The sequence below is a fragment of the Pygocentrus nattereri genome, chromosome 25, assembly GCF_015220715.1.
Source record: "Pygocentrus nattereri isolate fPygNat1 chromosome 25, fPygNat1.pri, whole genome shotgun sequence".
Lineage (NCBI taxonomy): Eukaryota > Metazoa > Chordata > Actinopteri > Characiformes > Serrasalmidae > Pygocentrus > Pygocentrus nattereri.
This window is the reverse complement of record NC_051235.1, coordinates 2,091,867-2,152,500: the sequence shown is the minus strand read 5'-3', so window position 1 is coordinate 2,152,500 and position 60,634 is coordinate 2,091,867. Positions and strand designations below refer to the sequence as shown.

At 42.5% G+C, this 60,634-nt stretch overlaps 4 protein-coding genes across 5 annotated transcripts; all 4 read right to left on the bottom strand.

Moving 5' to 3' along the window:
- Positions 1-8,985: 8,985 nt before the first annotated feature.
- Positions 8,986-48,310, bottom strand: LOC108414578 (aldehyde oxidase 3-like). 2 transcript variants are annotated; one of them, XM_037534501.1, is made up of 35 exons: positions 48,200-48,310; positions 47,985-48,042; positions 46,167-46,263; positions 45,307-45,415; positions 44,046-44,172; positions 43,499-43,560; positions 33,701-33,778; positions 33,340-33,420; positions 32,639-32,783; positions 31,612-31,704; positions 31,109-31,260; positions 28,531-28,624; positions 27,833-27,942; positions 27,537-27,721; positions 27,204-27,366; positions 26,691-26,780; positions 25,822-25,991; positions 24,623-24,749; positions 23,389-23,511; positions 22,834-22,930; positions 22,382-22,506; positions 22,154-22,287; positions 21,152-21,239; positions 16,586-16,672; positions 16,123-16,314; positions 15,764-15,991; positions 13,908-14,003; positions 13,571-13,699; positions 13,304-13,378; positions 13,151-13,203; positions 12,867-12,981; positions 12,083-12,148; positions 11,397-11,585; positions 10,160-10,327; positions 8,986-9,611 (listed from the first exon to the last, which is right to left on the bottom strand). In XM_037534501.1, exons 1-35 carry the CDS (start codon positions 48,251-48,253, stop codon positions 9,558-9,560), a joined length of 4,014 nt encoding a protein of 1,337 aa, XP_037390398.1. In that variant the 5' UTR covers positions 48,254-48,310; the 3' UTR covers positions 8,986-9,557. The 2 variants fall into 2 exon arrangements, with proteins under 2 accessions (XP_037390398.1, XP_037390399.1); XM_037534502.1 differs by lacking the exon at positions 46,167-46,263 and having other exon boundaries at positions 48,200-48,255.
- Positions 48,311-51,649: 3,339 nt separating this feature from the next.
- LOC108416565 (high choriolytic enzyme 1-like) lies at positions 51,650-53,295 on the bottom strand. Its single transcript, XM_037534284.1, has 3 exons — positions 53,244-53,295; positions 52,152-52,194; positions 51,650-52,037 (listed from the first exon to the last, which is right to left on the bottom strand). The coding sequence occupies exons 1-3, from the start codon at positions 53,293-53,295 to the stop codon at positions 51,650-51,652; spliced, it is 483 nt and encodes a 160-aa protein (XP_037390181.1).
- Positions 53,296-54,057: 762 nt separating this feature from the next.
- Positions 54,058-55,148, bottom strand: LOC119262455 (high choriolytic enzyme 1-like). The gene is made up of 4 exons (XM_037534609.1): positions 55,026-55,148; positions 54,771-54,911; positions 54,560-54,677; positions 54,058-54,445 (listed from the first exon to the last, which is right to left on the bottom strand). Exons 1-4 carry the CDS (start codon positions 55,144-55,146, stop codon positions 54,058-54,060), a joined length of 768 nt encoding a protein of 255 aa, XP_037390506.1. The 5' UTR covers positions 55,147-55,148.
- Positions 55,149-59,278: 4,130 nt separating this feature from the next.
- On the bottom strand, positions 59,279-60,369 carry LOC119262458 (high choriolytic enzyme 1-like). The gene is made up of 4 exons (XM_037534635.1): positions 60,247-60,369; positions 59,992-60,132; positions 59,781-59,898; positions 59,279-59,666 (listed from the first exon to the last, which is right to left on the bottom strand). Exons 1-4 carry the CDS (start codon positions 60,365-60,367, stop codon positions 59,279-59,281), a joined length of 768 nt encoding a protein of 255 aa, XP_037390532.1. The 5' UTR covers positions 60,368-60,369.
- Positions 60,370-60,634: the final 265 nt, after the last annotated feature.

Genomic DNA, 60,634 nt, shown 5'->3' with positions numbered 1-60,634 from the left:
GGTCAGAAGTATGTGGACACGCTTCAGAATTTGCTAACAGGTGTATAAATTCAAGCACAGAGCCTTGCAGTCTCCACAGACAAACAGAGGCAGTGGAATGGGTCGTACCGAGGAGCTCAGTGACTTAAAATGTGCTACGGTTGTAAGATGCCACCTCTGCCAGTCAGTTTGTGAAAGTTTTGCCCTGCTAGATCTGCCCCAGACAACTGTAAGTGCTATTGTAGAGAAAGGGAAAAAGCCACAAAGTGGTAGACCATGTAAACTCACAGAGGGGGGGCGCTGTATAGCAAGTAATATTCACCCATTCTCTGTTGCATCAGTCACTAGAGAGTTCCAAACTGCCTCTGGAAGCAACATCAGCGCAAGAACTGTGCGTCAGGAGCTTCATGAAATGGGTTTCCATGGTTGAGCAGCTGCCCACAGGCCTAAGGTCACTATGCGCAATGCCAAGTGTCAGATGGAGGGGTGTAAAGCACGCTGGACTCTGGACTGGAATGATGGAATGATGAATCAGCTACCTCTGTCAGTCTGATGATGAATCTGGGTTCGGTGGATGCCAGAAGAACATTACCTACCAGAATACACAGTGCCAACAGTAAAGTTTAGTGGAGGAGGGATGATGGGCTGAGGCAGTTTTTTAGGGTTGGCACCAAAAAGGCTTCTTTTTTTGGTATAAGTTTGACATCCTAACAATAAAATAAATGTTTTGGTGCAATATAGAACCCTTTTCAAGAAGGTTCTATGTGGAACTATGTATAACTATAGCACTAGAAAGGGTTCTTTTATTGGTACACACTTAAAAAGAAGTTTTTTTCAATCGTTTTTAGTACAGGCACTGGTTCTATGTAGAGCCATTTTAGGCTTAAATGGTTCTTTGCTTGGTGAAATGGTTCTTCAGACTGATGAAGAATGTGTTATATATGGTTATGTATAGAACTTTTCTATATGTAGCACCAAAAATAGTTGCATTGTTGCATACAAGTTGCCATGGTGATGATAGCAGAACCCTTTTTGGTGTTATATAGTACTGTTATGGTGTCTGTACTGTGTTTAAGTGCAACCCCCTGGTCAGTCGTACTGCTCTGGACAGCATCCACATGCCTGATGCTTTTAAATAACATTGGCGGTTATTGACGAGCGTCATGACCTTCGGGCAGTGTGTATGTGTGTACCAGTGGATTGACCTCCAACTGTCGATTATATTTACTCCCTGCAGCCTTTTAAATCGACGGTCAGGAGGCTTTTAGTCCAGTCAGGGAAAATACACTCCCAGCTGAGTAGATAGTGTCGCTAATCGTCATCAATCAACGCTTCAATAAACTCTGCAAAGCCACAGACCACCCTTCATTATTTAACGCCCACTTAAATCAGCCATGATATCTAGACAATTAATGAAGGAGAGCATCGAAGAAACATGAGTGAAAAAACAGCTACAGAGAAAATGAGACTCCTAACAACCACCTGGAAGAGCTGGTCGACCTTAAAACTGCCCCCATCAGATAAACAGCACTGAAAGCTTTGATCTCTGAGAGAGAGGAGAAGATCAAGCTGCTTCAGATCTGAAAACATCCACAGGTGTTTCTGTCCATCCTTAATGATTGTGTTACTGTAAGTGTCTTTAAAGCGATGGCTTAGTCCAGTGCTGGAGTGGGTAGTCGGGAGAGACTGTGGTGGGCTGGTACTCGGGGTGGGAATCTTTAGGCACCTCACGATCCGATTAGATTCCGATCCAGAGTCTGTGATGTGATTATGAAACGATTATCGATGTTTTCTGTTTTATCCCTGCCTGACTTGGTACTTCTGAAGCAGAGTATCTGTAATGACCCACGATGAATTCAGCTTTACCATCGCTTGCTTGAACACTCGGAGATGAATGGTTCGCATTTCTAAGCAGCGCAGTTTCCCGGTGCGTTAAATCTGCTATGAGAGGCTGTCAAACGCTAAAAAGTTGCGAAGATGAAGTCGCTTCTCTTTCCATTTGTCCCGTTCCACCTAAAATGGTGCCTCAGGAAGAATTTAAGGTGGAGAGGGAACATTTGAACGAGATGCTGGAGAATAAGAAGCGACTTCAGCCTCGTAAAACAGCCGAACGAGGAGACATTTTGCAAGAAGCTGATCAATGAGGAGAACTTTCCTGATGGCAAGGGGAGGAAAGTGGCTGCAGCTGTTAGTAACACTGATGTGGTGGTGTGTTAGTGTGTGTTGTGCTGGTCCAAGTGCATCAGCAGTGGATCCTTGCTGGACTGAAAACCAAAAATTTCCAGCCAGCAGCGTCCTGTGGGCGGCGTCCTGTGGGCAGCGTCCTGTGGGCAGCGTCCTGTGGGCAGCGTCCTGTGTCCACTGATGAAGGACGAGAGGATGACCAGCACAAACTGTGCAGCAGCAGATGAGCTGTCGTTTCTGACTTTACATCTACAAGGTGGACCGACAAGGTAGGAGTGTCTAATAGAGTGGACAGTGAGTGGACAAGGTGTTGGTGCTATATTGAAGCATATCTGGAAAACCTTCCATCTGTATTTTTCACGCTTTTCTGTTTTTGGCATCATTTGAAAAAAGCTGCTGTTCTTTCTATTGTTGGTTTATTTCATGATGATTGGACTAAAAGCAATGGCTCAAAATGACTTGGACAAAACTCTGGTTCCATTGACCTGCATTAAAAGGAGTTTTTTTCCTCTCCTGTAACGTTCCCGTTTTGGAGATACGAGGTTTTGTTCCGACAGCAGCGATATTATAAAAACATCTCCATCGATCTAAAGAACTACTTCACCAAGCAAAGAAAGGGGTCTGTATAGATCCCGATAATTATAGACGCTTCCCGCTGTTAAAGCGGACCACCGTGTGACCACCGATCACGAGCAGCTGGGCTCAGCCTCGTGGCTGCTCCTGATTAAGGCAGGAAGCTGCGTGTGGTTCGGAGACGGCGTGGGGAGCCAGGGAACGTTTCCTGCGATTACCCTGGAACCATGAAGCTGTAAAAGAACGACTTTCAGGATTTTCGGAACGCCATCCAGCGGTCAGTGCTGCTCGGTCATAGGCTGTGTGGTGTTTGTTTATTAGTAGCATTAAATATTTATGAGCTTTGAGAAGATTCCGGCCTTCAACTCCACTCATGGAGGGAGACATGCAGGGCGCTGTGCGGCGAAATAGTCCCCAAAGAAAACTCATTATTCCAGATTTTCCACTGTTTTCCATCATCAACATTCCATATACATTTAGGAGATAATAATAATAATAATATTAATAGTAATAATAATAATTATAGTCATATTTGGAGAAAAATCAGCTGATTCCAAACCGGGAACAGTGACTACCTATAGCATCATGTCAATCTCTCTCTCTCTCTCTCTCTCTGTCTCTCTCTCTCTCTCTCTCTGTCTGTCTCTCTCTCTCTCTCTCTCTCTCTCTCTCTCTCTCTCTCTCTGTCTGTCTCTCTCTCTCTCTGTCTCTCTCTCTCTCTCTCTCTCTCTCTCTCAGCAGTTCTTGGTGGCCTGTTAAAACAGTGCAGCTGAAAAACACTTTAAAAGCCTGTAAAGTCATTTTCTGCTCAGCGGTAAAACAGCCGATATTAGTTTGTACTTTAATGAAGGGGCTCTCAACCTCTGGAACGCGGACCACGAGTGAGCTGCTTAGCACCTTTAGGTGCTTCTTTGGCCAATACTGATGGGGTGGGGCAGAGGTCAGCAGTGGGTCAGAGACAGCACTTAAAAATCAATGAAAGAATAACGAGCATAACAATTAAAATGAGAGAAACTTTACAGAGAAACGTTTTCAGACTCTTAACAGTGTTACAGGCAAATCATACACAACACAGACCCTCTCATCCCCTTAATTTGGCTTGATTTCTGCTATAAATCAAGCCTAGTCTGTTGTCTTATGTTCGCTGATATGCAGGGCTTAGCACCAAAAACACCTGTGCTAATAAATTTCCCAATTCTTTTTAAGCAAAAAAGTTGAGTTTTGGGAATTTGGGCCTTCGTGCTTTCAAATAATAAACGAGAGGGGGGAGCTTGGGGCAACAAAGGTGGAGAACCCAATATTAACAACCCACAAAATAATGAACATTGAAGTTTGGTACTTATCAGCCAGCAGGGGAATTACATGAAGCTCTGCCGCCACCTAGTGGAAAGTATTCACACTAAAGCTGTCCTTACAGGGGAACTCCACCAATGCTTCAAAATTTCCCCATAATTCAGTGTCTGAGCTGTAAACAGGGAGCTTCTGAGTGGGTTTGGTGAGAAACGGTTCGGAGGTCTTTACAGTGGTGGTGATGGGAACCAGGCGTCGCCATGACTACAACACAGATATAGACACTTTATTTACCATCCAGAACCACCAGAGAACCTACACGAGTCTTCTGAGCTTATATGGAATGTTGATGATGGAAAACAGTGGAAAATCTGGAATAATGAGTTTTCTTTGGGGACTATTTTGCCGCACAGCGCCCTGCATGTCTCCCTCCACCATGAATGGAGTTGAAGTTCTCTAAACTCTCATAAAACAGCGTCTCAGTCATCAGGCAGTGAATTCAGAACCAGTTCATGTAGGAACTTTCTGTAGGAGCTTTTAGAGGGACGTCTGGTTCCCATCACCACCACTGTGAGGAGCTTTTAGAGGGGGATGTCTGGTTCCCATCACCACCACTGTGAGGAGCTTTTAGAGGGGGACGTCTGGTTCCCATCACCACCACTGTGAGCAACTCTGACTCTGCAAGTTTTTCTAATTTATCTAAATTTACTTGTGCAGTAATGTTGGAAAAAGTAAAAAAAAGTTTATTAAAAGAAACAGTACATGTAATATGAAAACATGAAAAGAAAACATGTTAATAAGTTCAATATTAGCAATACACAACAAATGCAAATGTAACGTATGATATAGAACTAAACACCTTCAATTATTTTTATTCAAATTTTTAGATGCATCCAGAAATATTTTTCAGGCTCCACATAAAAGTTGATAAGTCCTAGTAAATTTGAATCTGACTTTTAAAAAATAAACTAATATTCCTTCAATAATCAATACTCTCACCTTTTTTCTGAAACCAGAAAAGGAAATGTCAGGGTTGTTCATTTACAGTTATCTACTTAAGAGCTCAAATCTGAGATGACAATGTTAGTCTTAATTCCAAGTTTAGTGCAAATACATTTTCTACTGTTCATGATGTTAGCTAGCTAGCATACTCTCCTTTAATAATAATGCTAATTATTCATTTTTAATTAAGTAATGTCTAATTATTTTAACTGATGTCATTTAAAGGTGTTTGTTATTGAATTTCGGACAAAAAAATGTAGTTGAGGTTTGTAATTGCCACTACATCACCAATAGATCACAAATAAATAAAAGTTTCCACCCATTTATTTGGGAGCTCAAACATTAAGTCTGTTTTTCATTTGTTTCATATTGTTAGTAAAAAATGATAAAAAAAAAATAATAATAATAATAATTGAAAATCATCATTGCATTACACAAAATTCATTTCTTTGCAATTTTTAAAAAATCATTTTTAAAATTCAGAATGTTTCCAAATGAATGTAGATATTTTGGGATCTATGATTGTCATTATATATTATTTCCTGTATTGTTACTCCCTGTTTTAGTTATATTTTGTTTTTTATTTTAACCATATACATCTAATTTTATCGTAATTATCACTATGTTGGTTTTTACTAGAATCTGCTCTGATCAGATCATTCTTCTCCAATAATTCCAAGATTAAACTTCTTTGGATTCGACCATAAATGCTGTTAAACTGTGCAGATGCTTGTATTTGTTATTGCACAATGTTCTTACATATTTCACAAAGTCATTTCATTTTTACATTTACCATCAAACTGCTCAATACTTTTTGACTTACCTCAGAAAAGCTCTGATGCTGATAATGATGAACTACAGTAATATAAACTTTTCAAAATGGGTGAAAATCTTATACAAGTTCATTGTGTCTCGTGTCGCTGAAGGCAGGAGCCTGAACAGTTACTCTAATATCTTAGAGAGGAATTACCATTAATATTTATTAATGAATAAACTGTAAGTTAGGTGGATCCATGACAGTTGGCTCTATTTGATGGTTATAAAGAAATTTTCAAATTAAATAATTACTGTGACGGGATGTATTTGTCTTTAGAATGGCACTACCGACAAGAGTATTGATGTTTTGTTATGAAATTGCATTTTTCCTGGTGTCAAGTAATTCCTATTTCTATGAAAAATTCCACAATTATGAGTGCAAATAGAGTAGTCACAGTTATTCAGTGAATTTTTCAAATATGTATTTTATGTTTTTGATTTTCACATATCTACTGCAACATGCGTTGTACATACAAAGACTTGCGTTCATAAAGTAATTATGGGTTTGTACATGTGGACAGACTCTTATGTTAGAAATTTGAGCAATTCTGTAAATTCAAAAATATTTCATTCTAATTTGAAAATTTAACTTGCATTACAAAATTTCTATCAGCCTAGTGATGAAGTTTAATGACTGTCATGCACCCCTCAGGCTCTGACACTCACTCGGACTCCATCTCCCAGACTCCTCTGGGAGATGACATGACTCCTGCAACCTCTGACCTGGCTTCACGCTCCAATCACCACTCTCACTCTCCTGAATACTAATTCGGGTCACCTGTGACGGAGGTCATGATCTTTAGTATAGTTATAAGCACGGGCTTTAGTATTGAGTATTGCCAAGTATTGAATGGTTATTGACCTACTGAGTGTTTTTCATCGTGTATCTGCCTTCTTGTTTATGAACTTGTTGCCTGTTTATTCCGATTACGTCTTTCGCTTAACCCTTAGGATTGTCTGCCTTTGGTTATCTCACTGTGTTGACTGTGTCTGACTGTATCCTGGACATTGCTCTTTTGCCCCTTGGATTGTTTGCTTATGGTTATGTTTGTTTTCTGGCTGAGTTTTGGTTTTGGCCCATGCCTGCTTTGTGACTATGAGCTCAGATTACGTCTTCTTGTTTATTTTTACCACAAACATCTGATTCAATCTGTACCGTTACAGACTGGGGTAATTTATAACTCATTTTTAGTTATGTTGTATAAACGGTCTGTGCTTGTAATAAAGAACTTATGCTCGTTATCAGGTTCAAGATCTAAAACATTTTTATGGTGACAATAAAAAGGAACACATGATGGTTTACTGCCAACACGTCAGTAAAAGGATTGGGTCTAAGACATCTCGGAGAGGCTGAGTCTTTCAGAGGTAAAGATGAGGAGGGGTTCACCACTCTGTGAAGGATTCTACAAGCAAATAGTGTAACAATTCAAGAAATAGCAATAATTTGGGGATTTCATCATAATTAAAAAGACTCAGATTATCCAGAGAAAGCTTTCTATGCAAGGGACAAGACTGAAAATCAATCCTGACTGGCCATGTCATTGAGCCTTCAGGCATGACTGCTTTAAAAACAGACATGATTCTGTAGCCGAAATCACTGCATGGGCTCAGAAACACTTCTGAAAACCACTGTCTGTGAACACAGTTCATCACTGCATCCACAAACGCTGTTAAACTCTAAAACACAAAGAAGAACCCAAATATAAACAGGATCCAGAAACGCTGCCACCTTCTCTGGGCCTGAGCTCATTTAAAATGGACTGAGGGGAAGTGGAAAAGCGTCCGGCGGTCCGACGAATCAACATTTGAAATTCTTTTTGGAAATCATGGACACTGTGTCCTCCGGGCTGAAGACCACTCAGCTTGTTATCAGTGCTCAGTTCTAAAGCCAGTATTCATGATGGTTTAGGGGGCATTAGTGCACATGGCCTGGGTGACCTGCTCATCTGTGAAGGCTCCATTACAGCTGAATGATATAAACATGTTTTATCAACATCTGCTGCCGTCCAGACGACGTCTTTTTCAGGGAAGGTCTTGTTTATTTCAGCAGGACGCTGTTAAACCCCATTCTGCATGTATTACAGCAGCACTGCTCCGTATTAAAAGAGCCCAGGTGCTAAACTGACCTGCCTGCAGTCCAGACCAGTCACCACTGAGAACATTTGATGACAAATGAGACCATGAACTGCTGAGCAGCTGAAATCCTGAATCAAACAAGAACGGAAAATATTTCAGTTTCAGAGCTACAGCAGCGTCTCCTCAGTTCCCAAACGCTTACAGAGCCGTTAAAGACGAGGTGATGGACTCCGCGGGGAACCCATCCCAACTTTTTTGGAAAGTGTTGTTGGCATCAACTTCAAAACAGGCATATCCTTTTCAAAAAACTAAATACTCAAGTTTCAACCTTTGTTATGTTGTCTTTGTACTATTTTCAATTAAATATATGGTTTAAATGATTTGCACATGATTGCATTATGTTTTTATTTACATTTTGCACAGCGCCCCAACTTTTTAGGAAATGCTTGTAGAATCATCTGTTCTTGCTAAACTGTATCTTCTTAGCAAATCTGGCTTCAATCTCTAGTGGTTAGAATGTAAGCCGGTAAACGACCCATAACCTAAGTTTAATATTTTACCATCAGGATTTCTAGACAGTGTGCCTCACTGTGACAACCAGCCCCATGTTCCTTTAGTATCAGTCAGACGTTTGGGCCCATAGAAGGTTTTCTTTGGCTTTACCCTTTTCCACGTTTTTGGACCAACATACGAGACCGAAAAAGTGTTTAATCCGAATGTTCTGTTTCAGATTCTTTAGTATCTTTGAGTATCTGTGTATTTAGTATCTATATTGAAAATTACTTGGAAAAAATGTCTTGTTTTACTGACTTATTAATTCATTAACACATAAAAACATAAACATAAATTCCTTTAGACATGTTCATGGTTATGAAAGGATCATATGATTATGAAAACCACTTCCAAACATTTGACTGAAACTTTTCTTTTGAGCTTGTACTCGTAGGACAGTGACTCAGCAGGTTCTGCAGCCAGAAGAACTTTGCACTCTGGCCGGAAGTAACAGCAGAGAGAGATTAAGAGGCTGTGAATGAAGAATTACTGCAATCTTCAGGACTAACATGATCATACTGCAATATTTTAATATGATAACACAACACATCTATTACTGTGGCACTGAGGTAGATGTTCAGTTACCTTCATAACAATGTACTTAATAAAACTAACACGTCTGAATGAAGTGCTTAAAGAGTGAGTTTTATTGTGGAACATATCTGACTAGTAAAAAGCCACCAAGTCACGTGTCAGATCTTGAATGATGGACAGATTGTGGCTAAATTAATATTTAGTCATTTCAATTAAAGAAATATTACACTGTGAAGGCCAAAGTAGAACATTGTGTTGAAAATTTTAGAACATATTCAACAATAATACTGAAATCAACAAATCAAGTGTGCTAGTTTAGTAGAGAAGGCTGAGCTTCCCAGAATTCTTAATGGTTTTATCAGTTTTTTCAGGTAATTTTGGGTTGAAATCTTAGATGAGAGAGTTAGAGTTAATTTTAACATGTATACATTGTATGCTGGAAGGATTTATGATCATTTTAAAGAATAAATTCTTCATCTGTAATCATATAACACATTCAAAGGCATCTTTAAAAGTGGTTGTATAACAGAGTGATCAGATTTCTGGGTGGATCACGGCAGCTCCAGGGCCCACGGCTGGGTTGTTTCTGTTTCTGCTTGTGGAATCTGGAGAAAAATACAAAAACATTGATACATGAAGCATAAATTCAAACATCAAAATAAAATTAATCTATGTAAGGAAAAGAATTCACAGTTTGCAAAATGTTAAAAGCATGATGTAGCTTTCTATGAATTATTTCTGCCTGATTAGCTCGTTTGTAAACAGAAAAGGAAATATTTTATTATGTTTTGAATTTGAGGAAACATTAAAATATTTGTACAATCTAATTTTGCAAAAAAGAAAAACTGACCTTTATATTTTTGCTGTTTTGTCACTATTTGACATTGAAACACACAGAAAAGTTCAGACGCAAACTTCCATAAGCATTAAAAAAATCTAAATGCATAATCTTATATACCATGTTTACTGTATTTTATGTAAAAATATAATAACAGTATTTAAATAAATAACTAATGTAAACTGAATGTACAACCAACCGGCATTAATAACTGTAGATTTCTAACAGTAAAGGCAGCCAAACAAGCCTCCACAGGTTTAAATCAGGTTCAAATCCCACTTTATACCGGTAACAGTCTTCGAGTGCATTACATACCATCTGTGTAAAGCATGTGCTGCATGCGACGCAGGCCCGTTCTGGTGTAGCTGGGCTGTGTAAAGTGAACGGGCCGCTCAGTCCCGCGTCGCTCCGAGCCGCTGCCACCGCCTCCTTCAGCGCAAAGAACACAGAGCTGCCCAGAAAGAGAGTGGGCTCACCAATACCCTGAAACAAACAGTAAAACAACGGTAAACAACTCTGCAAAACAGCCAGACTACACTGGCAGGCCAAAACAGGATGAACACTCATAATCAACATTGTTCATGTCTTCTATATGTGAAGATCTGGGACATATTAGATGTTAAGACAACAATCGGTTCTCAAAGTCGATGTAGACTGGGACGGGGCATTTCTGAAATCTCAAGACTTGTTGGGCACTCCCGGTCAGCGTCACTGACTACCTACAAACCACAAACCAGTGAGAGGGTGCTGAGCGCCCAAGGCTTATCAGTGCTCATGGGCAACAAAGGCTGTCCAGTCTGGTCAGAACAGACAGAAGAGCTACTGTGGCAGAAATGATCAATAATGGTTACAGGAGGAATGTGTCAGTGCAGCGTAGCCGCAGAGTGGTCAGAGTGCGCATACTGACCTTTGTCGACCTTCGGAAGTGCCTATAATAATAATAATAATAATAATAATAATAATAATAATAATAATAGGTACGCATGTGTCAAAACAGGAGTGATGGAAGAAAGACGCCTGGTCCAGTGAGTTCCTTTATCACATGGACGGCTGTGTACATGTGCAGTGTTTCCCTGGGGAAGTGGTGGCACTAGGATGCACTGGTTGAAGATGTCAGGGGGAGTGACATGTTCTGGCTGATGTTCTGGTCCAGGCGTTCATGTGGACATCAACTTGACATGTGCCACCTTCATCAAAGATCATTGCAGACCCTTCATGGTGATGATGTTCCCCAATGGCCTCTTTCAGCTGGATAATGACCTGCCACACTACACACATCATTCAGGAACATTTTGAGGAACATGAGTTCTAGATGTTGTTCTGGCCTCCAAATTCCCCAGATCTCAATCTGATCCAGCATCTGTGGAATGTCCTAGAACAAATCCGATTCCATGGAAGCTTCAAATTGCAACATAAATGACTTAAAGGACCATCTGTTTAGGTCTTCCAAGGTCTTGTGGAGTCCATACCTTGGGAGGTCAGAGCTATCACAGCATATTAGGCAGGTGGTCATGATGTTATGGCTCATGGGTGTAAAGAACAGCGGACGTACCTTTGAGGAGTAGATGGCGTGCGGGTTGTGGGATCCAGACAGCAGGTACACGTTAAACTGTAGTGGGACGTCGCAGACCGCAGGGATCTTATACTGACCCGGACCGCGGGTGTACAAAACACCAGACGGGGAGAACTTCAGCTCCTCCATAGTGTAGAGCCCCAGACCCTGCATGAACGCACCTTCAATCTGGAACACACAGACACACATACATGCCTAAAAAAGGCAGTTCTTCAAGGGTTTTTTTGGTGGTTCTATACAGGGAGGTGTTCCAGACATGGGGAGGAGACCCCGGGGAAGACCCAGGACACCTTGGAGGGATTATATCTCTCGACTGTCTTGGGAACGCCTCGGTATTCCTCCGGAAGAACTGGAGGAGGTGGTGGGGGAGAGGGAGGCCTGGGCCTCTTTGCTTAGGCTGCTGCTCCCGCAACCCGTACTCGGATAAGCGGATGACGATGGATGCATGGATGGTTGGATGGATGGATGGTTGGATGGATGGATGGATATATAGAACCATGAACACTCAAAGAACCCTTTGCATGATTAAAGTGTTCTTCAGATTGTTGGGTAATGTGTTGTAGATGGTTCTATTTAAAAAAGGTTCTATATGGCACCAAAAAGGGTTCTGCTATGCTGTAGAAGACAATATAAAGGCACTCTTTCCCAGGTGGGTGATGTCCTACCTGTCCGATGTCGATGGACGGGTTGATGCTCTGGCCGATATCGGCGACGAGGTCTGTTCTTACAGTCTGAGTAAAACATAGAAATGAGTTTTTAATCGATTAAAGGAAAACCTGAATGTGGAATGTGGATTACAAGGTTCTTCTCTATGCTGGAGACATGTTGTATTAGGCTTTTTAAAAGAACCCTGTGTAAATAGTTCTATATAGCTAAAAGACCTTTTAGTGGTTCTATATAGAACCCTGCTGTTAAGAGTGGCTCTATGGTCATTTGGCTACAGATTCCGATTCTCTTTCATATCTATTTAAATGCAGTTATTACAGAACTATCATGTTTTGCAAAACCTTTTGGGAAAAGTTTGATTCCAGATTTCTCCTCGATGCTCCTGACTGCCCTGATTTACTGAATTCCACCAGCAGTTCCAAGTATTGATTAGATCAGGCAGGTATTGGATCATAACTACAATAAACACTGGGCTGTCTTGAGGACCGGGCAGGAAACGGTTAAACAAACACATTAACATACAAAAAACCACTGCTTACTGTATTAGTATTATTTTTAGTATGAAATTAGTGCTTTTCTGAGCCAGTAAGTGCTTAATATAACCACAAATAAAAACTTTTTGCATATAATATGTACACATAATTAATTACATGAACACATAACATTTATTAATCTCATATAAATGTAATCCATTATGTGATCATGCTATGATTGGTTAAGTTACGTATTATATCATTACATTTAAATGAGTATGTAAAGTAAATTCGCCAGTGTGTGACTGACCCTGTATTCTCCGGTCAGACAGTCCAGCTCCACCTCACTGCAGCAGGCGGCGTAGGTGAAATAAGCGTACGGCCTTCCCTCCTGCTTCACCCAGTCCATGTACAGGTCATGACCTCTGATAGAAACACATAAAAACACACACACACACACACACACACACACACACACACACACACACACACACAAATACACTGAAAAAGAACAGAAATCCACAAAACGCCCTGGAACATCCTACGAAAACCTGTGAACGAGGTCAAAGAGAGTGAAAAGCTGGTTATTTGTACCTGTAGAATCCAGTAGCTGACAGACTGATCCTCTCCAAGAAGGCTTTAGCAACCTGCACCGAAACCAAACACCCAAAGTGTCATATAGTGGATGTGTGTGCGCTTGTTTTTCCCCCATTTAATAAAAGAAGTATTTGATCCAAACAGCTGTACCCAGCTTTGCCACGTGCCGTTGGGGTCCTGCTTCCTGATTGGCTCCAGCCTTTTATACAGAGTTTGACAGGCGTCCTACAAAACAAACATCTGCTGACCAGGCTACTTTGATTAGAAACGATTAACAGGGTTAGCCATGCTTTAGAGGGGAAAGCTGATCATTTCAGCCCAGCAGTAACAAAAATGAACCCTCTAAGGTTTTTTAAGGGTTAATCTATGACTGTGTGTGTGTGTGTGTGTGTGTGTGTGTGTGTGTGTGTGTGTTACCTTGACAGCCATGCCGTTGGCGTCGGTGCCGAAGGATGCAGCGGAGGGACAGGTGTTGGGTACGGAGCTCGTGCTGGTCTCAGAAATGTGGATCATAGACAGAGGAACGTCCAGCTCTCTGCTGGCCACCTGCGTAACACAGCAGACCAACAACTGCAGCAGACCAGCGCCAGCATCTCACAGTACAGCACAGGCTCTTATCAAAGATCTAGCAACCACCTGGAACCATACAACTGCAACCACGGTGATCTCAGAGGCCATGGATGAAAAGCTCACTGTGAGAACTGCTTCAGTGAACGAATGGAGTGAGCTGGAGAGAAGAATGAGAGAGAAGTACCTGCTGGACCTTGGTGTGGATGCCTTGACCCATCTCAGTCCCTCCATGACTCACTAGCACTGATCCGTCTTTGTAGATATGCACCAGTGCAGCCGCCTTTTCATATAAACGAACACAAAACACAGCACAGGGATTAAATGTGTGCGTTTTATAATCTTAAATATATTTTGATCTGAAATCTTATGATTAATAGCTTGAAATTAGCGTCTGACGCTGTTTTACGTGTTGAGAAAACGTGGTTCTGTGCCACGACCAACAGCAGCACGCCGCGCTGAAATGGTTGTGATTGTGACTGCATTACTAGTGAAAACGGGTGATTTTCAGAGAGGGCAGCAGTGCTGACTGTTTATGGTTCATGGTCCAAAAGGTCAGGAGGATCTTCTGTACTCTTATTTGTTTTTGTTGTGTAACCCTGTGCCAACCCTCAACAGAAAGTTGAGCTCAGCTCCAGCATGTCAACACAGCATAAGACAAACGTAAACAGTGAAGCTGATGTATGCAGATTTGTGAAATTATTTCCAAAACAAACATTTTTTGTTTGAAAAAGAAAATTTGGATGTTACATAATGATGCATCTACATCAGCCTTGCGTCAGTCGTCATTAAGGCTTTCTTTCTTCTTCTTTCATCATTTTGACTCCAGCAACCACATGGAATGCACCTGCAATGACCTAGCAACACCCTGGCAACCACCTGGAACACCATAACCACTTATCAAAACCCTACCAACCACCTGGACTACAACTGCCATTATGTAGCAACACCTTAGCAACCACCTGGAATACAACAGTGAAACCCTTGAACCACCTGGAGTACCATAGCAGCTGCTTAGTAGCATCTAGCAACCACCTAGGGTACCATAGCAAGAACTTAGCAACACCATAGCAACCACCTAACAACCCCTGGCAACCACCAGTGATACCATAGCAACCATGTAGCAACAACCTAGCATTCACCACAGATACCATCACAACCATCTGGCAACATCGGAGCAACTAACTAGTCACCACTAGTTAGCAACCACTGAGTAACTCCATAACAACTGTTTGGAACACTATAGCAACCACTTAGAAACCCCTAGCAACCACCAGAGACACCATAGCAACCATGTAGCAACATAACAAAAATTCGATAAGAAGCACCTTACAGCAGACTAGTAACAAGCTGCGCATTCACTCCGTAGTGAGGGCGTGTCCATATAATGCCCATTTAGCATGAGGTCAATAAAATGCCTGGACAGTCCAGTTCACTGCTAAGCTCCTGTTCTGGGACACGTTATAACTCAGTGCCTGACTCTGATCTGCCTGTAAGGGCCCAGCCTGTGCCGCTGGCTGCCAGCAGAGGGTGACGGTGGAGAGGTGCCACAAGTTCAGGGAACTCCAATTCCCAGAAGCCCTCTGGCTGATTAGGCCCAACATGGCACAACTGTGGACTCCTCTGCTTAAGGCCATGGCACACCTTTGTAAAGGGGTGACCGGTACAGTATGCAAAAAAAAAAGAAGGCTTAAACAAGAAACGACTCCAAGCCAAACAAAAGATGTTTGTTCCACAAACAGGTAACACATAAAGCTGACCTTCCGCTCATAATTTTGTTTTCTTTTTATCTTTTATTTTTCTTTTCTATCCAGCCTTTGTTCAAGCACGCCGCTTTCAGCGTCCCCTTTGTTTGCCTTTTCCCACCTTTTTTATTTCCCATTTATTGAGGTGTTTTTTCCCATTTTTGCCTGTGCTTCCCGGCCATCCCAATGTGCACAATCACTCAATTCATCACCACCTCAACAGATGCATTTAAGATCCTTTCTCATGGGTTTTCCTCCCCGCACTTGGGTCCGCCTCCCTGCTGTCCCATTACACTACCTGGTTGAGGAATCCCTCAGCGAAGCCGATGCCGTATTTAATGGGGATCACAGCGATTCCTCTCTTCTTCCAGCGGTTCTGCTGGTTAAACCGGGCGACGTCCAGACGTCTGCGGTCCAGCTCACTCCTCTCCTTACACTCCTCCCAGCAGCGCAGCAGATTCTCCGGATCAAACTCCATCTTATAGTGCGTGAGTGAAGTTTCCTTATACATGTTCTTCTCCCTGATCTAACACAGCAGAACCAACACAGTCAAACAGGATGAAGCACATCCACAATGTACTGAACCCTCAGACCACATCACCAGATAATACACGTTATTTAGCGTCAAGAATCATGAATGATGCAGAAACCTCTGACCTCTTCAGCTGGCCGGCCGAGCACCATGGCCACGTCATTGACCATGTTCTCGATAACCATCAGGGTCTGGGGCACACCGAAACCTCGGAACGCGGTGTTGGACGGCAGGTTGGTCTTGCAGGCAGCCGATTGGCTGCAAAGGTTCAGGATGTTATAGGCGTTGTCCATGTGGAGCAAGATTTTCTCAATGACCTGAGAGAGAGTAATGGGGTCATCTTATCAGTTTACATGACCAAAAATGTTCAACTATTATTTTCTTCCTTTTCTAAACTTTGTTAACCAAGTTTGGTGATACATTTGTATCACATGTGCTTGTCCTGCCAAAACAGCATGATGAACTGAACAGATGTTTAAAGGAATTCTAATAGGAAGGAATTTAAAAACCAAGTAAAATGATATTCATATTTCCAAAACCTCAAAAATTAAATATCCTCGTTGTCTCTAAATGTCGGTACGTTTTTACCAGCACAGACTCGTCGGGCGTGTGTCCTGCGTTGGCGTAGTAACGAACGTCAGCTGCAGTGATTCTGCCGTCACTCATAAAGCCCACCTGAGGACACACAACCATCAGTGCGGTCAGCGGGTTTCCTCTAGAGCTTTATAAAAGTATTTAGCACCCACCTAGACCCTGTTTATAGCTGGTCATTTCTTCTGTGTGGAGTGTAAACGTATAATATTTTAACCTTATGCATTTACACTTCACAATCAGACGCATGACTAATTAATCAGACTGAAATCCAATCGCTCTATACCACTTAATATGCAAATACAACAACCAATCGCCTGTGCTGTTCCTCATTTTTCCTGTTTTAATTATAGCAGAATCATAACTTTTCACAACGTCACACCAGCTTTTCAGTGACGTTTATGAATAGAACATAATATGCAACACCATAGAAACCACCTGGAACACTGCTGCAGCCACCTTCAACCCCCCCAGCAAGCACCAAAGATAACATTACAACTACCACCCTAGAAACCATCTTCAGTTCTACAGCAAGCACTAACAGCACTCACAAAGCAACACCCTAGCAACCAGCCCCAACACTACAGCACTCACACAGCAACACCTTAACAACTACATCCAACACTACAGCACTCATACAGCAACATCCTAGCAACCAGCCCCAACACTCCAGCACTCACACAGCAACACCTTAACAACTACATCCAACACTACAGCACTCATACAGCAACATCCTAGTAACCAGCCCCAACACTACAGCACTCACACAGCAACACCTTAACAACTACATCCAACACTACAGCACTCATACAGCAACATCCTAGCAACCAGCCCCAACACTCCAGCACTCACACAGCAACACCTTAACAACTACATCCAACACTACAGCACTCATACAGCAACACCCTAGCAACCAGCCCCAACACTCCAGCACTCACACAGCAACACCTTAACAACTACATCCAACACTACAGCACTCACACAGCAACACCCTAGCAACCAGCCCCAACACTCCAGCACTCACACAGCAACACCTTAACAACTACATCCAACACTACAGCACTCACACAGCAACACCTTAACAACTACATCCAACACTACAGCACTCACACAGCAACACCCTAGCAACCAGCCCCAACACTACAGCACTCACACAGCAACACCTTAACAACTACATCCAACACTACAGCACTCATACAGCAACATCCTAGCAACCAGCCCCAACACTCCAGCACTCACACAGGAGCACCTTAACAACTACATCCAACACTACAGCACTCATACAGCAACACCCTAGCACCCAGCCCCAACACTACAGCATTCACACAGCAACACCCTAGCAACCAGCCCCAACACTACAGCACTCACACAGCAACACCCTAGCAACCAGCCCCAACACTCCAGCACTCACACAGCAACACCCTAGCAACCACCTCCAACACTACAGCACTCAACAGCAACATCCTAGCAACCAGCCCCAACACTCCAGCACTCACACAGCAACACCCTAGCAACCACCTCCAACACTACAGCACTCACACAGCAACACCTTAACAACCACATCCAACACTCCAGCACTCACACAGCAACACCCTAGCAACCACCTCCAACACTACAGCACTCACACAGAAACATCCTAGCAACCAGCCCCAACACTCCAGCACTCACAGAGCAACACCCTAGCAACCAGCCCAAACACTACAGCACTCACACAGCAACACCTTAACAACCACATCCAACACTCCAGCACTCACACAGCAACACGCTAGCAACCACCTCCAACACTACAGCACTCACACAGCAACATCCTAGCAACCAGCCCCAACAATCCAGCACTCACACAGCAACACCCTAGCAACCAGCCTCAACACTACAGCACTCACACAGCAACACCCTAGCAACCACCTCCAACACTACAGCATTCATACAGCAACACCCTAGCAACCAGCCCCAACACTACAGCATTCACACAGCAACACCCTAGCAACCAGCCCCAACACTACAGCACTCACACAGCAACACCCTAGCAACCAGCCCCAACACTCCAGCACTCACACAGCAACACCCTAGCAACCACCTCCAACACTACAGCACTCAACAGCAACATCCTAGCAACCAGCCCCAACACTCCAGCACTCACACAGCAACACCCTAGCAACCACCTCCAACACTACAGCACTCACACAACAACACCCTAGCAACCAGCCCCAACACTCCAGCACTCACACAGCAACACCCTAGCAGCCAGCCCCAACACTACAGCACTCACACAGCAACACCCTAGCAACCAGCCCCAACGCTACAGCACTCACACAGCAACATCCTAGCAACCAGCCCCAACACTACAGCACTCACACAGCAACACCCTAGCAACCAGCCCCAACACTACAGCACTCACACAGCAACACCCTAGCAACCAGCCCCAACACTACAGCACTCAAACAGCAACACCTTAACAACCAGCCCCAACACTACAGCACTCACACAGCAACACGCTAGCAACCACCTCCAACACTACAGCACTCACACAGCAACATCCTAGCAACCAGCCCCAACAATCCAGCACTCACACAGCAACACCCTAGCAACCAGCCCCAACACTACAGCACTCACACAGCAACACCCTAGCAACCAGCCCCAACACTACATCACTCACACAGCAACATCCTAGCAACCAGCCCCAACACTACAGCACTCACACAGCAACACCCTAGCAACCAGCCCCAACACTACAGCACTCAAACAGCAACACCTTAACAACCAGCCCCAACACTACAGCACTCACACAGCAACATCCTAGCAACCACCTCCAACACTACAGCATTCATACAGCAACACCCTAGCAACCAGCCCCAACACTACAGCACTCACACAGCAACACCCTAGCAACCAGCCCCAACACTACAGCACTCACACAGCAACACCCTAGCAACCAGCCCCAACACTCCAGCACTCACACAGCAACACCCTAGCAACCACCTCCAACACTACAGCACTCAACAGCAACATCCTAGCAACCAGCCCCAACACTCCAGCACTCACACAGCAACACCCTAGCAACCACCTCCAACACTACAGCACTCACACAACAACACCCTAGCAACCAGCCCCAACACTCCAGCACTCACACAGCAACACCCTAGCAGCCAGCCCCAACACTGCAGCACTCACACAGCAACACCCTAGCAACCAGCCCCAACACTACAGCACTCACACAGCAACATCCTAGCAACCAGCCCCAACACTACAGCACTCACACAGCAACACCCTAGCAACCAGCCCCAACACTACAGCACTCACACAGCAACACCTTAACAACCAGCCCCAACACTACAGCACTCACACAGCAACACCCTAGCAACCACCTCCAACACTACAGCACTCATACAGCAACACCCTAGCAACCAGCCCCAACACTACAGCACTCACACAGCAACACCCTAGCAACCAGCCCCAACACTCCAGCACTCACACAGCAACACCCTACCAACCAGCCCCAACACTACAGCACTCACACAGCAACACCTTAACAACCAGCCCCAACACTACAGCACTCACACAGCAACACCCTAGCAACCACCTCCAACACTACAGCACTCATACAGCGACACCCTAGCAACCAGTCCCAACACTACAGCACTCACACAGCAACACCCTAGCAACCAGCCCCAACACTACAGCACTCACACAGCAACACCTTAACAACTACATCCAACACTACAGCACTCACACAGAAACACACTAGCAACCAGCCCCAACACTACAGCACTCACACAGCAACACCCTAGCAACCAGCCCCAACACTACAGCACTCACACAGCAACACCTTAACAACCAGCCCCAACACTACAGCACTCACACAGCAACACCCTAGCAACCACCTCCAACACTACAGCACTCATACAGCAACACCCTAGCAACCAGCCCCAACACTACAGCACTCACACAGCAACATCCTAGCAACCAGCCCCAACACTAGAGCACTCACACAGCAACACCCTAGCAACCACCTCCAACACTACAGCACTCACACAGCAACACCCTAGCAACCACCTCCAACACTACAGCCCTCACACAGCAACATCCTAGCAACCAGCCCCAACACTACAGCACTCACACAGCAACACCCTAGCAACCAGCCCCAACACTACAGCACTCACACAGCAACACCTTAACAACCACATCCAACACTAAAGCATTCATACAGCAACATCCTAGCAACCAGCCCCAACACTCCAGCACTCACACAGCAACACCCTAGCAACCAGCCCCAACACTACAGCACTCACATAGAAACACCCTAGCAACCACCTCCAACACTACAGCAGTCAAACAGGAACACCCTAGCAACCACCTCAACACCACATATATATTGTTCCAAGTGTAAACAGGTGCACATCTCACAGACACCGAGGTGACTAAAGAGTTCTACAGCATTAAAGAGTTTATTAAAGAGCTACTCGGTGACAGAAGATGGAAATCACTGCCTTCACATCATGAACTGATGATGCTGATCAGCAGGAACTCTGTCTGTTAAATGAAGAAATAAGGTAAAAGCTTCACCTTGTATTTCCCCAGAACTGGGTGGCGAGCTCCTGTTATGAGCATGTCCTCCCCTCTGTCCAGCACACACCGCACAGGCCTCTCCGACCTGCACCACACAACCACAGACCGGGCAGGTTTGGGTGGGGAGTGTGTAGAACCCAATTATAAAAAGTGCTAACGTCATTTTTTTATTATAATGTAATCCCTTATTTTATTACAGTGTCACATTCATCAAATTCAATACTTTATTATATTATTGGGAATTTATCACATATTTCACACATTTTGTCATATTTATCCTCTTTAACTGGATATAGATACAGATAGTAGCCTATATTTTGCAGAATGAGCCAAAGCACTGGAAACGTTTTATATCACCCATTAAAAAATGAGATCAAATAATTCCCAATAATATAATATTTTAATATTTGAATCATAATGTAATGTATATCAGCGTAAACATGGCGTTACATTACTTGGCAAAGCATCATTATTGTGAAATTCTTACAGGACTGGGTTCTACAGCTGTTTTAACTCGGCGAACTTCAGCCAAACGAGCCGGCTCGCCCAACAAAATCAAAATAACAATAAAGTTAACAATCCAATACTAGCTGAGGAACTTCGCTCAATCTCGTCGCCTTTTCGTGGGCGTAACCACAGAACAGTGTGTCTAGTAACCATGGCAACAGATGCAGCACAGCACAGAAATGGAGTCAACGTGACCCTGGAAATGGGTGTAGCATTACCACAGAAACAAGCGTAACAGCTGTGAAAATGACTAGTGTACCCAGGGAATAGTGAGTATTGTAACCATGGAAACGGATGTAGGGTAATGGAAGTGTGTAATGTGAGCATGGAAACAGGTGTAGAGCAACTATAGATATGGATGAAAACAACCATAGAAATACATGTAGCGTAACCATGGAAACCGCTGCAGGGTAACATGGATATGGGCGGAGCCACCATCAATTAGCCCATTCGTTTCCAGCAGCGCTGCACGTGGCGTTAAGACAAACTCACCGCCAAGCAGCCAACGCAGTGATGCTGGCCAGAATGGACGTTTTGGTCACTTTGCCCCCAAACGCCCCACCAATGCGTTTAACATGGCAAGACACGCGACTGGACGGAATACCCAACGTCTCCGCTACAGCCTCCTACAGACAAGATCAAAGCAGTGATGAGAACAGGAGACACTGCTATGTTCAGTGTTTTGTGAGTGTAACTGGACGTACTGTAGGAACTGTGTACCTGGACCATGGTTGGGTGCTGAGTGGACGCATAAACTTTCATCTCCTTCTCCTCCCCAAGCGGAATGACCAGCATGCTTTGCGTTTCCATGTAGAAATGCTCCTGCCCCCCCAGCCGGATCTCTCCTGCGAGACACACGAAATCTTCAGGCTTACAGTTTGAAAAACTTTCTCTTTGAAAGTTCAAAGTTCATTCTCCACACTTTGTTACTTGTTTTCAATCATTTTATGGCGTGAAAGTGTTTTATGACTTTAGACGAAGGAACTCGTTTCCAGGAGAAACGCTTGTTAAACAAACGACTGAAAACCAGCCAGAAAGAACTCAATTCATCTAAAAATGAATGAAAATGAAAAATCCTTTAATTTTTTTTCCCCATTTCCTTTAATATTTACTTATGAACGTGTTCATTGTGGTCGTGAACATTCGGCTGTGCTTTAATTTGGAACTTTAACCTTCATAAACATGATCGGCCTCCTGAAACGCTTTGGTCACGTCTCCTCTCTGAATCTCCCTCTGAGGCAGAAAGAACGAACGCTTCTCCACAGCTTCCTGCAAACACAGCAATCATCAAAAAACGCCTTCTTCTCCAGCACGACCGTCAAATCAGAGCCGACAGGCTTCAACTGGGCTCTAAAATCAACCAGCTAACATCTGAACGGAGTCGCCCCCACCCTGCATTCTCCACCTTCAGAAGCTCAGAGTTACTCCTGCGACTGTAATGATCACAACACAGCTCCACAACCAATCATCAGCACGGAGCTGGACTTCTACAGGGACGGCATCCAGCACTGCTTCACATTTATTACTGTTCCTATTATTATTCATTAAAAAGGCAAAAACAGGTAAACAGAGCGGAACTGATCACATCAAACACCTCGTCTTATTAAATCCTTCAAATGAAAAACTCTGGAATTCTCCGGGTTAATATTCAGATCAAATTCAAGAAACTCCATAAAGCAGAGCATCAAATGATCATTTCACCCCCCCGACCCCGACTGACCACCGACCTCTACAGTGAAGATTCTGTCCGGCAGGTCCTCATAGTGGACCTTCACCGCTGCGGACGCTAGCTTGGCGTGCGGCTTCGTATCGGCGACGACCGCACAGACCATCTGACCCACGCAGGTGACCTGAGGACAGGCAGGAGATACACATACAGCAGGAGTGACCGCCACCCAGCCGGATTCACGCCAATACACAGCACTGCATGCACGAAATACTGAACGGTAACACTTTACATAAATACTCATTATTCATATGGTAATTAGCTCCTCATTAAGCATTCATTAACGATCAAGTTAAGTACACGGCTGACCATTTAGTCTATTATTAGTTTATAGCACGTCTACTCATTAACTGTAATAACCGCTGCTTATTACTCTGATAATGAGCTGATAACGCCGGAGACGTGATAAAGGAGGAGGAGACGGTCACTGGGTAACATGGACATCAAAGCTCATAAAGCCAAACATGGGCTCTGTTTGCAGGGGAAGTCCCGCCCTTCAATAAAAAGAGCCAATCAGCTTGCTGGGAAAGATTTTTTTCTTGTTTTTGATTTTATTCTTTATGGACACACTTAAAAAAAGATCATTCTTGAAGGTTCTACATAGAACCATGAACACTCAAGCAACCCACTGCATGAGTAAAGGGTTTGCTGCATTACGAAAGGGTTCTTCAGACTGATGGAGATGGTTCTACACCCTCAGAAATAAAGGCCCTAAACCATCTCTGGGTCAGTTCCCCTCTCATCACTGGGGTGGAACCCTCAAGGCTCCATCTCAGTACCTTATGTCAGGGATCATAACTGAACCATAATCCACTGAAATGATCTGTTCTAAGCTGGACTGACTCCACACACCCCGCCTCGCCTTGCCTCCAGGCTTTTACTCTACTGCTCTGTTTTAAAACATTCGGTTATGAAAAGGAACAAATACCAACTTTTCACCTGGAGGAACTGATTTAAGCTCCACAATCTGGCGTTAGAACCACTGTAGAACCTCTGAGGGAACATTTACATTGTTTATACCTTGATGATGAAAAATGTACCTGCACAGAACCTTCATTTCCTTTCTGTACAGCACCAAAGAGGGTTCTTCTATGGCTTTGATGTCAGGCTTGTTACAATAGAAGAACCTTTTTTGGTTATATATAGAAACATTTCCTGTACTAAAGAACCCTTGAAGAACCGTCATTTTTAAGTATGTAGAATTTCTCGCTCAGCGTTCTGATAAACGGTTCTACCTCGCCTTGAGCCAGTATCTCCTCGTCGATCCCGGTGAAGGACCTGAACTTCTTGCCTGGAATGTCATCAGCGGTGAAGACGTCCACGACGCCGGGCATGCTCAGAGCTCGGCTCACGTCAATGTGGCTAACGAAACAAAACAGACGGCGCTCAATTACAGCCCAAACGGCCCAAACGTCTCCACCTGCATAGTAATTACAGCTGCTGTTAGCAATATTGGCTTAATAGTTATTTCAATAACACGACTTAAATTCTATAAACTAGACATTCTTTTATTTTGCTTAATTTTATCAAATATCCTACATTCTTCTTCCTGTAATCTCCACTCATAGCCTCGACTGTTTTACGATCCAAAAGCAGGAATTACTTTTACACGACTGAACGGGCTGTTCAGGTTACTGTGACTTTAAGACTGATGTATGTAAATAAGCTCTGTTCTGATTGGCTGTGCTTCATTCAAAAAGCAGTGTGGGCTGAAACACTTCTTATAACTTCAGTGTGAGTGGGCGGGGCTAGGGTTTAGGGTAGTCGTGGGCTGGAGGTCAGGGAACCAGCCCTGTGACCGGAAGGCTGCCGGGTCGATCCCCTTGGCTGACAGTACATGACTGAAATGTCCTTGAGCAAGACACCCAATCCCCAACTGCTCCCCAGGCGCTGTGGATAGGGCTGGCCATCTAGTGTGTGTGTTCACTAGTGTGTATGTGGTGTTTCACTGCATGGACGGGTTAAATGCGGAGGTCTAATTCCACAGTGTGTAAACACCAGAAGGCTGATGGTTCTAAATTCAATTCAGTGGGATGGTTAGAACTTCAAGCGGTCAGCTAAGACATTTGAAGTCATGCATTGTTTTTACTCCGTACACACAAGAATGTGTCCATCATTTCTTCATAAACAGAATGTTCCTGACGGCTGATGGTCATTTTCCATAACTGGGGTGGCCAGCAGGGCAGCCACGCTTCACTATGACGGCACTGGCCCCATCGGCCACCCCTTGGCTACGTCTCTGGATGTGGACCCTTTAAGCAGGACGGGGGTCTACAATCTTCCCCTGGTGTACCAGCTTCAGCTCCTGGTTCGATGCCCAAAGGGTTTACATGTGAATCTAGCCCATGAACCGGTCTCTAGACTTCCGATCAGAATTCCGAGCTGTCCTCGCTAACGTGATGTGACGTGCAGCGTGTGTGTGAGGCGTGTTTACGTGATTCTGGCGTGCGCTCTGGCGCTGGTGACCACAGACAGGAACAGCTCTCCCTGCGTACGTGGAAAATCATCGCAGTATACGGCCTCTCCTGTGGCGTGCGACAGCGCCGCCTGGTGCTGAACCGCCCGGCCCACGGGGTCCTGCTCCGACTGACCACTCGGCACATCCTACACACATGAACATGCACATGGTTACAGGTGTTCAATCACCCCCTGCATCTCCACTCACTGTCCACTGTATCAGCTCCACTGACCGTCTCACTCTGTAGCTCTACAGTTACAGACTGTAGTCCATCTGTTTCTCTGTACCCTGTTCTTTAGTGGGCAGGACCCCCACGGACCCTCACAGAGCAGGTACTACTTGGGTGGTGGGTCATTCTCAGCACTGCAGTAACACTGACGTGGTGGTGGTGTGTTAGTGTGTGTTGTGCTGGTCTGAGTGGATCAGACACAGCAGTGCTGCTGGAGTTTTTAAACACCTCAGTGTCGCTGCTGGACTGAGAACAGTCCACCAACCAAAAACAGCACATTTGTTTACTGTTTAGTGGTTCAGCTTGGCTGTTTACTCTGTGGGTTTTATGCAAATGAAGGCATCAAACTGGCTGAGATCCGCCCCGTTATTAATGTGAGCTCTTTATTTTCCCTAAATATGCAGCAATATGCAGATCAGAGAACAAACCTGCACAGTTAAGGGCAAAAAACTAAAAGACTGAATCTGCATCAGAAAATCTACGACTGTTTATTTACACGCCGTTAGATGTGGGACGTTACGGTCGATCTAACTACAGGCGTAGTTTTTCACCCAGTGCTCAGCTGCGGTTTGTCGGCTTTGGCCTGCATGTTTCTGTAAGCGGCGTCGTTCAATACCTGGAACTCGTGGTAGCTGGGCTGGATGATGTTGGGCAGGCGCTCCACAGCACTGAGCTGCTCTGAGGGAATCTCCCCCTCACACACATTCTGACAACACAGTTACACAGTCAGATATATGGCATCACTGCATGCAAATAAATAAATAAATAAATAAATAAATAAATAAAACAGTTTTGTATATCACTATTGAGATGTAAATCATTTCACTGTACAAGGTGAAGAGTCTAAAACTGGGCGGTGGGGGACCAAGCCAGGGAGATGAGATCAGGTAAGTGGGGGAGGGGTCAGATGAGCCGGATAGGACCAGGTAAGGGAGACAAGATTAAGTGAGTGGGGGCGGAGCCAGACAAGTGGGGTGGGACCAAGTAAAGGATACGACATTAGGGGATTAGGAGATAAACTGGGAGGGACCAATTAGGGAGATGAGATCAGATGAGTGGGGGCGGAGCCAGACTAGTGGGGTGGGACCAGGTAAGTAGGATAGAACCAGGTGACAGAAGGAGGGCGTACCGTGTCTTTGAGGTGCTGCAGGACATGCAGGTAGAACCTGAAGAGCAGGCTGAGGGTCAGAGACCTGCGGAACATCACTTTACCCCCCGGAGCAGACGCCCCTAGAGTGACCTCATCAACGAGAGCCCTGTACGCGTCACTCAACGTCGCCTCGTTCCACGGCCTGCCACAAAACACACACAAACAAGCCGAAAGAAGCAGAATAAAAGTCCCCCGTGTGCCTGGAAACGCTGTGTACGTCTGTCCAGTACACAGCAAATCCACGTTACCGTCGTGTTCCTCTGACAGAGTCTCTGATATTATTGTTGTTACTGTGTCGTCAGGCTGGTTTACCTGCCGATGACCTGCTGGACGGTCCTCTCTGCGCTGACCGTGCAGGGTCCCACTCCCCCGTAATAAACACTCATCTCCTTCACCACATTCGAACCCTCTTCAAACCACACGCGCAGGCCGGCGTTCACCGTGGCCAGAGCGTTCTCCTTACGGGGAGCGTGACGGAACGCCCGAACGACCTCACCCTGCAGGACGAGAGGACGGGGTCATCCCAAACACACTAGCGTGCAAGACTCTTATATACACACGACTTTCACCAGCACAGAGATTCTGATTCTTTACAGTAGAAACCTCACCTTTCTGGACACTGGGATGAAAACGGACAGCACAATCTCGTCCGGTTTCAGAACCGTCTTTCCAAAGCCCACAAAGAAATCCTTATCCAGAGGAACTTCCCGTTTTCCCTCTGGAATCACACACAAATGATCAGCATTACCTGGGAATGACGCACCATAACAGAGTAATCAAGGGAATAAATATCAGTAGAATTTGCATAAAAGCATCAAACTCCATAAATCTGCATGAACGGAACTGCAGTGAAGGATTCAAAGGAAAACAAACATTCCATCTCTGAACAAAAGCCCCAAAACCGGAGAAGGAAAAATTAGGAAGACTTGAGCTTTTAATGGAAATGAGTGCAAAAAGACGTTTTTGTAAAAAAATAATAAATAGAGAAAAACGGAGACGGAAGGTTTTGCCCTACAGCATCAACATATTAACTGTGCTCGTTTGTCTTTATGCTCTGTGATCTAACGGCATCAGTTATACATGAAAAGCGTCGCCACATTAAACCGACGCCACTGCTCTCTTATCGTCTGATTGTACTGCTTATTAAATGCTTTATGCAGAGCTTACGCACGTTATGAAGTGCTGATGTAAGCAGGCTTCAGGTAAAGTGTCACTGAATTAAGAGACAAACGGGGCAAATTGTGTATAATAGAAATACAGAACTCAGTCAAATGAACTGGGAAATAACAGTGAGCGCCTCATTCACCTCTGGACTGCAGCACTACGGAGCATCTACCAGCAGCTAGAACAGGATTCAGATCGGAGTTTGGATACGCGCTCGCAATGTTACCACCCAGAGTCTGTAAACACAGACAGAGACACAGACAGAGACACAAAGACACAGACAGAGACACAGACAGAGACACAGACAGAGACACAAAGACACAGACAGAGACACAGACAGAGACACAGACAGAGACACAGACAAACACAGAGACACAGACAGAGACACAGACAGAGACAGACAGACAGAGACACAGACACAGAGACACAGACAGACAGAGACACAGACAGAGACACAAAGACACAGACAGAAACACAGACAGAGACACAGACAGACAGAGACACAGACAGAGACACAGACACAGACAGAAACACAGACAGAAACACAGACAGAGACACAGACAGAAACACAGATAGAGACACAGACAGAGACACAGACAGAGACACAAACACAGACAGAGACACAGACAGAGACACAAAGACACAAACACAGACAGAGACACAGACAGAGACACAGACAGACAGAGACACAGACAGAAACTCATGAACGTGAAATTCTCTGTGAAAAGGTAACGGTAAGAATTAGTGATTTATGGGCGTAAGTTTTCTGTATAATCAAAGTCAATATTTTACAGTAATTAACTGAATATTGTGTTTACAATTATTTACTGTTAATTTACAGAACTTTACTGTAAACTCGGCTGCTGGTATATTACTGTAAATTGCGTTGTCTGGTATGTTACTCTGTAAATGCCCAATCTTTTACAGTACGATCCTGTAAAATAACAAACCAGTATATTACTGTGCCATAAATACTGTAAATTTACAGCATTTTGGTTCCAAAAATGTCCTAAAAATTCAGTCCTGCTGAACAGAAATCACTAAAACCACTGAATTTTCTGGTGTCCAATTTTCACTGTGTAACATCCTCGCTCTGTTTCCGTCTGTTTGCATTTGTCCGTCTATCCATGTGCTTCTGTTTCATTGGCCTGCTGCTCTGTGGCTCCGCCCTTTTTTTTGTTACTTAACTCGCCTGTGTTGTATCACTAGTCCATGTGTCCAGCTCTGTTCAGTGTATGTAAACCCCTCCGGTCCGCCTTGTTCTTGCCGGGAACTGCGTGGATTTCTTGGATAGTTTCTTGTCTTTTCCCGTTTAGTTTCGTTTTCTCAGTTTGTCAGTCTCTAATTTTCTGTTTCTTGTTCTTGGTCAGGACATCTCAGCCATGCTGGGACCCTCTAATTAACCTGTAACCTGGACTTTAATGTAAGACACTCACACTTGCGTCCTGCCTCCACGCCTACCTGGTTACCAGAGTTGCAGCAATATGATGCCGTATCAGCACTGATGCCGATACTGGTGCTTGACGCCGTATAAAGGCAATAGAAGTGGGTGATTACTGTTTGGAATTCTATGTAAGCCATTGGTTTCACTGATATGTCACAAATACACAACATAGAGCTGCATGAAAACAGCATAAAACACACCAGTGGCAGCTCCTCACCTCAACAGCTGACTCGCTTCTTTCAGTGATCTGTACCCTCGCCCTGTAATCATTGGCCCTGGATGCGTCTTGCTCTGTTAACTGCCCTGAAACCCACTGGTTAAAATTCACTGAACAATGAGTTACTGTTAGTCCCGGCTGTTAGTGAGGGACTGAACATTAGAGAGACATGTGGAAGAAACCACCACTGAGGTAATCCTGAGGTAATCTTTAGCTTTGGTTTAGCCTTTAGCATAGCAGCCCACTAGCCGGGCCTGCTTGTCCATTCACCCCACCTGTGATGCGCCTTTTCAGAACCCGATTTGAACCAGAAACTGGCCTGCGTGTCAAACGCTGTGCACAAAACTGAAGGCAGCTGTCTTGATGCCTTGGTGCCTCATAAGTCAGTGCCTCAGAAGGCAGCACTGTGATGAACGTACGTGCGAAGGAATCGCGTCTGAGATGTGCGTCGCAGGTTTATCTGCGTGTCATTCAGTTCTGTTTTAACTGCTTTACACAAACATATTTTACATTCATATGTTAAACATCACTCTTATAATCATTTACATTTACGGCATTACATTTACATAATCAACAGCCTTAGGCATCTAAAGTTGTTAGATTATACATTAAAACATGACGATTACAGGTAAATGCTTTATTAATGATAGAGGACACAGTTTGGACTAAAATGAAACTTTTAAAAAGTCAAACTGCATGAATATCAAGACTAATATGCTAATAAGGTTAGACAGAGTTAGTGTGGGTGTCGGTACTCAGTATCGGCCGGTACTCGAGGATCAGGTATCGGTATCGGAAGAGAGACGGTGGTATTGGTGCATCACTACTGGTCACACACTAAAGCTATTCTGCTGTTGTGTTGGGTTGATATCACAGTGTGAAGGATTCTAATGGTGTTCTGGGACTGATTCCAGATGCATGTGGTTTCCTAATGGGATCTAATGGCGTCCTACAGGAAACTAGTGGTCTCAGTGGAAACCATTCAGCAGGGAATGAAATAAACGAAGGCTGGTCTCTGCCTTTTGGACTCTACTGTGTGTGTATGTGTGAAAGACTCACAGCAACGTTGCGGATCTGCTCTCCTGCGACGTGGCTCAGCTGCTCCAGCAGCGCTGCGAGTGTCTGTGTGTGTTCAGCAGGGAGAGAACACACACACTTCTCCAACACACTCCGCACGGTGGACAGACTAGAGCCCGCTCCAATACACACACCTGCAACACACACACACACGCAGAGTCTGGCACTGATACGAGATTGATGGAGGTTGGGTTGGTCATCCTCTCGTCCTTCATCAGTGGTCACAGGACGCCGCCCACAGGACGCCGCCCACAGGACGCTGCCCAGATTGACTATGAGAGTGACCCACTACCCAAACAGTACCTGCTCTGTGAGGGTCCATGGGGGTCCTGACCACTGAAGAACAGGGTAACAGAGTATCAGAGCAACAGATGGACTACAGTCTGTAACTGTGCTACTGGGTCTATACGGTCAGTGGAGCCGATAAAGTGGACAGCGCCAACCCAAAACGCCTTCCCACCTCCCTTAGTGTTCTGGACACTTACCTTCCGGCTTCTCCGTGACCTCAAACAGCTCCCGCACACGAAAGCCTGATATGATTATGGGATGGATGACGCCTTTAAACTTTATGTCCAGCCCTGATAAAAACATCAGACAGTAAAATCAGGACAGCAGGTCAATCAGTTCATCAGCTGTTATAACAGGTCACGGCATCTAATTCACCACCGTTTAAGACTTCACCACAAACAACAGTGCAGTTTCACTAACATTCACACTTTCTCACGTTTCAGACTCCTCGAGACCACCGGTGGTCCCAAACCCACTCGGTCATGTTCTTCATAACGTTCATACTCCATAAGCTCCATTCAGAAGCTGGGCGTCGTGTGAGGCTGTAGCTCTTCTCTCCAGTCTAATAGACGGTGATGTCATTTTAAACCCTTATAATAAAAGAAGCTGAACTTTGTTTTTCTACTGAAAGTCGACCTGTTTTTCCCCAAATCTGGGCTCTAAACTATAAACAGACGGAGTCTCTTCAGTGATCTGCTCTGGAAACATCACTTTTAGAAAACAACAAGATTTTTGGCTCTCAGCAGTGAATCGTGAGCGTGTAGTGATATGTGGAGATCATAAAACACACGTTCTGCTCATTTGAAGTTTTACAAAAAAATGAATAAATAAATAAAATAAATAAATAATTACATTTATTTCCTGCAGTTACTGAATAATTAGCCTCATGACTTGATTATGTAAATTCAGGTGGACAAACCAAAATATACCCGGGTGTATAAGAGGTGAAAGTGAGGCAGGGTTGCCAGGTGTCCAGGTTTGGACCGGACAGTCTGGCTTTAAGGATCATGTGGGTAGGAGTTTAAAATTTCTCTCAAACTGCATGAACTTTAATAAATATCACGTCAAACGTTGATGCACATTTTATGACATACGTGTGTTTTCTGTAGAGGATGTGGCAACATATCAACAAAACATGGAAACGTCTGTGGATGCGCTTCCTTCCTCCATCAGCCGTCAGGAGCCGCCGAGCTGGCAGCTCAAAGCTCAGTGAGGTAAAAATACCTAGATTAGTGTTGCCCATGACGACGGGGGCTTGTGGGTGTTGACTCTTCAGCTGGAGCAGCTCATCCAGAGAGATGGGGGAGATCCAGGTCATCCTCTCCCCCCGAAACGTCTGAGTGGCTCGCTCCTCCGACTCGGCCATTCTCTACACAGAGTCGCCCACAGATTAAACTGCTACATCACATAAAAGCGCCAGAGCGTCTTAAAACTGCCTTTTACGTTTCATTTCTTTAGATTTTCCACTATTTTACCTTCATTTATATCCCACATTGTTTATGACCGTTTTCAGCAGATTTCAGCTTTAAACTCCATTCATGGTGGAGGGATACATGATATGCAGGGTGTTATGAGGCAAAATTGTCCCTAATAAAACTTCTTATTTCATATTTTCCACTGTTTTCCCATCATCAACATTCCATATAAATTCAGAAGACTCGTGTCTTCATGACTAGAACTCAGATATGGACATTTTATTTACCATCCAGAACCACCAGAGAACCGACACGAGTCTTCTGAGCTTATACGGAATGTTGTTGAGGGAAAATAGTGGAATATCTGGAATAATACGATTTCTTTAGGGACTATTTTGCTGCACACTTTAAAGTGTTTGAGTACACTTGGAGAAAAGGAACTACCCCTTTAGTTTTCCTCACACTACCGTTACACGGTGGGGTTTTTCATTAACTCCTTTAAAGTCTTACTATCAGCTCTGGGGGGAAGATGAGCTCCTGTGTGGGGTCCAGAGGTAGAAGCTTCTCTTTCCCAGACGTCTCCGTCTGACCCTGAGAGACCAGACAAAGCAAACACTTCACTCACAAATTTAACCGATAACCTCGGCTGGACTTTCAGTCCTTGTGGCAGTGAAATGCCAGTGATTGGCCGATGAGCAGGAAGACGAATCAAATCCACAACATCAGAGTCTTTACAGTGAAACGCGCGACACGTGCAGCTCATATCAGTAAAAACCTGGAAAAAGGGCTAAAAGCCTAAACAAAGAGTCCGAACCAGGTAATAATCATCTGAATAGGCCACTGACCCGAGATGACCCGAAAATAATCTTACATTCTCCGCAGGTTCCAAAGGTCCGTTTCCATTGGCCGCGCAGCCGGCACTGCCGTTCACCCGGCAACAGTTTTCACTCTGCAGAGAGAACAAACAGATTAAAGGGCCAAAACAAGAAAAAACGAATTTTGATCACTTTTTTGATGTGAAATGTAAACATTGTTAAAGGATCAAAGCGTCACTTCCCCAGAACGTTCCGTCCATATATAGACCTGGAGTTTCCCCGTTATCTGATTACTGTCTGACTCATGTAGACCTGGAGTTTCCCCATTATCTGATTACTGTCTGACTCATGTAGACCTGGAGTTTCCCCATTATCTGATTACTGTCTGACTCATGTAGACCTGGAGTTTCCCCATTATCTGATTACTGTCTGACTCATGTAGACCTGGAGTTTCCCCATTATCTGATTACTGTCTGACTTATGTAGACCTGGAGTTGTCCCAGTATCTGATTACTGTCTGACTCCTTTAGACCTGGAGTTGCCCCATTATCTGATTACTGTCTGACTCAGGTAGACCTGGAGTTTCTCCATTATCTGATTACTGTCTGACTCATGTAGACCTGGAGTTTCCCCATTATCTGATTACTGTCTGACTCATGTAGACGTGGAGTTTCCTCATCATCTGATTACTGTCTGACTCCTGTAGAGCTGGAGTTTCCCCATTATCTGATTACTGTCTGACCAATGTAGACCTGGAGGTTCCCCATTATCTGATTACTGTCTGACTCATGTAGACCTGGAGTTTCCCCATTATCTGATTACTGTCTGACTCATGTAGACCAGGGGTTTCTCCATTATCTGATTACTGTCTGACTCATGTAGACCTGGAGTTTCCCCATTATCTGATTACTTTCTGACTCATGTAGACCTGGAATTTCCCCGTTATCTGATTACTGTCTGACTCATGTAGACCTGGAGTTTCCCTGTTATCTGATTACTGTCTGACTCATGTAGACCTGGAGTTTCCCCATTATCTGATTACTGTCTGACTCATGTAGACCTGGAGTTTCCCCATTATCTGATTACTGTCTGACTTATGTAGACCTGGAGTTTCCCCATTATCTGATTACTGTCTGACTCATGTAGACCTGGAGTTGCCCCATTATCTGATTACTGTCTGACTCATGTAGACCTGGAGTTTCCCCATTATCTGATTACTGTCTGACTTATGTAGACCTGGAATTGTCCCAGAATCTGATTACTGTCTGACTCCTGTAGACCTGGAGTTGCCCCATTATCTGATTACTGTCTGACTCATGTAGACCTGGAGTTTCCCCATTATCTGATTACTGTCTGACTTATGTAGACCTGGAGTTTCCCCATTATCTGATTACTGTCTGACTCATGTAGACCTGGAGTTGCCCCATTATCTGATTACTGTCTGACTCAGGTAGACCTGGAGTTTCTCCATTATCTGATTACTGTCTGACTCATGTAGACCTGGAGTTTCCCCATTATCTGATTACTGTCTGACTCATGTAGACGTGGAGTTTCCTCATCATCTGATTACTGTCTGACTCCTGTAGAGCTGGAGTTTCCCCATTATCTGATTACTGTCTGACCAATGTAGACCTGGAGGTTCCCCATTATCTGATTACTGTCTGACTCATGTAGACCTGGAGTTTCCCCATTATCTGATTACTGTCTGACTCATGTAGACCAGGGGTTTCTCCATTATCTGATTACTGTCTGACTCATGTAGACCTGGAGTTTCCCCATTATCTGATTACTTTCTGACTCATGTAGACCTGGAATTTCCCCGTTATCTGATTACTGTCTGACTCATGTAGACCTGGAGTTTCCCTGTTATCTGATTACTGTCTGACTCATGTAGACCTGGAGTTTCCCCATTATCTGATTACTGTCTGACTCATGTAGACCTGGAGTTTCCCCATTATCTGATTACTGTCTGACTTATGTAGACCTGGAGTTTCCCCATTATCTGATTACTGTCTGACTCATGTAGACCTGGAGTTGCCCCATTATCTGATTACTGTCTGACTCATGTAGACCTGGAGTTTCCCCATTATCTGATTACTGTCTGACTTATGTAGACCTGGAGTTTCCCCATTATCTGATTACTGTCTGACTCATGCAGACCTGGAGTTGCCCCATTATCTGATTACTGTCTGACTCATGTAGACCTGGAGTTTCCCCATTATCTGATTACTGTCTGACTTATGTAGACCTGGAATTGTCCCAGTATCTGATTACTGTCTGACTCCTGTAGACCTGGAGTTGCCCCATTATCTGATTACTGTCTGACTCAGGTAGACCTGGAGTTTCTCCATTATCTGATTACTGTCTGACTCATGTAGACCTGGAGTTTCCCCATTATCTGATTACTGTCTGACTCATGTAGACCTGGAGTTTCCCCATTATCTGATTACTGTCTGACTTATGTAGACCTGGAGTTTCCCCATTATCTGATTACTGTCTGACTCATGTAGACCTGGAGTTTCCCCATTATCTGATTACTGTCTGACTCATGTAGACCTGGAGTTTCCCCATTATCTGATTACTGTCTGACTTATGTAGACCTGGAATTGTCCCAGAATCTGATTACTGTCTGACTCCTGTAGACCTGGAGTTGCCCCATTATCTGATTACTGTCTGACTCATGTAGACCTGGAGTTTCCCCATTATCTGATTACTGTCTGACTTATGTAGACCTGGAGTTTCCCCATTATCTGATTACTGTCTGACTCATGTAGACCTGGAGTTGCCCCATTATCTGATTACTGTCTGACTCATGTAGACCTGGAGTTTCCCCATTATCTGATTACTGTCTGACTTATGTAGACCTGGAATTGTCCCAGTATCTGATTACTGTCTGACTCCTGTAGACCTGGAGTTGCCCCATTATCTGATTACTGTCTGACTCAGGTAGACCTGGAGTTTCTCCATTATCTGATTACTGTCTGACTCATGTAGACCTGGAGTTTCCCCATTATCTGATTACTGTCTGACTCATGTAGACCTGGAGTTTCCCCATTATCTGATTACTGTCTGACTTATGTAGACCTGGAGTTTCCCCATTATCTGATTACTGTCTGACTCATGTAGACCTGGAGTTGCCCCATTATCTGATTACTGTCTGACTCATGTAGACCTGGAGTTTCCCCATTATCTGATTACTGTCTGACTTATGTAGACCTGGAATTGTCCCAGAATCTGATTACTGTCTGACTCCTGTAGACCTGGAGTTTCCCCATTATCTGATTACTGTCTGACTCATGTAGACCTGGAGTTTCCCCATTATCTGATTACTGTCTGACTTATGTAGACCTGGAGTTTCCCCATTATCTGATTACTGTCTGACTCATGTAGACCTGGAGTTGCCCCATTATCTGATTACTGTCTGACTCATGTAGACCTGGAGTTTCCCCATTATCTGATTACTGTCTGACTTATGTAGACCTGGAATTGTCCCAGTATCTGATTACTGTCTGACTCCTGTAGACCTGGAGTTGCCCCATTATCTGATTACTGTCTGACTCAGGTAGACCTGGAGTTTCTCCATTATCTGATTACTGTCTGACTCATGTAGACCTGGAGTTTCCCCATTATCTGATTACTGTCTGACTCATGTAGACGTGGAGTTTCCTCATCATCTGATTACTGTCTGACTCCTGTAGAGCTGGAGTTTCCCCATTATCTGATTACTGTCTGACTAATGTAGACCTGGAGTTTCCCCATTATCTGATTACTTTCTGACTCATGTAGACCTGGAGTTTCCCCATTATCTGATTATTGTCTGACTCCTGTAGACCTGGAGTTTCCCCCGTTATCTGATTACTGTCTGACTCATGTAGACCTGGAGTTTCCCCATTATCTGATTACTGTCTGACTCCTGTAGACCTGGAGTTTCCCCATTATCTGATTACTGTCTGACTCCTGTAAACCTGGAGTTCCCCCACTATCTGATTACTGTCTGACTCCTGTAGACCTGGAGTTTCCCTGTTATCTGATTACTGTCTGACTCATGTAGACCTGGAGTTTCCCCATTACCTGATTACTGTCTGACTCATGTAGACCTGGAGTTTCCCTGTTATCTGATTACTGTCTGACTCATGTAGACCTGGAGTTTCCCCATTATCTGATTACTGTCTGACTCATGTAGACCTGGAGTTTCCCCATTATCTGATTATTGTCTGACTCCTGTAGACCTGGAGTTTCCCCCGTTATCTGATTACTGTCTGACTCATGTAGACCTGGAGTTTCCCCATTATCTGATTACTGTCTGACTCCTGTAGACCTGGAGTTTCCCCATTATCTGATTACTGTCTGACTCCTGTAGACCTGGAGTTTCCCCATTATCTGATTACTTTCTGACTCATGTAGAAACGGAGTTTCCCCATTACCTGATTATTGTCTGACTCCTTTAGACCTGGAGTTTCCCCCGTTATCTGATTACTTTCTGACTCCTGTAGACCTGGAGTTCCCCCATTACCTGATTACTGTCTGACTCATGTAGACCTGGAGTTTCCCCATTATCTGATTATTGTCTGACTCAGGTAGACCTGGAGTTTCCCCATTATCTGATTACTTTCTGACTCATGTAGACCTGGAGTTTCCCCATTATCTGATTATTGTCTGACTCCTGTAGACCTGGAGTTTCCCCCGTTATCTGATTACTGTCTGACTCATGTAGACCTGGAGTTTCCCCATTATCTGATTACTGTCTGACTCCTGTAGACCTGGAGTTTCCCCATTATCTGATTACTTTTTGACTCATGTAGACCTGGAGTTTCCCCATTACCTGATTATTGTCTGACTCCTGTAGACCTGGAGTTTCCCCCGTTATCTGATTACTTTCTGACTCCTGTAGACCTGGAGTTCCCCCACTATCTGATTACTGTCTGACTCCTGTAGACCTGGAGTTTCCCCGTTATCTGATTACTGTCTGACTCATGTAGACCTGGAGTTTCCCCATTATCTGATTACTGTCTGACTCATGTAGACCTGGAGTTTCCCTGTTATCTGATTACTGTCTGACTCATGTAGACCTGGAGTTTCCCCATTATCTGATTACTGTCTGACTCATGTAGACCTGGAGTTTCCCCATTATCTGATTATTGTCTGACTCCTGTAGACCTGGAGTTTCCCCCGTTATCTGATTACTGTCTGACTCATGTAGACCTGGAGTTTCCCCATTATCTGATTACTGTCTGACTCCTGTAGACCTGGAGTTCCCCCACTATCTGATTACTGTCTGACTCCTGTAGACCTGGAGTTTCCCTGTTATCTGATTACTGTCTGACTCATGTAGACCTGGAGTTTCCCCATTATCTGATTATTGTCTGACTCAGGTAGACCTGGAGTTTCCCCATTATCTGATTACTTTCTGACTCATGTAGACCTGGAGTTTCCCCATTATCTGATTATTGTCTGACTCCTGTAGACCTGGAGTTTCCCCCGTTATCTGATTACTGTCTGACTCATGTAGACCTGGAGTTTCCCCATTATCTGATTACTGTCTGACTCCTGTAGACCTGGAGTTTCCCCATTATCTGATTACTTTTTGACTCATGTAGACCTGGAGTTTCCCCATTACCTGATTATTGTCTGACTCCTGTAGACCTGGAGTTTCCCCCGTTATCTGATTACTTTCTGACTCCTGTAGACCTGGAGTTCCCCCACTATCTGATTACTGTCTGACTCCTGTAGACCTGGAGTTTCCCCGTTATCTGATTACTGTCTGACTCATGTAGACCTGGAGTTTCCCCATTATCTGATTACTGTCTGACTCATGTAGACCTGGAGTTTCCCTGTTATCTGATTACTGTCTGACTCATGTAGACCTGGAGTTTCCCCATTATCTGATTACTGTCTGACTCATGTAGACCTGGAGTTTCCCCATTATCTGATTATTGTCTGACTCCTGTAGACCTGGAGTTTCCCCCGTTATCTGATTACTGTCTGACTCATGTAGACCTGGAGTTTCCCCATTATCTGATTACTGTCTGACTCCTGTACACCTGGAGTTTCCCCATTATCTGATTACTTTTTGACTCATGTAGACCTGGAGTTCCCCCACTATCTGATTACTGTCTGACTCCTGTAGACCTGGAGTTTCCCTGTTATCTGATTACTGTCTGACTCATGTAGACCTGGAGTTTCCCCATTATCTGATTACTGTCTGACTCATGTAGACCTGGAGTTTCCCTGTTATCTGATTACTGTCTGACTCATGTAGACCTGGAGTTTCCCCATTATCTGATTACTGTCTGACTCATGTAGACCTGGAGTTTCCCCATTATCTGATTATTGTCTGACTCCTGTAGACCTGGAGTTTCCCCCGTTATCTGATTACTGTCTGACTCATGTAGACCTGGAGTTTCCCCATTATCTGATTACTGTCTGACTCCTGTAGACCTGGAGTTTCCCCATTATCTGATTACTGTCTGACTCCTGTAGACCTGGAGTTTCCCCATTATCTGATTACTTTCTGACTCATGTAGACCTGGAGTTTCCCCATTACCTGATTATTGTCTGACTCCTTTAGACCTGGAGTTTCCCCCGTTATCTGATTACTTTCTGACTCCTGTAGACCTGGAGTTCCCCCATTACCTGATTACTGTCTGACTCATGTAGACCTGGAGTTTCCCCATTATCTGATTATTGTCTGACTCAGGTAGACCTGGAGTTTCCCCATTATCTGATTACTTTCTGACTCATGTAGACCTGGAGTTTCCCCATTATCTGATTATTGTCTGACTCCTGTAGACCTGGAGTTTCCCCCGTTATCTGATTACTGTCTGACTCATGTAGACCTGGAGTTTCCCCATTATCTGATTACTGTCTGACTCCTGTAGACCTGGAGTTTCCCCATTATCTGATTACTTTTTGACTCATGTAGACCTGGAGTTTCCCCATTACCTGATTATTGTCTGACTCCTGTAGACCTGGAGTTTCCCCCGTTATCTGATTACTTTCTGACTCCTGTAGACCTGGAGTTCCCCCACTATCTGATTACTGTCTGACTCCTGTAGACCTGGAGTTTCCCCGTTATCTGATTACTGTCTGACTCATGTAGACCTGGAGTTTCCCCATTATCTGATTACTGTCTGACTCATGTAGACCTGGAGTTTCCCTGTTATCTGATTACTGTCTGACTCATGTAGACCTGGAGTTTCCCCATTATCTGATTACTGTCTGACTCATGTAGACCTGGAGTTTCCCCATTATCTGATTATTGTCTGACTCCTGTAGACCTGGAGTTTCCCCCGTTATCTGATTACTGTCTGACTCATGTAGACCTGGAGTTTCCCCATTATCTGATTACTGTCTGACTCCTGTAGACCTGGAGTTTCCCCATTATCTGATTACTGTCTGACTCCTGTAGACCTGGAGTTTCCCCATTATCTGATTACTGTCTGACTCATGTAGACCTGGAGTTTCCCCATTACCTGATTATTGTCTGACTCCTTTAGACCTGGAGTTTCCCCCGTTATCTGATTACTTTCTGACTCCTGTAGACCTGGAGTTCCCCCACTATCTGATTACTGTCTGACTCCTGTAGACCTGGAGTTTCCCCGTTATCTGATTACTGTCTGACTCATGTAGACCTGGAGTTTCCCCATTATCTGATTACTTTCTGACTCATGTAGACCTGGAGTTTCCCCGTTATCTGATTACTGTCTGACTCATGTAGACCTGGAGTTTCCCCGTTATCTGATTACTGTCTGACTCATGTAGACCTGGAGTTTCCCTATTATCTGATTATTGTCTGACTCCTGTAGACCTGGAGTTTCCCCCGTTATCTGATTACTGTCTGACTCCTGTAGAGCTGGAGTTTCCCCATTATCTGATTACAGTCTGACTCCTGTAGACCTGGAGTTTCCCCATTATCTGATTACTGTCTGACTCCTGTAGACCTGGAGTTTCCCCATTATCTGATTACTTTTTGACTCATGTAGACCTGGAGTTTCCCCATTACCTGATTATTGTCTGACTCCTGTAGACCTGGAGTATCCCCCGTTATCTGATTACTTTCTGACTCCTGTAGACCTGGAGTTCCCCCACTATCTGATAACTGTCTGATTCATGTAGACCTGGAGTTTCCCCATTATCTGATTACTGTCTGACTCATGTAGACCTGGAGTTTCCATGTTATCTGATTACTGTCTGACTCATGTAGACCTGGAGTTTCCCCATTATCTGATTACTGTCTGACTCATGTAGACCTGGAGTTTCCCCATTATCTGATCACTGTCTGACTCATGTAGACCTGGAGTTTCTCCATTATCTGATTACTGTCTGACTCATGTAGACCTGGAGTTTCCCCATTATCTGATTACTGTCTGACTCATGTAGACCTGGAGTTTCCCCATTATCTGATTACTGTCTGACTCATGTAGACCTGGAGTTTCTCCATTATCTGATTACTGTCTGACTCATGTAGACCTGGAGTTTCCCCATTATCTGATTACTGTCTGACTCATGTAGACCTGGAGTTCCCCCACTATCTGATTACTGTCTGACTCCTGTAGACCTGGAGTTTCCCCGTTATCTGATTACTGTCTGACTCATGTAGACCTGGAGTTTCCCCATTATCTGATTACTGTCTGACTCATGTAGACCTGGAGTTTCCCTGTTATCTGATTACTGTCTGACTCATGTAGACCTGGAGTTTCCCCGTTATCTGATTACTGTCTGACTCATGTAGACCTGGAGTTTCCCCATTATCTGATTACTGTCTGACTCATGTAGACCTGGAGTTTCCCCCGTTATCTGATTACTGTCTGACTCATGTAGACCTGGAGTTTCCCCATTATCTGATTACTGTCTGACTCCTGTAGACCTGGAGTTTCCCCATTATCTGATTACTGTCTGGCTCATGTAGACCTGGAGTTTCCCCATTATCTGATTACTTTTTGACTCATGTAGACCTGGAGTTTCCCCATTACCTGATTATTGTCTGACTCCTGTAGACCTGGAGTTTCCCCCGTTATCTGATTACTTTCTGACTCCTGTAGACCTGGAGTTTCACCACTATCTGATTACTGTCTGACTCCTGTAGACCTGGAGTTTCCCCGTTATCTGATTACTGTCTGACTCATGTAGACCTGGAGTTTCCCCATTATCTGATTATTGTCTGACTCCTGTAGACCTGGAGTTTCCCCCGTTATCTGATTACTGTCTGACTCCTGTAGAGCTGGAGTTTCCCCATTATCTGATTACAGTCTGACTCCTGTAGACCTGGAGTTTCCCCATTATCTGATTACTGTCTGACTCCTGTAGACCTGGAGTTTCCCCATTATCTGATTACTTTTTGACTCATGTAGACCTGGAGTTTCCCCATTACCTGATTATTGTCTGACTCCTGTAGACCTGGAGTATCCCCCGTTATCTGATTACTTTCTGACTCCTGTAGACCTGGAGTTCCCCCACTATCTGATAACTGTCTGACTCATGTAGACCTGGAGTTTCCCCATTATCTGATTACTGTCTGACTCATGTAGACCTGGAGTTTCCCTGTTATCTGATTACTGTCTGACTCATGTAGACCTGGAGTTTCCCCATTATCTGATCACTGTCTGACTCATGTAGACCTGGAGTTTCCCTGTTATCTGATTACTGTCTGACTCATGTAGACCTGGAGTTTCCCCATTATCTGATTACTGTCTGACTCATGTAGACCTGGAGTTTCCCCATTATCTGATTATTGTCTGACTCCTGTAGACCTGGAGTTTCCCCATTATCTGATTACTGTCTGACTCATGTACACAGAACGGTTCTAGACTTTCTCCCACTGCATGATGGAACCCGGAGATGAAGGAGCTGATCACCTCACAGAAAGTCCGATAGCCTTCGATAATGGGCCGATACCCGGTACACCTGCACAGGTTACCTACACAAACAAAGCAGCCTGTTATAAATAGCTTATTACAACCTATAGACAACAAGAGGAGGAGGAGCTGATTGGTTAGTGTTACTGCTACTGAGAGCTGATTCGTTAGCGTTACTGCTACTGAGAGCTGATTGGTTAGTGTTACTGCTACTGAGAGCTGATTGGTTAGAGTTACTGCTACTGAAAGCTGATTGGTTAGTGTTACTGCTACTGAGAGCTGATTGGTTAGAGTTACTGCTACTGAGAGCTGATTGGTTAGTGTTACTGCTACTGAGAGCTGATTGGTTAGAGTTACTGCTACTGAGAGCTCATTTGGTTAGAGTTACTGCTACTGAGAGCTGATTGGTTAGTGTTACTGCTACTGAGAGCTGATTGGTTAGAGTTACTGCTCCCGAGAGCTGATTGGTCAGTGTTCCTGCTACTGAGAGCTGATTGGTCAGTGTTCCTGCTAGGGACCTAAAGCAGTGTGTAAGTGTCTGTTTTACCCCCCAGAGTCTCTCTGATCTCCTCCATGGTGGGCTGTGGTTTGTTCCTCAGCAGTGTGTAGATGGACATCACCATCCCAGGAGTACAGAAGCCGCACTGAGAGCCGTGAGCCTTCGCTATTCGCTCCTGAACATGGACACACAGATACGGCTACAGCGAGACTCGGACAGCTGGACAGGCAGCTCATCCGAGCCAATTTAACCAATCAGGCCACCAATTATGATGATGTCATCAATTCTTAGCTAAATTAGAGTTTGATAAACTCTCCTTTAAAGCCTGAGCATTGAAAATAAAGCCTGAAGTGAATTTACTGCTCCAGATCGAAACGACCGGCTTACGAGAAAAACATTAAAGTTCTGTGGATTTTATTCTTTTGTCCTGTTTTACGAAACAAAACGCTGCAGGTGTTTGTAGCACCATCTGGATCTGTTAAACCACCATTGAAGTAATCCAGGTAAAAATGACTGATCAGGAGCTTTAATGAGTTTAATAATTATTTAGTCTCTGATAAACTAGAGAGACGACACACACACACACACACACACACACTACATACACACACACAGTACACACACACACATGCAGTACATGCACACAATACACACACACACACACAAAGTACACACACACAGGACCCCCACAGAGCAGGTACTAGCAGCGCTGCTGTGTCTGATCCACTCAGACCAGCGCAACACACACTAACACACCACCACCACCACGTCAGTGTTACTGCAGCGCTGAGAATGACCCACCACCCAAATAGTACCTGCTCTGTGAGGGTCCATGGGGGTCCTGACCACTGAAGAACAGGGTAACAGAGTATCAGAGAAACAGATGGACTACAGTCTGTAGCTGTAGAACTACAGAGTGCAGCTATACAGTAAGTGGAGCTGATAAAGTGGACAGTGAGCGGAGAAACGAGGAGGTGGTCATGATGTTATACCTGATAAGTGTATATATGTAATTCAAAAGCTTTTAATAGAAGACAATGGAGAAATTAATTAATCCAAGCGGTACATCAGCTATTTAAAAAATAAAGTCTGACCGTCGTAGTAAAGCAGATGCCATGGGTCAACATGAACACTGCAGTGGACAGAACACTGTACACTAGTTATTTGGTTCATGTTGTCCCTATTTAAAAACAACACCTGCCAAACAAAGCTTGTGCTGGAAAATCCCTTTAAGACCGTTGTAAATGAAACCATTTGAGTCTCAGTGAGCGGAGACTAATCCAGTGTCCTGCATTATAATCCGGATTACCTGCACAGGGTGTAACCTGGTTTTGGTGCTGCCGATCCCTTCGACGGTGGTGACGGCGGCTCCGTGCAGCTGGCACACGGGCATCAGGCAGGCATTAACAGAGAAGTGACTGCACAGTGAAGGAAACCACAGCTCACTGACCGCCCCTCAGAACTCATTAAAGGGCCTGTATTATAGAAAACTGACCAATCAAACACCTACACGTTTACATACATCCACCTACTTTAGCCCCGCCCACTCACGCTGGCGCTCCAGTTGGCCTGACCGCATGTCTTTGGATAGTGGGAGAAAACCCAGGCCTTTCTTGTGGCGAGGTGACAGCGTCACTCACTGCACCACCTCATTTGGTAAACGTGGTGAATAATTTAATAATCTATTATAATATCGCTGCTGTTGGATCAAAACCTCATATCTCTGATATGGTGACTTCACAGGAGAAGGAAAAAACATACTCTACTTTTAATGTAAGTCAATGGAACCAGACCAAGTAATTCTGGGCCATTTCTTTTGGACCATTCTTCATGAAGTCTACACACAACGTAAAGATCAACAGGCATTTTCAAACTACGTCAAAAACTGAAAAACGGAGATACGAGGTTTTCTTCCGGAAGGGGATCCATCGTGCTCATTTTCAGCGTTCATACTTTTATTTTTGCTCCACTGGAACAGATTTACAGCTTCAACGTCCCAAACACACCTTACGCTCCTCATACTGTTCATCTCTATTCACCCTCGGTCCCAAGCGCTGTTAGAGCTCCTGCGTCTTTAAGCCCCGCCTCCCGATGAGCCCAGTGCTCTACAAGCCCCTCCCTTACGCTGCTGTGGACGCTCTCATGACGGCGTCGTCCGGTAAAGGATACTGTATGTGTTTGGTCTGAGGGTCGTATCTGGACAGCATTACAGTACAGGCTCCACAGCCTCCTCCTCCACAGCCGTACTTACTGCCCGTCAGCCGCACTGCCCAAACGGTCAAGGACCTCAAACACACACTCACAGCCTGCCTGACCTCCTGCAGCCGCACAGGAAAACAACTCATCTCAGATGTGACTCAAAAACCAGCTTTCCCACTACACACGTTTTTAAAGCTGGCCCGTATAATAACGGCCAGTCAAATGAGCCTATAAATATTCATTAATCATTACCGTTAAAATCCAGTCCTGTAAAAACGAAATGACATCACAACAGATTCTGAAAGTCGAGTCTTTAAAACACACAAAAACACATTTTTACAAACACACGTTTCCCCCATAAACACGCTCTACTGCGTTTTAGTCTTCCTCTTTCTCTTCTCTACTTCTTATTCTCTTCTTTTTGACTCTCCATCTCTCCCCCATCACTCTCTCTCTCTCTCTTTATCTACTTTTCATTGCTTCTCTCTCTCTCTTTATCTACTTTTCATTGCTTCTCTCTCTCTCTCTTTATCTACTTTTCATTGCTTCTCTCTCTCTCTTTATCTACTTTTCATTGCTTCTCTCTCTCTCTCTTTATTTACTTTTCATTGCTTCTCTCTCTCTCTCTTTATCTACTTTTCATTGCTTCTCTCTCTCTCTCTTTATCTACTTTTCATTGCTTCTCTCTCTCTCTTTATCTACTTTTCATTGCTTCTCTCTCTCTCTCTTTATCTACTTTTCATTGCTTCTCTCTCTCTCTCTTTATCTACTTTTCATTGCTTCTCTCTCTCTCTTTATCTACTTTTCATTGCTTCTCTCTCTCTCTCTTTATCTACTTTTCATTGCTTCTCTCTCTCTCTCTTTATCTACTTTTCATTGCTTCTCTCTCTCTCTCTTTATCTACTTTTCATTGCTTCTCTCTCTCTCCTTTATCTACTTTTCATTGCTTCTTTCTCTCTATCTACTTTTCAATGCTTCTCTCTTTCTCTCTTTATCTACTTTTCATTGCTTCTCTCTCTCTATCTACTTTTCAATGCTTCTCTCTCTCTCTCTCTCTCTCTCTTTATCTACTTTTCAATGCTTCTCTCTCTCTCTCTCTATCTACTTTTCATTGCTCCTCTCTCTCTATCTACTTTTCATTGCTTCTCTCTCTCTCTCTCTTTATCAACTTTTCATTGCTTCTCTCTCTCTATCTACTTTTCATTGCTTCTCTCTCTCTCTCTCTCTCTTTATCTACATTTCATTGCTTTTCTCTCTCTCTCTCTATCTACTTTTCATTGCTTCTCTCTCTCTCTCTCTATCTACTTTTCATTGCTTCTCTCTCTCTCTTTATTTACCTTTCATTGCTTTTCTCTCTTCCCTTCTCTCTCTCTCTTTCTCTCTCTCCTTTATCTACTTTTGATTGCTTTTCTCTTTTACTCTCTTCCTCTCTCTTTTTCCCCTTTCTTTCATCTACTTTTCATTGCCTTTCTTTCTTTAACTCTCTTCCCTTCTCTCTCTCTCTCTCTCTCTCTCTCTCTCTCTCTCTCTCAGAGGTCAACAGTTCATTCGGCAGTGCACTCATTCACTCCTTCTGTCCATTTCTCTGAAATGACCTCATCTCTCTCCTCGCTCCTAGTCAGACTTCAGAAGAAGCTCCTATCGCTTCCAAAACGAAGCTGAAGGATTTCTCCGAAAGTCTCCTCACAGGAAACCCCTCAGCTGTGAGTCAGGAGCAGCTCCACCGAGGCTGCTCAGAGCTCCTGCTGAGACCCTGCAGCACCACAGCAGGTCCAGCTGAAAGGATACGGCTCTGTCTGAGGAAGCCGAGCAGGGTGGTCTCCGGATCTGCATCGCTCACGGTCACCTGCAGCACAGCAGACCTCACGTTCACATACTTAAGACTTTCTCTCACCTCACAATGAGGAACCAGCGGTGGAGAAGGGCTGACCTTCCACAGCTCCACCGAGGCAGGACATCAGCTGGAGCTCATTAAAGGCGTTTATATACACACAGCTCCTTACCTTCTTCCCATTCACATAAAAAGCCAGAACGTCGCTCCTCTGCTGCTCAGCCATGCTCGAAACTTCCAGCTGGAGCTGCCTTCCCCTGCTTGGGCCTCAAGGAAGCGCACAGAGGCAGTGACCATAGAGAAACGCCCCCTCTGTTAAAAATAAACACCCCTTAAAGGGCCAGTGCAGCCTGACAGAGGCCTTAAAGGGCCCAGTCGACTCAGTGAGATAGTAAAGGGTGACTTCAGAGGCCCCTGCCTTTATTTTAAAAATTAAACACAATAAATATGTGCACGATTATCACCGGTTCAGCAGACGATACTGCTGTACATCATTAGTGTATTAATCACAAATACTTATATTTTCACATGGAGACAACAGTATGGGACCTAAAATGGAACCTTGAGGAACGCAGCAATCCTCGAAATTTCACGATGAATGGATCTTTAGAAATTCTCCCGAAATGAGTTGAAATAAAACCTCCTCACTTTAACTCACATTGCTCTCTACTGTAAAGTTACGATAACTGACAGTATGCAAACAAGCTCTGTTCTGATTGGCTGTGCCACATTCAAAGAGCAATCCCAAATGAAACACTCCTTAAAACATCAGCGTGAGCGGGCGGGGCTGACCTGCTGCAGGCCGAATAGTTGGAGACATTGAAACATGTTGGTTTTCGTGACATCAGTTGAAAGCAGGTCTGTTCAGTTTGATGTGTGGACTGAATTTTAAACATGGTTAGAGACTACATCAAACCCTGTTTCTATAAAAGCTGAAAAAGTTTGATTTTTCATGATGTGGGATTTGTTTTAGACTTTTTTAAATGGGAACATGCTCTAAAGAAAGGAAACCGATCCCTTTTCTTAGCAGGTACTTTCAAAGAATAGGTTTTTAGGCTTAGAACTTTTTAAAAATGTACAGTGTCCATTGGTGTTTTTAATAACTTGTTCCAGAAGTTAAATTAATGAAAAAGGGCTGAAATTTTGAAACTATTATAAACTGTTAATAATAAAGATGTAGCAGAAGATCCTAAAATGATGTCAACATTTTGGGAAAAACATCAAAAAGTACTAATCCTGGTTAAAATGCTTTAATATGGTCCATTAAACACTGAGGACACATCCAGTAACTACAATTATCAGTAAGTTCTAATATTATATCAGCCAATAACAGTGATAAGAAGATGAAACACTTCAGCTACAGAAGAGCTGTGTTCAGTTTCAGTTGTAAATGAGCCACAGTAGCATCTCAGCACTTGTAGAGGGTGTTGATCATCAGGATGTCGATGGCGGGCAGGTCCACTCTGTCCGATAGACAGTGATGCATCAGGAATAGGAGTGATGGTGTCCTGGACTGTTTTATTCTCCTGAAGTCCCATGTTCTCTCTTCATTGCTCTGCTGCTCCACAGTTCCACCTTCTGTTGAAACTGAGTGAAACTCATTATAACACTCAATCTGTCTAATATGTATAAATAGATAGACGAGCCCCTGCATCCACCAGTTATTCTAAAACCTTACTGAATTAGAATGGTTCAGGGTTTGTTTGGTTAAACTCCACTAATGTTCAAGTGTTAGTTGTGTTTACAGTGGGCTTTTATTTTTGGGAATAACTTGAAAGAAAAAAAAGATTTTTCTCCTCGAAAAAATTGCAAAATCCAACAGCAAATACTTTCAATAATATAATAAAACAAAACACAGAAATTTAAAAGTTCCACTTTAAATCATACAAAGGAGAGATTTAAATTTTGAATAAGAGCTTTAATTATTGTAGGTTTTTCACCTTCAGACAAAAAAAAAAAATTCTTGAAACATTTGAAAGAAAACAAAAAAATGTAACTTAAATGTTGGCAATAGATGAAAAAGGCATCCTGATTGATTTAGGACTGAAGACATTAATTTATTTCATCAATTGTTTAAATTTTTTTTTGATGCATCCAGTCATATTTTTCATGCTCCTAATACAATTTGATCCTTGTACATTTCAAAGTTAAAGACAAAATTGAAAATGTATGAAGAAAAAACCTACTTACAAGTCAGCATTTTTTAGTTACACCAAAATTAATTGCACCAATATTCTAAATTTTTCCAAAAGACAGATTATGTTCAAATAAATGTAGATATATCATGAAATGCAGTTAACATAGTGTGTTAATTTTTGCATTGTAACTTACTTTGTTAGTTGTATCTGATTTGACTTTATTTTAAAGGCAAACATAATATTCCACTAATCATCAGTATCTGTTCAATAGCATTCACCACTCTGTAGCCAAGTTTATTTTTAACTGTACATTTTATAGTTGATTTAAAATTTCAAAAATGTTTCATGAAACTAAACAACAATGTGAATTACAACAGGTAGTTTCAAAATATTTCACACTAAAATTGACAAAAATGGAGAAACTACATTTCCCTCCACAACAGCGATGTTTTGATAATTTTTTCTTACATCAAAAAAACATAAAAACAGCCAACAGCAGAGGCGACGATGTTTGGTCAGTGCCTTTGTGTTGCCAGCTGAAGTTGGCAGAAATCAAACAGAGGGCAAATAAAATAATGACGCTTTATTGTCATCCAAAAAATAACTTGCTGTGCAAGATAGCTTCAGTGATACAGGTTTACTTTCATCAAAGTACATCACACAAATAAATCATGTTTGGTGGGAAGAGGTCTTAAGTGTTTAGAGTACACAAAATATGAAGAAAATATCAGCTTTTATGAGCAAAATAAAAAATATTCGATTTTTTATTCAAGTTCATCAAATACATGACATTTTATAAATTACTGTTCATCATTTTACTTTACATTCAGACACCTGTGCTAAAATGTGTACATGAGTTTGTTTATACGGATAGACTTCTATGTTAGAATTTTGAGCAGTTCTGTAAATTCAAAATTTTTTTATTCAGATTTGAAAATTGAACTTACATTATAATATCCATCAGTCAAGTGATGAAGAATGATGACTGATCTTATGTTAAACTAATTTTCCAGTATTTTTGTGAAAAAGCCGTCTTTGCTTATAATGAAGAATTTTTGCTCATTATCAGAATTAAGTTTTGAAATATTTGCATGGTGACAATAAAAAGTATTTGTCAAATTTATCTGTGAGTTTGTTTAAACTGCTGCCTACACATCACTGGCTTGGAATGAATGTAAGAAATGTAAACTTCTTTCAGATAATGTCATAGATGTCAAAGAGCTGAACTATTGAGGCTCTTAGCATGGTCTAATAATATTTACATTGTGATGATCACCTTTAATAAAGGACATGACATTCAAAGAAAACAATCCAGGTTAAATTCTTTGCTTTTTTATTATGCAGTGATGATATTTATGACTTATATTAATCATTAAACTACGACATAGTTATATCAATCATTGATGACAACAAGAACATGACAGGATGAAATACTTCAGCTACAGAAGAGCTGTGTTCAGCTGTAAATGAGCCTAAGTAGCATCTCAGCAATTGTAGAGAATGTTGATCCTCTTGATGTCGATGGCGGAGAGGTCCACTCTCTGTCCGATCGGCACTGATGGATCAGGAATAGGAGTGATGGTGTCCTGCCCGTTGATGGAGAAAGCCGTTTTCCCATAGTGCATCACGGAGGAGTAATCGTACGGTGTGTTGAGGTTGTTGGTGTTCTCCTTGTTGAAATTGTACTGCATTGTTGGTGAGATGTTTGCCCAGTTGATCCTCACGTAGTGGTCGCGGTCACTCCTGGTATGCTCGTGGTAGAAACCCAGCGCGTGGTTCAGCTCATGCTGGGCAATGCCGTGGTACACACAGCCGTTCCTGCTGAGGGAGACCACCTGCACGCCACCTTGTCTGCCCACTGCAGAGTAGCACCTGAGACGAAATGGGGAAGATTCTTCACATCACTGAAGTAAAGCTATGGACAGTGAGCTTAAAACAGGAGTAAAGGTGATCTAAAAGCTCTGTAGATGGTTCAGCTGCTCTCACCTATCTCTGCTCTCAATGCTGAGGTTTGTTTGGTTAAACTCCACTAATGTTCAAGTGTTAGTTGTGTTTACAGTGGTCCCTTATTTTTGGGAGTAACTCAAAAGGAAAAAAAAACAATTCTCCTTGGAAAAACGGCAAAATCCAAAAGTAAATACTTTCATTATGATAATAAAATGAAACATAGAAATGTAAAAGTTCCACTTTAAGAATCATACAAAGGAAACAAGTAAGTTTTGAAAAAAGGCTTTAAATATTTTAGATTTTTTATCTTCATGCAAAAAATAACTAATTTTCTTAAATATTTAAAAGAAAATGTTAAAAAATAGCAAGTTAAATATTTGCAAGAGATGAAAAATGCATCCTGAATTCAATAGTATTAAAGACATTAATTTAATCGATTTATTTGAAACATTTTAGATACATCCAGACATCATTTTGAATTCCCTATTAAAATTGGACAAATCCTAGCAAATTTCAAAATTAAAATAAAAAATCCAAAACGTATGAATAAAAAAAAACTATTTTTTTTTCATACTGAATTTCCTTTGCCAAATGAAATTTTTTGTAAAAATAATTTTCAAAATTCAGAATTTTCCCAAAGGATAGCTTATTTTCAAATGAATGTAGATATATGATGAAATGCATTTTACATCATGTCTTAATTTCTGCATTGTTACTTACTGTCTTAGATCTATCTGATTTGGATTTATTTTAAACTCAAACTTAATATAATACACTAATCATCAGTATCTGTTCAATAGCATTCACCAATCTGTAGCCAAGTTTATTTTTAACTGTACATTTTATGGTTGATTTAAAATTTCAAACATTTATCATGAAGCTAATAGACAATGCCAATTACAACAGGTAGTTTCAAATGATTTCAAACACTAAAACTGAAAGAAATGGAGAAACTAGGTTTTGCTTCAACAACAGTGATATGTTGATCATTTTTTTCTTACAGTAAAAAAACTTGAAAACAGCAGAGGCGACCATGTTTGGTCAGTGCCTTTGTGTTGCCAGCTGAAGTTCGCAGAAATCAAACAGAGGGTGAAAAAAATAATGCCGATTTATTGTCATCCAAAAACTTACTTCCTGTGTAAGATAGCTTCAGTGATACAGGTTTACTTTCATCCAAGTACATCACACAAATAAATCATGTTTGGTGGGAAGAGGTCTTAAGTGTTTAGAGTACACAAAATATGAAGAAAATATCAGCTTTCATGAGCAAAATAAAAACATTTGATTTTTTTTTCAAGTTCATCGAATACATGACATTTTATAAATTACTGTTCATCATTTTACTTTACATTCAGACACCTGTGCTAAAATGTGTACATGAGTTTGTTTATATGGATAGACTTCTATGTTAGAATTTTGAGCAGTTCTGTAAATTCAAAATTTTTTTATTCTAATTTGAAAATTGAACTTACATTATACTATCCATCAGTCTAGTGATGAAGAATGATGACTGAGGTTATGTTAAACTCATTTTCCAGTATTTTTGTGAAAAAGCCATCTTCGCTTGTAATGAAGAATTTTTGCTAATTATCAGAATTATGTTTTAAAATATTTGCATGGTGACAATAAAAAGTATTTGTCATATTTAGCTGTGAGTTTGTTTAAACTGCTGCCTACACATCACTGTGGTGGAATGAATGTAAGAAATGTAAACTTCTTTCAGATAATGTCATAGATGTCAAAGAGTTGAACTATTGAGGCTCTTAGCATGGTCTAATAATATTTACATTGTGATGATCACCTTTAATAAAGGACATGACATTCAAAGAATACACTCCAGGTTAAATGCTTTGCTTTTTTATTATGCAGTGATGATATTTATGACTTACATTAATCATTAAACTACGACATTGTTATATCAATCATTGATGACAACAAGAACATCTCAGCAATTGTAGAGAATGTTGATCCTCTTGATGTCAATGGCGGAGAGGTCCACTCTCTGTCCGATCGGCACTGATGGATCAGGAATAGGAGTGATGGTCTCCTGCCCGTTGATGGAGAAAGCCGTTTTCCCATAGTGCATCACGGAGGAGTAATCGTACGGTGTGTTGAGGTTGTTGGTGTTCTCCTTGTTGAAATTGTACTGCATTGTTGGTGAGATGTTTGCCCAGTTGATCCTCACGTAGCGGTCACGGTCACTCCTGGTATGCTCGTGGTAGAAACCCAGCGCATGGTTCAGCTCGTGCTGGGCAATGCCGTGGTACACACAGCCGTTCCTGCTGAGGGAGACCACCTGCACTCCACCTTGTCTGCCCACTGCAGAGTAGCACCTGAGACGAAATGGGGAAGATTGTTCACATCACTGAAGTACAGCTATGGACAGTGAGCTTAAAACAGGAGTAAAGCTGATCTAAAAGCTCTGTAGATGGTTCAGCTGCTCTCACCCATCTCTGCTCTGAATGCTGAGGTAGTCAGCTTCAAAGGTTCTGGAAACAAAGCGAATGCAGGTTTTGCTGTGGAAGGTCGCCATGGCGCCGGCAATGACAGACCTGTCAGAGGAAGCTGTAAAGGATATAAGCAACAAATAATCAGATAATAGCATTAATAAATCAGGTAATGGGGAATACAGATTGTGAAGATCGACCTTTTACTCACAGAAATCATTGCTCACTGTGAAAGGCACCAGCACTAAGCCATTTGAGGACTTCTTCCAAAAGCAGTTGTTGCTGGGGCAGACCAGAGCATTCCTGGTTCTTGGTAAAACTATGTCTCCCTCCACCAACAGTTCCCTGGATCCTTCATACACAGATGGAGATGGAAATTTGATCAGGCAAAGCAGAATTTTGGAACATGTTATTCAGATATAAAAATTGACCATCTAGAATCAGGAGAATCAGCAGGTTATCTGACCGTTGTTGATTGTCAGAATGTTTCTTGTGATGTCCACATGCTGAGTCTCCATGAGAGGCACAGCCTGCGAGAGGCCGAGCAGCAGCAGGGCTAGAATGGAGAGAGAGGCTGTGGGCTCCATGTTGCTTCAGTGTGTGGAGATCTGGATGCTCCTTCACCGTAGCTCAGTGTCTAAACCATGTGAGATCTGGTCTTTTATACACATGGACACTCATTGGTGTGGCTGTTTGGGGATTAAAGCTAGGCTGTAGTGTCCACTGTCTAATGTGTTTATCTAAAGGGAGGCCCTCTGGACGCAGGGTTTGGATTTTAAAACATAATTTTGATTTTTAAGACTGGACGTATCTCCTCCTCCTCAGCATATATCTACTTTGGTGATCCACAGAGCTTCATTCTAGGAACTTTTATTGTCTTAAAGTCCCATGTTCTCTCTTCATTGCTCTGCTGCTCCACAGTTCTACCTTCTGTTGAAACTGAGTGAAACTCATTCAAACACTCAATCTGTCTAATATGTATAAATAGATACACGAGCCCCTGCATCCACCAGTTATTCTAAAACCTTACTGAATTAGAATGGTTCAGAGTTTGTTTGGTTAAACTCCACTAATGTTCAAGTGTTAGTTGTGTTTACAGTGGTCCCTTATTTGTGGGAGTAACTCAAAAGGAAAAAAAAAACAATTCTCCTTGGAAAAATGGCAAAATCCAAAAGTAAATACTTTCATTATGATAATAAAATGAAACATAGAAATGTAAAAGTTACACTTTAAGAATCATACAAAGGAAACAAGTAAGTTTTGAAAAAAGGCTTTAAATATTTTAGATTTTTTATCTTCATGCAAAAAATAACTAATTTGTCTAATGTGTTTATCTAAAGGGAGGCCCTCTGGACGCACGGTTTGGATTTTAAAACATAATTTTGATTTTTAAGACTGGACGTATCTCCTCCTCCTCAGCATATATCTACTTTGGTGATCCACAGAGGTTCATTCTAGGAACTCTTTTATTGTCTTAAAGTCCCATGTTCTCTCTTCATTGCTCTGCTGCTCCACAGTTCTACCTTCTGCTGAAACTGAGTGAAACTCATTCAAACACTCAATCTGTCTAATATGTATAAATAGATAGACGAGCCCCTGCATCCACCAGTTATTCTAAAACCTTACTGAATTAGAATGGTTCAGAGTTTGTTTGGTTAAACTCCACTAATGTTCAAGTTTTAGTTGTGTTTACAGTGGTCCCTTATTTTTGGGAGTAACTCAAAAGGAAAAAAAAAACAATTCTCCTTGGAAAAATGGCAAAATCCAAAAGTAAATACTTTCATTATGATAATAAAATGAAACATAGAAATGTAAAAGTTCCACTTTAAGAATCATACAAAGGAAACAAGTAAGTTTTGAAAAAAGGCTTTAAATATTTTAGATTTTTTATATTCATGCAAAAAATAACTAATTTGTCTAATGTGTTTATCTAAAGGGAGGCCCTCTGGATGCAGGGTTTGGATTTTAAAACATAATTTTGATTTTTAAGACTGGACGTATCTCCTCCTCCTCAGCATATATCTACTTTGGTGATCCACAGAGCTTCATTCTAGGAACTCTTTTATTGTCTTAAAGTCCCATGTTCTCTCTTCATTGCTCTGCTGCTCCACAGTTCTACCTTCTGTTGAAACTGAGTGAAACTCATTCAAACACTCAATCTGTCTAATATGTATAAATAGATAGACGAGCCCCTGCATCCACCAGTTATTCTAAAACCTTACTGAATTAGAATGGTTCAGAGTTTGTTTGGTTAAACTCCACTAATGTTCAAGTGTTAGTTGTGTTTACAGTGGTCCCTTATTTTTGGGAGTAACTCAAAAGGAAAAAAAAAACAATTCTCCTTGGAAAAATGGCAAAATCCAAAAGTAAATACTTTCATTATGATAATAAAATGAAACATAGAAATGTAAAAGTTCCACTTTAAGAATCATACAAAGGAAACAAGTAAGTTTTGAAAAAAGGCTTTAAATATTTTAGATTTTTTATCTTCATGCAAAAAATAACTAATTTGTCTAATGTGTTTATCTAAAGGGAGGCCCTCTGGACGCAGGGTTTGGATTTTAAAACATAATTTTGATTTTTAAGACTGGACGTATCTCCTCCTCCTCAGCATATATCTACTTTGGTGATCCACAGAGCTTCATTCTAGGAACTCTTTTATTGTCTTAAAGTCCCATGTTCTCTCTTCATTGCTCTGCTGCTCCACAGTTCTACCTTCTGTTGAAACTGAGTGAAACTCATTCAAACACTCAATCTGTCTAATATGTATAAATAGATAGACGAGCCCCTGCATCCACCAGTTATTCTAAAACCTTACTGAATTAGAATGGTTCAGAGTTTGTTTGGTTAAACTCCACTAATGTTCAAGTGTTAGTTGTGTTTACAGTGGTCCCTTATTTTTGGGAGTAACTCAAAAGGAAAAAAAAACAATTCTCCTTGGAAACATGGCAAAATCCAAAAGTAAATACTTTCATTATGATAATAAAATGAAACATAGAAATGTAAAAGTTCCACTTTAAGAATCATACAAAGGAAACAAGTAAGTTTTGAAAAAAGGCTTTAAATATTTTAGATTTTTTATCTTCATGCAAAAAATAACTAATTTTCTTAAATATTTAAAAGAAAATGTTAAAAAAATAGCAAGTTAAATATTTGCAAGAGATGAAAAATGCATCCTGAATTCAATAGTATTAAAGACATTAATTTAATCGATTTCTTTGAAACATTTTAGATACATCCAGACATCATTTTGAATTCCCTATTAAAATTGGACAAATCCTAGCAAATTTCAAAATTAAAATAAAAAATCCAAAACGTATGAATAAAAAAAAACTTTTTTTTTTTATACTGAATTTCCTTTGCCAAATGAAATTTTTTGTAAAAATAATTTTCAAAATTCAGAATTTTCCCAAAGGATAGCTTATTTTCAAATGAATGTAGATATATGATGAAATGCATTTTACATCATGTCTTAATTTCTGCATTGTTACTTACTGTCTTAGATCTATCTGATTTGGATTTATTTTAAACTCAAACTTAATATAATACACTAATCATCAGTATCTGTTCAATAGCATTCACCAATCTGTAGCCAAGTTTATTTTTAACTGTACATTTTATGGTTGATTTAAAATTTCAAACATTTATCATGAAGCTAATAGACAATGCCAATTACAACAGGTAGTTTCAAATGATTTCAAACACTAAAACTGAAAGAAATGGAGAAACTAGGTTTTGCTTCAACAACAGTGATATGTTGATCATTTTTTTCTTACAGTAAAAAAACTTGAAAACAGCAGAGGCGACCATGTTTTGTCAGTGCCTTTGTGTTGCCAGCTGAAGTTCGCAGAAATCAAACAGAGGGCGACAAAAATAATGCCGCTTTATTGTCATCCAAAAACTTACTTCCTGTGTAAGATAGCTTCAGTGATACAGGTTTACTTTCATCCAAGTACATCACACAAATAAATCATGTTTGGTGGGAAGAGGTCTTAAGTGTTTAGAGTACACAAAATATGAAGAAAATATCAGCTTTTATGAGCAAAATAAAAATATTTGATTTTTTTTTCAAGTTCATCGAATACATGACATTTTATAAATTACTGTTCATCATTTTACTTTACATTCAGACACCTGTGCTAAAGTGTGTACATGAGTTTGTTTATATGGATAGACTTCTATGTTAGAATTTTGAGCAGTTCTGTAAATTCAAAATTTTTTATTCTAATTTGAAAATTGAACTTACATTAAAATATCCATCAGTCTAGTGATGAAGAATGATGACTGAGGTTATGTTAAACTCATTTTCCGGTATTTTTGTGAAAAAGCCATCTTCGCTTGTAATGAAGAATTTTTGCTAATTATCAGAATTAAGTTTTAAAATATTTGCATGGTGACAATAAAAAGTATTTGTCATATTTAGCTGTGAGTTTGTTTAAACTGCTGCCTACACATCACTGTGGTGGAATGAATGGAAGAAATGTAAACTTCTTTCAGATAATGTCATAGATGTCAAAGAGTTGAACTACTGAGGCTCTTAGCATGGTCTAATAATATTTACATTGTGATGATCACCTTTAATAAAGGACATGACATTCAAAGAATACACTCCAGGTTAAATGCTTTGCTTTTTTATTATGCAGTGATGATATTTATGACTTACATTAATCATTAAACTACGACATTGTTATATCAATCATTGATGACAACAAGAACATCTCAGCAATTGTAGAGAATGTTGATCCTCTTGATGTCAATGGCGGAGAGGTCCACTCTCTGTCCGATCGGCACTGATGGATCAGGAATAGGAGTGATGGTGTCCTGCCCGTTGATGGAGAAAGCCGTTTTCCCATAGTGCATCACGGAGGAGTAATCGTACGGTGTGTTGAGGTTGTTGGTGTTCTCCTTGTTGAAATTGTACTGCATTGTTGGTGAGATGTTTGCCCAGTTGATCCTCACGTAGCGGTCACGGTCACTCCTGGTATGCTCGTGGTAGAAACCCAGCGCATGGTTCAGCTCGTGCTGGGCAATGCCGTGGTACACACAGCCGTTCCTGCTGAGGGAGACCACCTGCACGCCACCTTGTCTGCCCACTGCAGAGTAGCACCTGAGACGAAATGGGGAAGATTGTTCACATCACTGAAGTACAGCTATGGACAGTGAGCTTAAAACAGGAGTAAAGCTGATCTAAAAGCTCTGTAGATGATTCAGCTGCTCTCACCCATCTCTGCTCTGAATGCTGAGGTAGTCAGCTTCAAAGGTTCTGGAAACAAAGCGAATGCAGGTTTTGCTGTGGAAGGTCGCCATGGCGCCGGCAATGACAGACCTGTCAGAGGTAGCTGTAAAGGATATAAGCAACATATAATTTGATAATAGCATTAATAAATCAGGTAATGGGGAATACAGATTGTGAAGATCGACCTTTTACTCACAGAAATCATTGCTCACTGTGAAAGGCACCAGCACTAAGCCATTTGAGGACTTCTTCCAAAAGCAGTTGTTGCTGGGGCAGACCAGAGCATTCCTGGTTCTTGGTAAAACTATGTCTCCCTCCACCAACAGTTCCCTGGATCCTTCATACACAGATGGAGATGGAAATTTGATCAGGCAAAGCAGAATTTTGGAACATGTTATTCAGATATAAAAATTGACCATCTAGAATCAGGAGAATCAGCAGGTTATCTGACCGTTGTTGATTGTCAGAATGTTTCTTGTGATGTCCACATGCTGAGTCTCCATGAGAGGCACAGCCTGCGAGAGGCCGAGCAGCAGCAGGGCTAGAATGGAGAGAGAGGCTGTGGGCTCCATGTTGCTTCAGTGTGTGGAGATCTGGATGCTCCTTCACCGTAGCTCAGTGTCTAAACCATGTGAGATCTGGTCTTTTATACACATGGACACTCATTGGTGTGGCTGTTTGGGGATTAAAGCTAGGCTGTAGTGTCCACTGTCTAATGTGTTTATCTAAAGGGAGGCCCTCTGGACGCAGGGTTTGGATTTTAAAACATAATTTTGATTTTTAAGACTGGACGTATCTCCTCCTCCTCAGCATATATCTACTTTGGTGATCCACAGAGC

Coding starts and splice junctions, on each gene's coding strand:
- LOC108414578 (XM_037534501.1), bottom strand. CDS start 48,253: ATGGCTGAGCAGCAGAGGAGCGACGTTCTGGCTTTTTATGTGAATGGG. Junction 48,043..48,199: donor TTTATGTGAATGGGAAGAAG/GTAAGGAGCTGT, acceptor GCTGTGCTGCAG/GTGACCGTGAGCGATGCAGA. Junction 27,367..27,536: donor GTCCAGCAGGTCATCGGCAG/GTAAACCAGCCT, acceptor GTTTTGTGGCAG/GCCGTGGAACGAGGCGACGT.
- LOC108416565 (XM_037534284.1), bottom strand. CDS start 53,295: ATGTACTTGGATGAAAGTAAACCTGTATCACTGAAGCTATCTTACACA. Junction 52,195..53,243: donor GAAGCTATCTTACACAGGAA/GTAAGTTTTTGG, acceptor CTTGAACATTAG/TGGAGTTTAACCAAACAAAC. Junction 52,038..52,151: donor AGCATTGAGAGCAGAGATAG/GTGAGAGCAGCT, acceptor ATTTCGTCTCAG/GTGCTACTCTGCAGTGGGCA.
- LOC119262455 (XM_037534609.1), bottom strand. CDS start 55,146: ATGGAGCCCACAGCCTCTCTCTCCATTCTAGCCCTGCTGCTGCTCGGC. Junction 54,912..55,025: donor CATTCTGACAATCAACAACG/GTCAGATAACCT, acceptor CTGTGTATGAAG/GATCCAGGGAACTGTTGGTG. Junction 54,446..54,559: donor AGCATTCAGAGCAGAGATGG/GTGAGAGCAGCT, acceptor ATTTCGTCTCAG/GTGCTACTCTGCAGTGGGCA.
- LOC119262458 (XM_037534635.1), bottom strand. CDS start 60,367: ATGGAGCCCACAGCCTCTCTCTCCATTCTAGCCCTGCTGCTGCTCGGC. Junction 59,899..59,991: donor CACAGTGAGCAATGATTTCT/GTGAGTAAAAGG, acceptor TATCCTTTACAG/CTACCTCTGACAGGTCTGTC. Junction 59,667..59,780: donor AGCATTCAGAGCAGAGATGG/GTGAGAGCAGCT, acceptor ATTTCGTCTCAG/GTGCTACTCTGCAGTGGGCA.